General features: G+C 36.2%; 1 protein-coding gene across 2 annotated transcripts; it reads right to left on the bottom strand.

Annotated features, from left to right (window-relative positions):
* Positions 1-410: 410 nt before the first annotated feature.
* On the bottom strand, positions 411-45729 carry LOC100889647 (circadian locomoter output cycles protein kaput). Of its 2 annotated transcripts, XM_030980418.1 has the most exons (16): positions 44792-45729; positions 39365-39412; positions 37707-37855; positions 33396-33577; positions 28804-29032; positions 26399-26564; positions 22498-22604; positions 14933-15080; positions 14071-14276; positions 10999-11091; positions 10243-10329; positions 9674-9843; positions 8553-8684; positions 7368-8093; positions 4412-4480; positions 411-3238 (listed from the first exon to the last, which is right to left on the bottom strand). In XM_030980418.1, the coding sequence occupies exons 1-16, from the start codon at positions 44797-44799 to the stop codon at positions 2894-2896; spliced, it is 2865 nt and encodes a 954-aa protein (XP_030836278.1). In that variant the 5' UTR covers positions 44800-45729; the 3' UTR covers positions 411-2893. The 2 variants fall into 2 exon arrangements, with proteins under 2 accessions (XP_030836278.1, XP_030836280.1); XM_030980420.1 differs by lacking the exon at positions 4412-4480 and having other exon boundaries at positions 44792-45728.
* Positions 45730-60948: the final 15219 nt, after the last annotated feature.

The raw sequence follows: 60948 nt of genomic DNA, 5'->3' as shown, positions 1-60948 counted from the left end.
AACAGCGTAAATTATGTGCAGAAATTTACTAATAGGGTGACTGAAAGTTATGTCAAACCTTTCATGACATGGAACCAGGTGTCAAATGTGAATTTTTGAACAGCTTTGACAGAAGAAAGATTTTAGACCTAAAACCTTTGAATACAGTAAAACCTTTTACTTGAAGTTATTTTAGAAGTCTTTGTTTGCACATTTCAGTGCTTAGTGGCTCATGAAATAATTTTCAGTCATCTTATTAGTAAATTTCTGCAAATAATTTACACTGGTAAGTTTCAATTAGAAATACAGGGTAAGGAACAGTTAAATTATTTTGTTTTCTTTTGGGCACTGACCTTTCTTCAGTTAAGATGTAACAAATGCCCAAAGCGTGTAACTGTAGCTGCACATATCTATATCTATATTGGTCCATATTTCATCTTCCCCGTATAATTCATCAAGTACGTCAAAGTAAAAATAATCTTTTAAATACAATGCAAATGTTGAATTCTCTTAAGCTTGTGAGAAAAATATATTCTGATTACAAAATCCCCATAATTCATCAATTTTTTCAAGACTTTATTCACACAAAAAGAAAAAAAAAAACACCTCTACGATTCAAACACATTTCATTAACTGATAAAAAATTTAAAAAAATGAAATTTTCAAACCTTTCACTTTCAATTTTATAGTCAATTGTTCTGCTTTCAACTGCTGCCTTTTCAATATTGCACAAAATATAATTAAAAGATATTTTAAATATCATTCTCTCACTTTAAAAAATATGTTCATAATTTGTATATACATCAGCTCTCATTTCTTTCTCATTCTAATTAAAACCCTACCTAGGTACCAGCACATGATTGTAATACTAACATGATGAAAGGGTTTGCTTATAGCCCATGTACAGAACAGAAAGAGCTACTCGGAAATACAAGTGACTCTGATGCTAGGTATTGACAGCTCTCAAAAGCTAAAACTCTAAAGCTACGTAAAAAATGTAAACTTGAAACTACGTAAAGATGTAAATTTGAAACTCTGTAAAGATGTAAATTGTAAATTTGAAACTATGTAAAGATGTCAGAAGCAGAGGAAAATAAGTACAGTCAATCCCGTGTCTCATAGGCCACCTCTATATAAAGGCTACTTGTCTACAGTGGTCACATATATATTGCCTCCATCTAGAAGAAGGTATATTGCCTCCATCTAGAAGAAGGTATGTATTGAAGAATCTGTCTAGGAAGGCCACTTTTTGTGTTTCCGTTGGGTGGCCTTCTAAAGGTGTTTAAACCAGATCGCCACTAGGGAATCTTAAGTATTTTTCATATATCCTATTTGAATAAATGATAATCTAGATTTCAACTTTTGCTTATTGTGACTGTACATGGGCTTTAGATATGACTATTATGTTGAGATACAGAGGCACTTACTTTGTTTGTGCGTTTGGTATCACCTAATATCATTTCACGTCAAGGCACTGTAAAACCATCACCACCAGCACCATCTCATTTCAATAAAAACCATTCACACTATGCCTCCCTCTCCAACAAAAAGAAATAAGTCACGATTGCACAAAATTGTATAATTTGATGGTCAATAAGACATAGAAGCATTTCTATCACTTTCTCAAAGCACCGATGCTACCTTACAATAGAAAGAATTGGACATCCGTCTGTTTGGAGCCAGAAGGGCAGTATTCTATGTAATATGATATGAATTAATGACTTTCTGGTACCAAACAATGTTTCTATACTGGATAAGTCTAAGTGAGGGTAGATGGGGGAACTAATAGGATCGCTATGAATAAAAAGGCATGTGTAAAAACTGAGGGACAATGATAAAAGAATATCTGGGAAATCCTACATGGGCAGTAACAGGGTTACATGATCCTTTTTCCACACTTTTGCATGGCGTAAGTAATGGTCCTCCCCAACGATTGTCTTGTAGGGTCGGGTGATACACTTGCTATCCTAGGAGACTGATGCAGTTCAAGCATTCAATAGAGATGTTTAAATATATATTTCTAATTTGCACGAAACCAAAACTTTTTCTGTATTTCTCCTCTACAAACATATGGAAAGAAGCTTGGAAAACAAACCAAGTTCTTCCGAATCATATGTACCACATCATTTCAAAATTGCAACACAGACACATCTTTTAGGTACCTTTTTTATCTAATCCTTATACTTTAGAAGAGGTATCAAAAATTGTCATGAAGCAAAAAAAAGGTCATGAAAAGGTACAACTCTTTTTATATTTGTGCATTAACATTGAAACCGAATATTGTTGTACATCTGTGTAGTATAAGGATGTGCGATGCGTCTTCACAGTACGAGAGAAAGAAAATGGAAGAAGAAAAAGAAAAAAAAACCTGTAGATGAAGTAAAATGTGCTAACTATACACTGATTGGCACTTTTCCGATCACACAAGATGAAACAACACATTTTCGTTGGGTACATTATAGTTTTGCTGGATGATGACCTGCTGCCACGTAGAAAGCGATGAGTAGTACGGTTAGATAGAACAGGCATACCAACACATACGACAGTAGCTTGGACATAATACACTGTACTCCACATGTCAACGACATATAAACCATGAAGTCTTTGGTGCCTGCTGGCCTTGGACACGTGAAGAGCGGTGTTGTATAAAAGGCCTCGATTCTCTGGGCACGTCCATACAGGCAATGGTTTGGACCAGAACGTTATGGATGAGCGATCAGTGGATATATAAAGAGCATCTCCTCCCGGTTTCAATGCAAAAAGGATGTTTCCTCTGGTATCCCTTCCATTGCAAAATCAATGCGTGCACTGTAGTGTCTGATGCATCATGTACAATCAAGGCTCCATGCCACATAATAAAAGCACCTTTTAAAATCCATGGGGTAATCCATGGGAGGGGGGCAGCCATGCACCCCTATAAATTGTCTTGCCCTTCCGATTGATGCATGTATTGGTCACTGCCCATGTCCAGCGTTGGAAGTCCAAGGCAAGAGAGGTCCTGCATGGGCACGGCTTGCGCCCCTGGGGGCATTGTCATTGAGGAGTGCATGGTAGGCTGGGCTAAGGAGTGGCAGTTGAGGGGCACCTGGGGGAGGTGGGGCGTCGGCTGCTGACCGGGCGGGCCCACCTGTTGGTGGGGTGGTGGTGGGGCGGTATTGTTAGTCCTGTGAGGGGTTAGGTGTTCACGATGCAATGATTGTCCACTTGTGGAGGGATACTGATGAGTCTGATGCATAGCAAACGGAGCCCTTGTTGCTGACTGCAGACAGAAAGACGAGTAAAAAAAGACTTAGCAGATCAAAGTATTACAATACCATCTTAATATCCAAACTATACTAAAAAGAAATCATCATAATATGAATTCATTTTATTCTAATTGTACTATTTGAAATTTCAAAGTAATTGAATCAAGATGAAATCTAACCAAATTATAAACAATATTCTGAACAAAAATGTGCAAAAGGTGACTTAAAAATTGAAATTGGAAAATTCTTGAAAGCAAATTGATAATTACTTGGAGTGTTCATCTTTTTCATCAAAGAGTCTTCATATGACACATAGCCCAAATATATGTAGGTTTAATATTATATTAAATTTATATGAGTTGTGGTGTATCAATGAAACACAAAAAGATCTTTTCTTTTTTTATAAACTATTCAATATTTCTTAAAAATATCGTGGTTAAGAAATGAAATGTTAAAGTTTTTTAATTTTCATCCCAGTGCAATTAATAATCATTGTTCACAACTTCATGGTAACAAGGGGGAAAATGTGTATGGATTCATATGAAAAGAAAAGAAAGTGGGTTAATTAAAAACAGTGCAAGTTAAGTCAATTGCACATGATACGTTTCCATGAAAATCCAATTTAGTAAGAAATTGTGATAACACTAGAGAAATATCTTTAACAAATAAAATCGTCCTGATCAATATCAAGAACAGCCATTTGCAGAAACTTCAAATTTTCAGGTCACAATACCTGTTGTAAAGCCTTCAATATGAGAACAGACATTAGAGAGCTGTGCAACTGGTCTGAAAATCTAAAATCTGGAACCAGGATTACTAGAATTCCGGCATTAGCTATCACAATCAAAACGATAAATATCTTGTATCTAGTGCTACTACAATGTCTTCCAAAGGCTCGTTCAGACATGACGCGGCAAAAGCTTCAGCGTTTCTTTTAATGATGACGTAAAATGCAATACCCTTTACATTTCTGTAGCTTATGACACAGAGCAGGCAGGGCCTTTGTTGCGAGCAGTAACCATTCATTTAAATGTTTAAACAAAAGTTAAAAAACGTGGTTGCTCTTTTGCGGCCGAATAACCCGTCATATCTGAACAAGCCTTAAATCGGAAATCCATGGGATAATACAGTGCATAGTGAGTGGTGTTTGTACAGACTGGCAGGCCCACATCCTAGTCTAGTCTAACCTGTAAGGCATTACTCGGCAAATCAAGGAGGTTGGGTGTGCTACAAGGCCACATAGCCCCAGCAGACAGCTGTTGTTAGGAACAGCATGCACAGATAGATAGATAGATAGATAGATGGATGGATAGGTCAATAAAATTAAGAGATAGAGATAGAGATAAGGAAATATAAATAGAGAAATAGATAGAGAGGTAAAGAAATATAGAGATAAAGAAAGAAAGATAGGCAGATAGAGAGATAAAAAAACATACAAATGGAAAAACGGAGTGATAGGTAGACAGATATATAGATAGAAAGAGAGAAATATACATAGACAAGTGGAGATTTTAAAAAAGACAGAGAAAGAGAGAGGATAGATAGATAGACAGAGAAATAGAAAGACATATATATATATATATATATATATATATAGAGAGAGAGAGAGAGAGAGAGAGAGAGAGAAACAGAAAGATAGGCAGATAGAGAGATAAAAAAACATACAAATGGAAAAACGGAGTGATAGGTAGACAGATATATAGATAGAAAGAGAGAAATATACATAGACAAGTGGAGATTTAAAAAAAGACAGAGAAAGAGAGAGGATAGATAGATAGACAGAGAAATAGAAAGACATATATATATATATATATATATATATATATATATAGAGAGAGAGAGAGAGAGAGAGAGAGAGAGAGAGAGAGAGAGAAACAGAAAGATAGGCAGATAGAGAGATAAAAAACATACGAATAGAAAAACGGAGTGATAGGTAGACAGATATATAGATAGAAAGAGAGAAATATACATAGACAAGTGGAGATTTAAAAAAAGACAGAGAAAGAGAGAGGATAGATAGATAGAGAAATGGAAAATAGAAATATACACATAGAAAAGTAGAGAGATAGGTAGACAGATATATAGATAGAAAGAATGAAATATACATAGACAAGTGGAGATTTAAAAAAAGACAGAGAAAGAGAGAGGATAGATAGATAGACAGAGAAATAGAAAGACATATATATATATATATAGAGAGAGAGAGAGAGAAGCAGAAAGATAGGCAGATAGAGAGATAAAAACATACGAATAGAAAAACGGAGTGATAGGTAGACAGATAGATAGATAGAAAGAGAGAAACATACACAGACAAGTGGAGATTTAAAAAAAGACAGAGAAAGAGAGAGGATAGATAGATAGACAGAGAAATAGAAAGACATATATATATATATATATATATATATATATATATACATATATATATATATAGAGAGAGAGAGAGAGAGAGAGAGAGAGAGAGAGAAACAGAAAGATAGAAACATACACATAGAAAAGTAGAGAGATAGGTAGACAGATATATAGATAGAAAGAGAGAAACATACACAGACGGGTGGAGATTTTTAAAAAAGACAGAGAAAGAGAGAGGATAGATAGATAAACAGAAAAATAGAAAGAGATATATACTGAGGGAGAGAGAGAAAGAGAAAGAGAAAGAGAGAGAGAGAGAGACAGGAGCACACAACAGTGTTAGGGTTGGTTAGATGCAAGGCAGAATCAGTAAAGGTTAATAGACTTTCTTGATTCCGTTGTCATGGCAATGATTCCACACAATGTCTTAAATTTCGTTATTCTGCAATTCTTCATCATGTGATAGACTTTTAGTCATTTAACAAGTCTGGACAAGACAATCCTTTGAGAAGCTTTATATCACCTCTGTAATAAAACACGTTTTGACTTTGCAGTGTGAATGACAAACAAAGCTTTGATAAGTCTAATGCCCTGATATATTTACAGTGAATTGCAGACTATTGTTGGATTCTTTACTTCTGTGACTTCATTTTTTAAGAATTAAAAGCTCTGTCCCTTCAAAAAGGTTTTCAGTCTAAACAAAAACTAATCACCTTTAATATAAGAAGGTAAATTTGAATTGCTGAATGTATAAAAGAGTCATATTTTTCAGCAGAAAGACAAAAGCATCCAATAAATGTTACTAAAAGAAAAGCAATTCTTGCTTTACCCTGATATCCTCAAAAAAAGGATGTAGGGGAAAAAGATAAGGATGAAATCATACTGCATGGCCTAAACATATGGGATACTGCTCTATATTTGCAATACTGCATTTTATAGAAACATTGCATGTTCATACCGAAACATTTTTTTTTAGTAGGGACCCTAGCCATTACCAAGGAATCAAGAAATTTACTAAAACTAAAGTTATAAAAATTATATATATATATATATATATATAATTCAATCAGAAATAAGAGGCTGATTCACATTTAGTAATAAAATAGCACATTTTCATGAAATGGTATGCACATCCTATATTTCAATCTTAAACATGAGAGAACTACATGTACTTTTTTTGGTAACTATTTGAACACATAGAAATGAAAAATTAAGCCAACTGCATATATTCTTACTGCAGAATATTGGACCCTCTTTAATAACAAACAAAATACCAACGAGTGAATTAGACAGTCTAACTCATTCATAATTTTCGATATATTTTCTTAGTCAATACATCCATCGTTTTCATACTGTATGGACATGTGTCAATATAACTTTGTCTCGAAGAGACTACAAGAAATGGATGTGTTTTTCTTTATATAATTATTAATTGCAAACTGACAAGATTCCTCTAGTTTAACTGTGTGAATCAGCTTCCAATTTAGAAGTAAATAATACACTACTTTTAGAAGAATGAATTTGAGTTTAGAAGAAATTGAACAAAATGAAAATCAATCGTACATGTAAGAGCAGTCAATAATGTAGAATCAAACAACGATGTTAAAAGAAGAATTAATACTTTTAGGATATACATGGTGGATATGAGGGGGGGGGGGTCTAAGATATTCAAGAAACCAATTCAAATGAAAGAGTTAAAGAAAGGCTGAATTCCAATCAAAAAGCAAGCATCAACTACAACAGTTTATGGACAGCAGAGCTCTAATCTATAGTTTAAAAATGCAGGTTACTTGCCTGATGCTGAACAAGCTGTTCCATTGAGATAGTCTCATGTGATGCAGGCTGTGGCTTGTGTTGCTGTATCTGTTGCTGCAGTAGCTGCTGTTGCTGCTGAGGATGTTGGGATGAGTGCTGCGGTTGTTGTTGCTGCTGTTGCGCCTGAGGATGTTGGGAGGAGTGCTGCGCTTGTTGCTGTTGCGGCTGAGAATGTTGAGTTGAGTGCTGTGTTTGTTGCTGTGGCGGTTGAGGATGTTGGGTTGAGTGCTGCGTTCGTTGCTGTTGCTGCTGAGGATGTTGGGACGAGTGCTGCGGCTGCTGGCTCCTTGACAGTTCCAGCTGCAGGACAGATGGATTGGAGGGAATGGGAGTGGCCTGTGCTGACCCCATGGGTGTGGCTTGAACAGACCTAATGGGCGTGGCCTGACCAGAACCCATGGGCATGGCCTGACCAGAACAAATGGGCGTGGCCTGACCAGAACCCATGGGCGTGGCCTGTCCAGTACAAATGGGCGTGACCTGACCAGACATCATGGGCGTGGCCTGAGCAGAACAAATGGGTGTGGCCTGACCAGAACCCATGGGCGTGGCTGGACCAGAACTCATGGGCGTGGCCTGACCGGACCCTTCTGTGGGGGTAGTCTTGGACCCCATGAGCTGCTCCTGCTGCTGGATGAACATTTGACCCAGCATGGGATGATGCTGCATCATTAGCTGTTGGGCCATCATGAGCTGCTGTTGAACCTACAATACAGATGAAAGTTTGGATTAATCCCTCAAATCATCATAACAATAACAATAGTCACTTTTTTTGTACAGCAATTTTTGCAAAGATTAGGTATACATGAACTTGTAAAAGAGATAAATACATTTGATGTGAAAAAAAGGACAAAAGCAATATAGAACTTGAGTCCCAAAATACTTAGAAGTTTGATGCCTTATGAATCCATTCAAATAAGACACACAACCGTTCCTTAAGGTAGTGAAGAGAGAGGGAGGGAGAGAGGGAGGAAAAGAGAGAGAGAGAGAGAGAGAGAGAGAGAGAGAGAGAGAGTGAGATAATAGAAGATAGAGAGAGGAGGGAGAGAGTTTTCACAATTAAACTTGCGGTGGATAACGCAGAGAAAGAGAAGAAGGCATTCACAAAAAGTAAACCTATGAACAATGAATCGGAGAGCAGATGATTGCATGAGGAATACATACCTGCTGCAGTTCTTGTTGCTGCAGAAGGATAGCATCCTGGAGCTTATGATGCCTCATCATTAATTGCTCCTGGAGTTTCAACTGGATAACAGTAATCTGCTGTGGTGTCAGGTTGCTATCTGATGGTGCGGGCTGTAACAAAAAATGCAATAAAGGGTGAAAAAAAAGTCTGTCTCTACAGTACTCATATCTTAGAATGCTAGAATTAAATCATAACAACACGTTAAGTGCCATTTTTCTATGAACAAGCATCTCATCAGAAGCTGCTCCCGAAGTTTCAACTTGAATAGCAGAGATCTGCTGTGGTGTCCAGTTGCTTTCTGATGATGCAAATTATACGCAATGAAATGCAATAGGGGGTGAAAATCAAGAATGCCTGTTTAATTTTCTTTACTTTATCTTAAATTGCTGGATTTTTTTTCTATGATTTCACTATTTCATGGCCTGGTATCTGTAATTTGTTGCATTGTTTCAACCAGATAACAGTGATCTGTTGTGAGTTCAGTATGCTATCTGATGATGCAGGTTATAACAATAAAATGCAATAGAAAGTGAAAAAAGAAAGCCCGATTGTGTTTCAGTAATCCATCTCAAAATGCTAGAAATATTGGATTTCATTATGAAAATGCTTTTTTTCTTATAACATACATTGTATTTGAATAACAATGATCTGTTGTGGTGTGAGACTGCTGTCCGACTATGTGGGCTGTGAAAAGAAAAATAACCCTCTTATAAAAAAAAAGTCTTGTGACTAGCTAATAAAAATGGCTCTATGTTTCACTCAATGAATTAAATATGACAAAATAAATCAAGAAATAGTGGGTGTAAGTGCCAGCTTGTGTCTTGGAGCTCACATGAAAGTGACCTAAATTTGTGGAAGTTCACCATGTACATGTATCATATGATCTTGCATATACCACAGCATATCAACTGGGTTGTAATTATACTGTACATGCAATATGAGGTGAGAAAGAAAACCAAAATGCATATTTGGTATTTTAAGATATGGATTTGTAAATGTAAACATGCCTGTAGAAAAACATTGTGTTGTCTTCTATTGTGCAAGTATAACGTCGTTTCAAGTGAATTCAAGTGAGCAAATGTTGGAGCACCATTCTTACCTGTTCTTGTGGAGGGCCATTATTAGGGAACGTGCCTGGTACCGGAGAGGGCTGGGCTACAAAGGGCTGGGGAAGAGGGGGCAGGGGCAGAGAGGGTGGGGGTAGAGAGGGCGGGGGTAGAGGCGGCAGAGGGGGTAGTGGCGGCTGAGGGGGGTTCGATGCTAGTGATTCTGTGGAAAAAACACCAAGAAACATCATCTCTAGCTTTGTCATGATCTTAAACAGGAACACAAAGACTATCAACAACAAAAAAGATGAAGAAATACTGATTATGAGATTGTTTGTCATGTCTCAGAAATTCATGGAATTGCTCTCTGCATTTCATTGAACATGCAATATCATGTAGGGATTCTTTGATAAATACTTGACTGACTAATTTCTTTAGGGGCCAACAAATCCTGATTTTTGTTTTTCTCCTTGATTAGAATGATTTTCTCACTCTTCCTGACTGGATAAAAGAAAACCCATTTTCCAGATTCGTCGTGATCACAAGGATAGCTGGGAAGCCTGACATTGCTACAAAATTGAATTACTGCTATGCACCAATGAATCTAAACTAACAAACATACCAGATTTAGGTGAAAGTCTTCCACTCCTGCTTTTTGTGTGCGATATACTGGGCGCTTTCAAGCTGCTTGTGCAAGATACACTTTCATCTAAAAACAAATGGAGGAAAAATTTGTTGTTAAATAATTATAGTTAAAAATACATGTTTTGTTATTTTTTACACTTTCATGACACTAGATCTTTCACCTTTGACCTGTTACATCCAAAATCTAATCTAATCCTTGCATGCTCATACAAACTTCTTCCAAGATTGGCTTGAATTAGTTCAATTCCTTTAAAGTTATAATGGTAAGTACATATTACTAGTACACATATTTTTTGTATTTTCGTTAACACTTTAAAGACACTGTGACCTTTGACCGTTGACCTTTTCCACTCAAAATGTAATAAGTTCATCCTTGCGTGCTCATACACACTTCCACCAAACTGAGTTTGAATTGCTATAATAAAGTTATCACAGTAACAAGGCATTTCCGGCAATTTTAAATGCTCTCATGACCCTGTGACCTTTGATCTCTTCCACCCAAAACCTAATCAGTTCATCGTTGCATGCTCATACAGACTTCATCCAAGTTTGGTCAAAATCCGTTCAATGGTTCTTGAATTATGCTGTAACAGAAAGTGATAAGGAAAGGAAAGGAAGGAAAGAAAACCCATTTTTCACATTCTCCATGGTTACAAGGATAGCTGGGAACCCTGACATCTCTACAAAATTGAAATATTGGTATGCACCAAAGAATCTAAACTAACAAACATACCAGATCGTGATTTAGGTGAAAGTCGTCCACTCCTGCTTTCCGTGTGTGATAAACTGGGTGCTTTTAAGCTGCTCGTGCAAGATACACTTTCATCTAGAAATGAATGGAGGAAAACAAATGGTGAGATGTTATTAAAAAAATATAACAACAAAAATTAAATAAAAAGCATTTGTGTGGGCTTGGTCATGTGTGGTTAGAACGACTTAGAAAATAGATAATTTCAAATCAAGACCAAGTTCATGCATTAGTGCCATGATATCAAACCTGTAAAGAAGCACATTTTGATTTAATGAATGGTGGACAACAAATGGTGAGATGCTAAAATTAATGCATTATGGTTGAAGGCATGGCCACACAGAGGAATTTTTCTTGTTTGGGAATGGGGGAAAATGCAATTCATTATTGTTAATTTATTGCATTTTCTTTGGATTTTTTTATTTGTGGGGGCTCCCCCCTACCCTGACCCCAGCTGCGTACAGCCATGATTCAAAGGCAAAGAAATAGCCTCGTAACTTTGAGGCCCCTGGATCAAAATCGTGTTGATGTGCTATATTAATGCTCTTTTGTGAGGCATTAATCCTCATTATTGTCAGTTATGACTTAAAGGCGTAGGTCCCCTAGATGATAAGCTAGTAGCATATACATGCTTTAGCAGTCCGCAAAACAAACACTCGCAAATTATTATTCAATAAAATCAGAGAATGTATACTATTATCAAGAGCTACCGGTATTAGGAATAAATCATTGTCAAAATCATTCCATAAATTGGGGTAAAAAAGAAATTTATTCCATCTTTATAACTAACATGCAACAGTGTATACATGTATATATCCAAAGTTGCAAACATAAGTTACGACTGTAACAGATTAACTCACTGCAAATCTAAGCAGTGGTAATACCTCTTTTTATAGAATATGGACAGCGAAAGGTTCACCATGCAATCAATCTATTTCTCCTCTTCTTATCAACTCAAATAAACAGAAAGGTCTTGACGGACGGGGGTGGAATATTAGCTGACCGACACAGAAGGGCATTGTGCCTGACATTTTAAGAGATACTATCTATTATTTATCAGTAGTTGCATGGCAATGATAAAAGGAGAGGGTGGAATATTTGTGATGGGAGGATATCGTTCAAGGCAAAATATGGATTATGTACAGAAGATATGATCTATTAAATGCTGGTCCTAAAAGGGCAGAGGTTAGGGATAGGCTGTTGAATCTGCAGATCCTACTATTTATTGGTATTGAATACCTTGGCAGGTTTTTCTCTTTTTTAACAATTTACGTAGCTTCCATGACTTTCAAGCAGATTTTGTTTTTTCTAACATATTTGGGATGGTATCATTGTGTGAATCAAAGCTTTCTCACCAGTATATAGGAGGCATTGCACTCAAAAGTTTTGGAGAAGTGAACAAGGAAAAAGCTATGGTATATTTTCCACGACATGGGTCGCAACAAAGAAGACCGCTCGATGGAGAGAAGAAAAGTGGTCTCGTTGTTTCAGAAAATTCTTCAAATAATATTTTAATTAAATAGACTACTCAGAGGATAGAAACTTGCAGTCTTCATACACTGTATGGTCTTCCTATACAGGTGGTTGCTATAGCAGTTTTGACTGTACAAACATGAGAGAATAATCTAGACTTTTAAACATACTTCTTTTCTCCCCTCCCCCCCCCCCCCCCCCTAAAGGGGATTAAACTCTGAGATAACTCATTGTGTGGTAGGTATCTATATTACTAATACGCAAAATTGCCGCGGGGGTCCAAATTTGGGCAAAACAGTTCCTCAAAAACGTCTTTCCCCGACCGCGCCCGCCTCCGCCGTGGTGCGGGAACGGCGACACAATTCGACAAGGCATGTCTCCCATAAACTGCGTGCCACGTCGACCCGGCGTTCGACGTCCATGTCGTTAAACGCTGTTTCGGGGTTCCGGGGAGGACGGATGGACGAGAGCACGGCGGGCGTCGTTGAATGCAAGGAGGCGACGAACTCGCGAGAGCGAGTCGGCAAGGCCTGCACCCGCCCTCTGTCTAATCAAAGAGATACACGATGGACGAGAATCTACTCGCCTCAACGAGTGTAGCAAATCTCATTGTAACGGGTGCAGAGTACCCCAAGTTAGGCATCTTTCTATAGGATATGCTTTGTAGCGTGTCAGAGAAATACACATTAACCTATGGCTCACCGGGGTGATGGGATGTAGTAAATCTACGCTCTGACGGGCTGGGCTTACCCGTGTTATGGATCTTGCTTATGCTTTGTACGCCAGACGGCCTATGCCTGTACGTGTATAATATATGTGATGATTATATGCTCATGTCACACGCACAGTCGGTTTGCGACTTTCATTCTATGATTGCCGTGATTTGTGATTATCCCGTCCATGTTTACTGAATTTTGATAATCATTCTTCAAAGTAAAGTTTTCACAAGAAATTCATTGTAACTGACAGTTCAGTTGCAAGCTAGCTGCCTTGAGGCTTGAGTCCACACACGGACAGTGCATTGCGCCACTGCTGCCGAGCACTGTCGGAACTGTGACTGTGTGTGAGCTGAGCTGAGCTGAGCTGAGCTACATAGAGTAGACTCGACATTCGACAACACTTTAAAATTGCTCTTATTGCCCCGATTTCAATATAGTTTCGTGATTATAGAGGTATGAAACCTGAGCTTTGATTGTGATTATTCTGGCCATGTATAGTTGTATGCTGAATGTCGATAATCATTTTTCAAAGTAAAGTTTTCACAAGAAAATCAGACGGTCGTTTAAAAACATACTCCTGGCTCATTAGCTGGATAGAATACTTTTACTATGATACAGTTCTTGCATCAAATCAATGCTCTAAAACGGGTATTACGGTGCGCCATTCATGGTCAAACAGTGTATATATTATAAAAATAGTCTATACCCTATATAAAAATAATCAAATTTTATTTTCGATAGCACATAGGCCTCTTTCTATTTACCCCCCCCCCCCCCCCTCCCCCCTCCCCTCATCCTAGAATCCCGTGGATTTTCCACGGGTCCTGCTAGTACAAAATAATTCAAACAAAATTGTTTTTTGTACCTGTACTGGATGACTGCCATCTGTCATGTTTGCCTGTGCTGAACAGGGGCACGTTGAGGGAAGAGTTGGAGGATACCGAAGTGGACAGCGATGCCGATTCGGAGGCGCTGGAGTCCCAAAGATTTGTGCTGTCTGACTCTGCACCGCTCATCTTGCTGTCCGTCAATACCAACTCCTTGTTGATATCATTACGAACATCAGCATAGCTAGGGATGATACAAGAATGATAACTGATCAGGGGGTGTTTCACAAAGATCTTAAGTTGAATTTAAAAATTGGCAAAAATTGACAATGGCAACTACTAAAAAGTCAGACGGTATATAAATTTAAACATATTTGTGGCTTACACCAAGTATTTAAATTTGATTGATCGATCTGTATTGAAAAAACAAGTCAGAAAAAATCTTGGAACCAACAGGATTTGAACTTGCCATCTACTGCTTGCCAAGATTCCAAGATTTTTTGATAATTGAAATTTCTCCCAGGAAGCATTACATTTATAAAAGATATATAAATTGTGTATGCAATCCCGTACATTCTTGTTTTATGGACAAGTGTCCATGATGGAATCTTGCCACTGATGATGTATACATACAGGACTAAACAGAAAACTCCTTCAAGGTTCAAATTTGTTCACTCTCAATTTCAATGACAATGGTCAAGAAAAAGAAGTGATAAAAAATTTGAGAATTCCCAAACATGACTTTTATTACAGTTTTCTGTTTAGTTCTGTAAGTGCTCACGATAAATGTATCTTTCATGACTTAAAATCAATATATCTGGTAATAATAATTATGGAAAAGTGAATTATGAAATAAAATACAGGAAAAAAATTCTTGGATCTTGAGTCTTGACTACTTACTTGACTACTTGATGGGTACACACTATAAACTCTGGTTTGGAATTCCACTGGTTGTAGGTGATGAAGTAGCGTGTTTGAAGCCATATCCACTCCTGCCCTTTCGTTAGGAACCGGTAATAGCAAGACTTTCCTTCTCCCGTCTGCATCACTGGTGGTCGAGAACATGAAATGGAATGGATAAGAAATGCATGGAAAGGATGAGAAACACATGGAATGGATAAGAAATACATCAGGAGTAATCTCAGATTAAATGTGATCTTGAGGTTCAAGTAATGATGAATATCAAAGGTGTTTCCTGGTAATTATTAAAATAAAATTGATGAAAATTACAGGTGATTCTTGGTAATAATGGTAATGAAATTGATGAAAATTAAAGGTGATTCTTGGTAATAATGGTAATAAAATTGATGAAAATTAAAGGTGATTTTTTACTTATGATAATGACAGAAATAACTTCTTTTGGAAATACTTCAGGAGTAACCTCAGATTGAATGTGACAGAGACTGATTCGGATTAAAGGTGGTCCTCAAGTTCTGACAATGACAGAAATTACTTTTTTTAATGGTGATCTAAAGATCTGCCAGACAAATTTAATTAAAAGTTCAAAATATAATATAATCTCTGAATGAATAACAAAAATGAAGAAGAAAACAGATCAGTAAAAGTTCCCCCTAAATCTTATCATTAAGCACATTTCAAGCTTTGTCTATCAAACATCAATCAGTAACACAGTATGCATTTGCAATCATGTCATCATTTGCTTGTATCAAGGACACTTAATTCCACAATCTGATTATGTTTCCCAAGGGCATATTTTTCTTATACCTGGGCATTATATTCATCACTGGAAATACTTTCTTATTTCCATTGCGATGCAGTTTAAAGCAAGCATTAAATCATAATGGTCGATCACACCGTAAATCCATATTCATAAACTCCTTGTCCCTTTGGCAATTTTTTTCTGAAATTTTAGACTGACCTATTTTTCTGTTTTCAGTCAAAGCAATTTGATATCATCGTACACTACTACACTGCCCTTTAAGTCAATATATTATATTATTGTAAGTAATCCCTGGTGAGAGGAAAATGATGATTATTGGAGAACATTTATTTCAGGTCTATTATATAAAATTACTTTCCCCCTCAATCTTTTTCTTAAGAGTTGCAACTTTGCAGAAAGCTATCAAAATTGATAAATAAACATCTAGCATATGGCCTGATTTCCTTCTGACATTTGGACTGACCTATTTTTCTGTTTTCAGACAAAGCTATTTGATATCATGGTAAACTACCCTTTTATTATATTATTGTAAGTAATCCCTGGTGAGAGGAAAATGATGATGATTGTACAACATTTATTTTAGGTCTATTATACAAAATAACTTTCCCCCTCAAAATTTAAACATAAACATCTAGTATGGCCTGGTTTCCTTCTCACTTTTAAACGTATCCCTGAGAAGGGCACAACCTCCCACTTTATTCTCGCCCACAATATGAGAATATGCCATGGGCTGGAAAATGATATCACATCCTTTAAACTTGAAGAGGTAAACAATATCTGGGGCTCCATCAAGCAGAGTGTGGGATATCTGTGGAGCTTAATGGAGAAACGATAATCGGCTTTTCTTCATGTCTATTTATATTCTGCGTTCACACTAGCAGAAATATAGTTACCAGTATATGAGAATTGTAATAAGAAATTACTTTTTTTAAGTCTGAACGTCGTATATAGTTACGCTGTACAGTGACACGCCTGTATGAGCATTATTTTGAATGAAAACTTGATAAATATCAGGTTCCCCTTCTGGTCTTAACATCGTATGTCGTATTGTCAGAAATCGTATAACTGGGTCAGGCCTATCGTGACTATTCATGAGTTTACACTCAGGATTGGCCAGCTATCATGTTAACTGACCTCTCCTAAATGAATGTCTTTTTACAACGTTATTCTCTAGTCTGTATGCTCCTTTCTCTATCTGAAGATTCTTAATACAATGATTCTCTATACAACTTTTGTACAAACTTCATTTAGTTTGAAGAGGCGATGGATTATCTGTTTATATGTCTTTTATAAATAGCAACTTGATCATCATAAAGACCCTTTTATTTTTAAGTGGTTTTATTTTGATAACCTCCTACCTAATCACTGGTATGAGCTTTAAGCTTCCAAATGACAGACATGACGTCAAACAAAATGAAATTATAGTAATAGCCTGTTATTAAACTTTTTTAGACCGTGATTTTGACCTTCAAAGTTACCTAAGGGACCGTGCATACCCCCCTGTTACGAAACTTCAAGTTTACTCAATGTTAAAAACTATGAGTAATGTTATGAGGTAAGTGCAATTACTATGAGCACTTAATATAACCCACATTTCTTGTCCTATCAGTTTTTTGTATTTATTGTTGTAAACATTTTGTCACATCCTGACGTTTAAAAAAAAAGTTACATTGGAGCAGGGTATGTGAGTTAAATGGATTCCCCATCTAAGGGCGCGTTCATGCTTGATTTTGACGGCCAGAATCAGGCATCTGTTACGCGTTTAGTTTAAAGAACGCTTGCGTTCATGCTCACTTTTGTAGAATCACCGAAAAACGGCGATCACGATCGCCGATCGTAAACTCACAAAAAGATGCGTTTACAATTTGTAAACGCGTTTAAATGGGGTTAACGCACTGACCTCTAGTGGGTCTACGTAGCATGCGCACACAGGTTTGCGAATCCAGCTGAAGGCCACCCAAGGTGAATTGCCTGGAGAAGTGAGCATGAACAGTGCACCGTGGAACTGCGATTACGATGAGCGTTTACGATGAGCGTTACAAATCGCTCATTCTGCCTTCAAAATCAAGCATGAACGCGCCCTAAGAGGGCCCTTTGAAGCACTCCGCTGCACCGAAAGTCTTTTTTCCCCCTATCATAATCCCCTTAATCCCCCACCCGACCGCACAGCTCGTAAATCTCACTCCTGAAACTGAGTGACATAGGGCTTGTGACATGCATTGTTGGAAATACACATCGGCTGCTATCAACAAAAATAGCGGCGTACAGTAGGGAAGAGTATTTGGTAGGCGACGATTTAGACTTTCTGACTGACTTTGAGGAAGATTTGATTCTTGAGCCTGGTGTATGGGAAGTTGGAGACCAATACAAGTTATGCACGTGTGAAATTCCATGAACGGAAAATCTTATTCGTTGCAGCGAACCAGAATGTACGGTTAAGTGGTACTGCCTTTGAATGAAATCAGTTGAGTTTTGTACAGTGGTGTTTGAAATGTTGAGAATCAATAGCACAACTTTTAATACACGGCCAGGGTAGTAATGCAGCTGCAGCTATGTGCGTTTCCACCAACAACATCCAGCATCTACAGCCCAGCGAGCATGGCCGCTTTCGCGTTGCCGGCCCGTACTCGGGGTGAAAAGTGGTGATGAATTGACAACTTCTAACCCTCATTAAACCAAATGCGCAAATATATAACACGATTTCATTTAGTTATTTTAAAAGATAAACTTATGGACTACCTTCCTACCTATGTAAAAATTTCGGAAACTTTCGGAAAATGTCAATAATTAGAAGAGAACGTGATGATAATGAGAAACTTGCATTCACTCTAACTCACGATTTCCTTGGTCGATTTCGCTGGTTCAGATGGCTACGTCTTCAGTAGAGTTATCGAAGCACTGCAAAAGCATTTGATAACCAATAGAAGGTTGCATTGTGCCATACGTTCTCGATTCTGTATTTTATATGTTATAGCTATATACATCTTCAATGAATTATATGACATAATTTTCTCGGTGATTTGCATGGCTTCAAAGCCTTTTTTTTACGACCAAGTGTTTGGAGAGCTTAGGGAAGCAGACCGCGTTGCGTAACACTTTGTAACATTTGGATCGCCAGAGGGCATCTGTGGTCTGATAAGGACGGCTGTTGATGGATTTGATGGCTGAAGAGGGTTACATTACTTGTTGGTAAGCCAAGTTAATCTTGAATATCTTTCCCTCAGGAAATTCTTTCAAGATGGAATCTCCATCTAAAACACCCCCCCCTGATTGGAGCATTGGATCAAGTTCATTCATTTGACCTGTAATAATGGATCTAATTTCATAAATAAATGAAATTTCAGGTACTAACGTTACCAAAAGGACCTGTGACATCAACGGATATCTTTGATCAGATATTTTACACCTACAGGTGTAATAGGCAATCTTTGATAAAATTATATTTCTTATGTTATGCTCTAGGATTTATCCTTTGTTTTGTTATAAAATATCTACCATTTGACCATTTAGATTTTAAGTGACATTTAGAAATGTTGGTTAGCAACGTTACAAGTTAGTAATGTTACATCTTTACACTGCTATATATACTTTTATGTTCTTTTGTACTCTCATACCCGAAGAGGGGCTCAAAGTGTCAAAAAATTCTACAAATATATATTCTACTGAGCTTTTTCATTGTGTCAATGTCTAGAAATACAGTTTATTATGTAATTCATTGACTTGGTGCATTTTCATCAAAAATAAATAAAATTCAATGTATCCTACAACTCAGATTTTAAACTTTTTTTTTTGGGTGTAGTCCCAATAAGAACATTTCTATAAAGACCAATATCTGGTCAGTTCTTCTCTACAGGTTTGAGTGTTGGACAATGAAAAAAGAGCTTGCAGGAAGAAGAGAGGCTACATAGACCTGGTTCTTGAGAAGGATTATGAATATATCAATGATAGAAAAGAAGATGACAAATGAAGAAGTGGTCAGAAAAGCAAGAGTAATACCATCACTCATCAACACAATAAGAAAGAGGCAATGCAGTTTGTTGGTCACATTATAGAGAAAGGATAATCTAGAAAAAAAAACAATATCAACAGTGATGATTGCTGGAAAGAGAAACAGGGGAAGGCAATGCCTCGGATATTTGCAAAGCCTGAAAAATGGGCAACTAAAAATGAAATCAGCAATACTAGCTTTTTAAGAACAGCAGATAATAGACAGAAATGAAGGGCCATTATCACCGATGTCTGTAACAGAACTAGCACTGGATGATGATGATCATGAGTCCCACATATGTCAATTCATGTACAGTTTTAGATTCTTCATGAAGGGGGGAGGGGGGCACACAAAGTAAATATGACTTCATTATTCTATCTAGACGTATAATCCCACTTTTAACTATTTTGGCAGAAAAGATGGAAGAAATACTGATTTTAAAATTGTTTGTCATGTCTCATAATTCATGGAATTGCCCTAATAGCTTGTTAGATTGAGATCAGGGCCCGTCTTACAAAGAGTTGATATCAATCGCAACTACATAAGAGATAGGAGACTGCCAACTTGCGATTGATTGGAAGACTTACGATTGATTTGGATCAATCGTAAATCTATGTAAAGACGGGGCCCAGATGAAAGAGTAAGGAAAAAACAGTTTTAATGCTCATCATGATTATTCCTTGTTTCTTTGTAATTTATGAGACAAAGAAAACATCAATAAGTTGTGCGTGCCCTAGTTAAAATGATGGCATGGAGAATGAAGCAAACTATATGGCTTCACAAACAGACAACACTGCTGTATGAAGGAAGGCAGACAAGGATGAAGGATGAAGGATACAAATGTAAATCTCAAGAAAAACACTTTACTTAAAGCCTCTTTATATATGCCATGGTAAACAGCTTATGACAATAGATCATCATCATCCTTTCCAAGTTGTTTACTGGTAAGTGGCAGTCTCTTTCATAACGTATTTGTATAACCAGTACTCAAATTGATCTTCATTTTTTTCTCAGTGAATTTTAATTTCCAGTAAATTATCTCCTGGTATCTGAAGAAGAGTCTGAACATGGCTTGCTCCCTACAGTGCCATTCTATAAAGTAATTCATTTTAGGAAAAAGCTAAAGGTTCAAGATTCTTTGAAAGGAGTGAGATAAAGAGAAACAGAGGGGGATAAAGAAGATTAATAAGAGAGATTAAGCTAGTAAAGTACAATGGGCGAGAAAAAAAACTGGAGCTCCTTAGTATCACAATCAAAGATAAAATAGACAGGAGAGAGAGAGAAAGAGAGAGAGAGAAAGAGAGAGAGAGAGAGAAAGAAGGGGGAGAGAAAATTAATAGCATGTACCGTTAAGTCTTTAAATCATTGCTTTCTCTAATATTCTGTCAAATGCAAAAGATATGATAATGCAATTACATTTCAACATGACCACAATCTCAACACTTTTTCGGGGGTAAATCCCTTTTTATTAAACACTGAGCTCCTATCCTAACTAATGTCCTTCCAGACTGAGCTCCTATCATCGATTTCTTCTCTGTAATAATTCAACACCCTTCTAGAAGAGCAATCACGTACTCGGTCCAGTAAGATTAGCTAAAGCCCTACTTATATCCCACGCTTGTTCCGTGGGCACTAGTAGAAGCCCATTTGAATAGTTGCATGCCCGAGGAATGGCTTGTTCTGTCCAACATCCACTTCAGATATGGTAAATGAACAATTTTTTCGATGACTCTATAGCTATACAATAATCAGTTGAATTTGTCTGAAGGACTAGACTGAATTGAGTAGCAAAAGTAACATAACCAAATATATAATATATAACAATGCTATATGATCATTGTAAGGTGAGCATGTCTTTAAACATTTCTTTATTTTTTTAATTCCTCTATGTACATCCCTTATACAATAGAACAGTAATAAATGCTTAATTTATTTGGCACATAATAAATCTACATCTAAGTGCTTTACAGATTCAGGATAGCCTGCAATAAATCCTAGGGAGCATTTCAGCCAGAAGATTCTTCAAAGAGCAGTGTAATTTTTTGTATTCCATTAAACGATTCTCTAACCACTTTCCCCCTGGTGTAAAAGACCCCACTGTGTGATTACCACTGTGTATGATTTGCTATAGATGCCAGGGGGCAAATTGAGTTACAGGGAATGATTTAGATTATGCTACGTGCAGTACTTGAGGGATGCGTTCTCGTAATGAGCTGAACCTGGGCTTTGATTCAAGGATAATCTTGAATTATGGAAATAACATTTGACTCACCCTTATGAGGACTGATCGACTTTTTCCTATGATATGTTTGCGGCTTATAAGGTGTTCATTTATGTGTTCTTGTTTTTACTTTGTGTTGTTGCTTTATTCAATTATTTTATGTAATTTAATACCGTAATAAATAGTATTATTGATGAGTAATATGAGTAATTGTAATGATGAGGCCTTGTTTTGAAGGCCGATGGTCTATGCAGTTCCCTTCCACATTGTCATTTCATCTTTATCTTCTTTAAAAAAAAGTATATAACATTGTACATATCGAGGGTTCAGTGACACAAAGACTTAACTCCACCCAACACCCCATTGAAGTCAATGGCTAGTGAAACATAGACTTAACTCCTTAAGGCCACAGTGCTCAGTGACACACAAACCACTTTTTCTCAAAGTGACCAAAATGGAGTTACGTCTTTGTGTCACTGACCCCACGATATATATGTACAATTTCTATGCTACATGTATATGATGATTCTTTATACGATGCTATTTTCATAGTGTGAAAACGGTATAAAACTTACATGCTTCATGGCATCTGCCGAGTTTATCCAGATCATCCTGCTGATAGTATTCATACACCGAGGTACCGAGCACTTCAAAAGGTAGATAACCAATGATTGGAGGAGCCCTGAAAGAAAGGAGAAAACAATTTATTTTATAATTATCAAAAGGCACTTTGTTGGAGGTATGATACAGTGTACAATGAAAAACAAGAAACTTTTTATAAATTATATACCGTAAATCTCCATGTATAAGGCGCACCTGTGTATAAGGCGCACCCCTATTTTGGGGAGGAAAAAAAAAAAAAAAAAAAAAAAAAAAAAAAGTTTTTGTTGTTGTTTTGTTTCCGAAAACCCACGCGGGGAAGGACCTTCAATTAACATCGAGGTGCAGTTAAAGGCGCTGATTTGTGCTTGTAAACTTGTCATAAATAATAGTAAAAATGTGTTTTAGAAGAATGTGTAAGATCATTAATGTAAATTAAAAACAGTAAAGTACCTAGGTCCTAGGATAGGACCTTGTGGTACACCATTTGCTTAAATAAAAAAAATTGAGGAATTATTATTATAAACTACATATTGAGATCTATTAGAAAGATTACTTTCAAACCAAGATGACAGACAAATTTTAGTGTTGTTGTAGTTTCCGATTGGTGAGTCAACACACTGATTTCTGAGCTGGGAGACATTGCCAGGCATAGCGCCATAAATCGAAACTTAAAAAAAAAAAAAATAAATAAAAAAAATAAATCTTTTTTTTTCTGTACCTGTGAATAAGGCGCACCCCCGACTTTCAATTTTTTTCGGCGGCAAAAAAGTGCGCCTTATACACGGAGATTTACGGTACTTTTTAAAATTGTATGAATGGTTGACATTCAAGAATGTTTCATGCCACAATATATTAAAATCAGATTGAATCATAACAGTAAAATATTTGTAATTTTTAAATGTTTCTTGCTGCTTTAACAACAGGCAGGAACAAACCATGGAGGCTTTATGTCACCAAACGGTTCTTGTTTGCAGTAATTAAAAGAGCAATACAAAACACTTTTAATACGAGTGCTTACAAGTGAACAAACAAAGTACTATAGGCTGATTCGTAATATCTTTCAAGGGCTAAGGGCTAAGACTATTAAATGAATGTTTATCAACAGAAATAATACTTTTCAAATGAAATGGATTCATTATAACTACAACACTTAACCTTTGAAAATTCCTCTTCAACATTTTCATGAAGAAAATTACAATGATTTAATGAATCCATGTTTCACAAAAATCGTTCCCAGACATATAAATGTAGACCTCAGGATTTCTATTTCTATCTTATGTTTAATTGGCCTGTACACACTTGTTTATGAACTACCCACTCTTTATTTTCTCTTCACTTTTTATAATTATCTGCTAATCTGTGGCCATTGGAGCCCAGCATTTGAAAGGCCAATGCCCTCTGCTGGCTCCTCCATATTCTTTGTATTGTTTATATGTTTTTCTTATATGTATAATGTATTGTTGAATTTTTTTTTAACGAGAATTGGATATAAAATGAATGAATGAATATCTTGAGGGAAACATACTTCACGGCCCATCATAAAAAGGTAATAGCATATAGTTGAATATAGTTCTGATGAGCTGCTTCATTTAATGCAGGGAATATGCATGTAATTCTTTACTTTCATCATAATTACTGGAATCACATTAACAGTGGCAAAATTATTAAAAAAATAAAAAAGCAATGAATGAATATTCCTGGTACATCAAAGAACGTGCGATAGGTTCTTGTTGAATGTTGAGATATTCAATGGATATTTATGTGCCATGAAAAAGTATTGAGGTGAATTTCATTTAAAATCTGTCCATCTTATGGCCCGTTCACACATACATGTATGCAACTGTGACAGTACACCACAGCAGAATTTTTTTTACTTTAAAATGAATGGCAAATGGAGATGTAAAACGTAGCTCTGTGCAACAATGGTCCTTCACATACTCCCTTTTGTGTGTTGTAAGATACAAAAATTTGAAGCATAGTACGCTTTAAAAAACGATGTGGTAAACCTATGCATATGTGAACAGACCTTTATGCAACATTTTCCTCCTTCCTTTCAATAACTTCAGATTTTTCTCACCAACATGATGACAATCAAAAGTAGGTCACACCATGCATTCTATGTCAATTGCCAATCTAAGGCCAAACACATTTAGGTCATCTTTTATCCTATGGCTCCCTACCACGCAGAAAAAAAAATCATCTCTAAACACAATTATTATACAAGGAAGTGTCAGTACAAAGAAATTAAATCACCCTAGTAACTGCTGAGTAAATCTCCCCCAAGGCACCATTTGAGCATCTATCATCACAAATACCCATTTTATTTCAATCAGAAATATAATGCCTGTCATTATTTTATGGTAAAGGGTTTTTAATGACTCCCTCCAGTATTTAACAGCATATTATATTAAAACTTTCTTTAAACAGTTATAATTGCTTGTGTGTTTTGTTAAAGAAAATAATCAGAAATGCAGAAAATTTCAGATAGCATGACACTTTTGCAGATCTCAACTACTTGCATGCTTTATAAAAGTATCTGGCTTTTAATTAAGTAGGAGATCTAGTGTCTCCATCTTCTCCTACAAGAATACTGCCCATACTGCCAATATCGAAAATAGGCATAGAGCTTTGAAAAAAAAAAATTCTAGCACAAAACTATGACATATAATCATTATAAAGTTACAAACATGGTCTGCAGAGGCCTAGAAGGACTTTATCTTTTGTATCTTTTAACGCTGAGTTTAATAGCTGTAATGTGAACACATAATTTATTTGTAGTTTACTTCACACAATTCTGGTTCTATAATACTTGCTTCTTTTCTCTACCGTTTGTCTAGGACATTTCATTTCTTACTATATTTTGTTTGGGAAATTGATGTTTTGCCATTGTTCTTTGTCATTTGTTTATGTTTATTGTATTGTTTTACTTAACCATTTCTGGTCCCCATGGAAAACCAGCAGTTTACATTATTTTATCTTGTAATTCATTACTCTATTCATTATTGTGTTACTGAATGCATGTTGTCTTTTTATCCAGAAATAAAACAAACAAACTGAGGTAAAGGCTATCTGTCTCTCAAGAAGTGGAATGAGGCTATGCATGTGATACTTCAAAACATTTAATACCAGAAGTTGGCTACCTAGAAGGGAAGTGGATTGTGAGGTGTGTTTTATGACCATCATACATAATTGAAAATAGCACAATCTGTAAAGGCTTATACACGTATTTATAGATAAGCCTAATGCATAATTGCACTACAATACAATGTACATCCCCCATAAAAGCTATCACATGGGTGGAAACTTTAGCGACTATTTTCAAACCCTGAACATGATACGGTTGCAAATGTAAATAAAAAGACTGCTAGCGCTTAAGGGAGAGAAGTGGTCAGGCTTAATGTCATTACTGCAGGTTACTTTAGTACAGGTTTTAATGAGAAATATAAAGGGAAACAAAAAATGAATTCTTTACAGAGAGATGGTCACCAGGAGTATCTCCCTTTATCAAATCGTACCATTGACTAATTCTGAAAAAAATTGGTTGAATTTGTCAGACATTAAGTGGGCTAACTATTGATCAAGGTTCAAGGTTTAATGTGTGCTTCTACATTAGTTTTGTTTTCATTCAAATGTTTCAAACAAATTATTTTCAAAGCTTGAATGTCTATATCGGCAATTTCATGATTCCTATTTGATTAGTGTGTGAAATTGAAGAGCACTGCACTCCTTACAACTGGACCACTACAACGACCATAAGACGTACAGTCGCCTAAAGCTATCATCAAAAGGACCTTGAGAAGATGAGCATTTCAATTCAAGTGGATTCGGCGCCTTTCAAATCTCAAGCAATATCATAATTACAATTATAATTACCTGTGGTCTAAGAAGAGGAATTTCCAGTCGAGACTATGCCTTGATGTGAATTCGTTCCCCTTCTCGGTGAAAGTAGCCATCTCTCTACTAAGCTGCGTGGAGAGGAGTCTGACCGTTGCTACAAAGCAATACCTAGGGGTGGTGACCATGTCAGTGAAAGCCGCCGCTGGAGAGGGGAAAGTAAGAAAAAGCTTTCAACAAGATTTGCCAAAATAGCACTATGGAGAGAAAAAAAAGTAATGTACCTCTTTTAAAATTTACAAAATACCATGCCTGTGAATGCTGTCACAGATCAGAAAAAATTGTTATAAATATTCAGAAGGGTCAGCCAAAAAAGCAGTGCTGATAATATTTATCTATACTTTTATAGTGCTTCATAGTTCATACTTGTTCTTTCTAAGTGCTTTATACATTGAATGATCATGAACATTTAAAAGAACATGTGGAGTCAACATAACCAGAAATTGGACATCAGTGACAGTATTTACAAAGACAAGAATAGATTTACAATGATAACTATTGACAGTAAAGCCTACATAGTTTCATATTACAACAGCTGTATTTATGCATTTTATTCTAAGATCAGAGCCAGAAGGGCATAGCAGACGCTTGGCTTTCATCAGACAATACCAGAAGGTTACGTCATGGGGTGCGTTCATAGTACCTTTTTTTGCCGAGAATCAGCGTTTACAAATGTGTTAGAGGCAAATTTTCAAGGTGATGAACGCAAGCCTGTTTTCAAACGTCTTTCTATATATATGGGTATACTGAATCGCCGAAAAAAGTGCGTTTTGAATGTGACATAGAGACAAGGCCTATATTTTGAATATAATTTGAATATAATTTGAATATAATTTGAAAACGCACTGATTTGTGCATGTGAACTTGTCACAAATAACAGTAACAATGTCGTTTTTTAGAAGAATGGGTAAGATCATTAATGTAAAGTACCTAGGATAGAACCTTGTGGTACACCATTTGTTATAGAAAAAAAAATGAGGAATTATTATTATAAACTACATATTGAGATCTATTAGAAAGATTATTTTCAAACCAAGATGACAGACAAATTTGAGTGTTGTAGTTTCTGAGTGGTGAGTCAACACACTGATTACTGAGCTGGGAGACATTACCAGGCATAGCGCCATAAATCGAAACTAAAAATTAAATTAAAAAAATCTTTTTCTTTCTGTACCTGTGTATAAGACGCACCCCCGACTTTCAATTTTTTTCCACGGCAAAAAAGTGCGCCTTATGCACAGAGATTTACCGTATAGATAGAAACAGTGATATTCAAAGCCAAAACATGATAAATGCACCCATGGAGAGATGATCTCTTGAAAAGGTGACCAAAGCTTTCATTCAGACACAAATTTAGTCAATAACACACTTGTTATTTCTGACAGATATTTCATGGAAATTGAACCACATGAACCTCTCTCCAATGCCACTTATACAAAAAGGTTTCAACGCTGATAACAATGTGAAGACCTCTTTCTCGTCAAGCATTTAAATAAACACTTCTGCAAAACAAAAACGGAATCGCCTACTCTTTCTCATTATCGTTCAAAAAATTTGCTCCATCCTTGAAGGATTACTGAGCAAGGCCACAGTAAATTGACCCAGCTTCTTTAGGGGTTTTCCCATTTAGAGACTAGCCTTCGGACTAGTCCTAGCGCCCTACCAAAGGCATGTACCTGTCGAAATAAATGACTTTTTAATAACTTAACATCTTTTGTTACATGTGCTCAATAGGGATCTGGTTCAGTGCAGTCCAATAGGAGAGCAAGAATTGGTCCCAGATGGATGGTATAGTAATGTTATTAGTAGTGCAAAAAATTAACCAGCTTAATGGATGCATCTTGGAACAAGTTTGTGGATAATCTAAATTGTGGCAACAACAACAACAAACTAAAAAAATGCTGATAAACACCCCTTCATATTTTAAGAACCTTTTGTAATCTTTTTATACAAACCCTGGCCAAACCCCAAATTCGCTATGTTCGCAAGCATTCGCCGCTCAGTGAGATACCCCCTTAAAGTGGTCTGTCCATATTTCTATTGAGCAGAAAGAATTACTGGCATGCGACTGTAAGACTCTAAGATTGTTCAAGAAAATTCTATCGATACTTCTATTTCTCATCTTAACCCATCACCTTGAGCACAATAAATAACTGGCTTGTGATCTTATACAGTCACACCTGCTTTATTGACCACCTGTATATAAAGACCACATTTTTTTTTTCCTTGAAAATGGTTTCTCATTGAAACATGTACTAAAGGAACCTGTCTACAAAGACCACCTGTCTACAAAGGCCCATGTTTGTGTTTCCCTTGGGCGGTTGCTATAGACAAGTTTGACTGTGCCTAAAAGACTACCCTAGAAAGATCTTTCCGTTCATTACCTTGGCCTGTCTTAAGCAGGGAAAAGCTGCCATTGAAGCGGATGGGTTCATACTCTGCAGGTTTGTCCGGTTCTAACGTCCCTCGTCTCATGTGACAGGAGAAGGAGAATCTCTGGCCTAGGATGTCTGGTGTGCCGTTGGACGGATCTGCCCTGGAGAGGATCTTGAACATCTCCGGTCTGTCATCTTCATGGATAAGTTCATATATCGTACACGACTCAAGGTCTTTCTGTTTATGTTGAAAAAGGTGTAAATGGAAAATCAGTGATTAGTCTTTTACCTGTTTTAACGTACATATGTATTACGGTATCTGTGAGCTTGAAGGCCACTGGGGCGATGGGGAAACAGCACTTTAGACACTTGTTTTCCTGAGCGCTCTGTCTTTGGTTGTTCTTGCGTGCTGCTCAAAGGCATTCCTGCCTCCTTATAGACCCATCGGTCCATGCCTTGGTTGGTCAGCTCCTCAATTTTGTGACCTCTGTTCCCCCTTGCAAGATGGTGCTTGTTCTTCTATTTAAACTAAAAGGCCAAATTAGCATGAGAAACTAGACATAGTCCAAGTCCGAAAAGACTGGAGATGTTTGATCCATGCAGCAGTGATGTGATTTCTGAAAACGATGTGGCATGAAACCTAATTGGTCTCCTAGCAGGGAGGTCCCAAGTTCGATACCACATCGAAATGCTGGTACTCTGCCTTTGGAAAGGCAGTAATCCTCAATAATCAAGTCCCTCAGATAGGACTTAAAAGCAATTTGTACACCTGTTGTTTATTCACAAGCATGTACTCACTTTCTTAGCAGTCACGTAAAATAAATATCAACAATATAACATCAACATCAGAGTGAACATCAAACTAACAAACTTATATATCCAATTGGGTTAGAGTTTTGCTTACTGTAACTTGTCCAATTTGTTGTAGCAGGGGTGCTAAGGAATGGTGAACAAAAGTTTAACTGTTCATTAACCCAAATTATCACATAACCCTCTGACAGATCGTGCCATGACTTGGCAGCCCTCGATATGTAGATTTGTTACAGCACTTTTGAAAGCATATCGGATGTACAGATCAAGCAGAGCCCCCTACGGGCAAAGATGAAACATGCACAGGGCCGTGTCACAACAAACCTTGATCCGATAAACACCTACAGAGTTGATGTTTTATGAGTGGCCTTTGATTTGAAGATGCTTTCCCTGATAAAGTCTGCGTAGATCGTAAAATGGTAATGATCTTCCAGTTCAAATTAATTCCTCTCATATCAGAATAACGATCTACTCTATAAATAGAATGAAGGGAACATATTGTATCAATGCTGTTGCCTCTGTTGCGCATAATTTACGTCACTAGAATACAAATTTAATCGAGCAACAAGAATACTATATGTACACATTAAACTCATTGCATTGAAGGCAGACTGTGAACACAGGTGAAATTATAAGAATCATTGCAAGGCTGCATAGGGTGTGTCAAAAAATTACATTACTCAAACTCAATGTCAATGTCAATGTCAATCCTCCCTGTTTTTTTTTTAAAGAATAAACATTTCACATCCAATACAGAAATGGAAGGTCTTTTTTTAACCTCTCCTAATTCTAAAGAAATAATATTATTACTCCAAGAAAAGTGGGGGCAAGGTATTGGTACACTTGATTTAATAAACAATCACAATCCACAAACTCTGGAGCGTGTGAAAAATCCATGATTCTAGCTTGCAGTGTTAATGCACCTAGATAATAAACAGCTCTGTATTCATGATCAAATCACCTCAGGCAATTAATGTAAACGTCTACTTTAAATCAATAATTTCCTCTGGGGTTTGCAAGTTGTAACACACATTCAATCAACTTGGAAAGACCCGATTTCTCACTAGTGTTACCATGGTTACTTGCTTGCTCAGGGTGAAATCAGCTGGGGATAATTGTTCTGCTGGTTCAGTGATTTTCTGGTTCACTCTCAAAGGAAAGCGTGATGAGTTGGTCAAGGTGGTGGATTTTATCAAAATGTCTTTTTCTTGATGGTATCTAGTTGATGTCATTTTTTGTCTTCCATGTTCAGTAGGTTTGAGAGTGTAAGGGGACAACAGTGGTGTCTTCTTCAAGTCAGATAATTATTTCATTATCAAAATTTCCTTTTTAAGCCCACCGCACACTACAAGATTTTCTTGCGATTTGATTTTTGAAGAACTGGCAATTGTATTAGATATAAAATCTAGACAAACATCATCTTCCTGATTTAACTTCTAAATACTGATAAGAAAGCTAACTACCAGAATGTTTGTGTATTGAACTCTCCTAGTCAGAATAAAAGCTGAATATTGCAAATTCTTCAAAAGTTGGATTGTATAGTGTGGCGTTGGCTTAAAATATACTGGTTTCATATACATGAATTCCCTTTCATGTGAGTTATTGTGATATTCCTAATGTATTGTATGTCCACAGACAATTTGCTTTGATAAATTTATACATGTATACTGAGGGCTATTTGGAGGCTTATTTATAATTGAAACAACTAGTCATGACACAAGATGGTCATCAGTGATTTGTACACAATATCTAAAAAATTATAGTAAATGTGTGTCCACCCTCATCAATCATTACCACCTCCAGTTAAATCCACAAGGAATAGTTTGGAAGATCTCCTTCCAAGTAAGGCTGTGCACAACAGTGTAATGAGGTACCCGAGTACACTCCCAGGCTTACAAGCGAATACTCGAATATTCGGACGCCATGTTTTTTTATTATTTTTTTGAATTTTTTTGAATTTTTTTGATTTTTTTTTGTTTTTTTGCCACCACCATACCACTGGGGCAGTATCTCACGTCGCCGAAAACGCATGCAATTTTACTTTGAGTTGCAGTTGAAGGCGCCGATTTAATAATAATAATAACAGTGAACAATGCTGTTTTAAAAACCAAAGATGGCAGAATAATCCATTTTCCTCCAAGTCCAAACAGAAATCCAGACATTTGGTCCCAGTTTCTGAGTGGTGAGTTTGACAGTGCTTGAGTTGGGAAGCATTTTTTACCGACGGCACCATGCCAGCGGCCGCCGCTCATCCAGGCACGGGAAGTGTCGGCCCGGACAGATTTTTTTTTTTTTTTTTTTTTTTTTTGCAGCCGAATATTCGGGTATTAAAAATCGTACCCGAGTAGTTGTCAACCGTGCGGGTACTCGAGCATTCGACTACACGTCGCAGCCCTAGTGCAAAGTGCCATAGAACTCTCTAGCTATGAAAGCGGCAAGGAATTCTTCTTGTATGAGTGTCTTATAATAACAAAAATAATATGGCATATTAGATATGTTACCATTGTTTCAGACAAAAACTTGATAAATAACCACATTCCACAGCCTTTTTGAACATCGTCTATCAAATAAGTTTTCATGCACGTTTGTTATTATCATTATTATTTATTCAGAATTCAAGAGATACTATAAGCCTGACCTTTAAAACATAAAGCCACACCCTGTCAATCTTCCCTTACTCACAAAAGATGTAAATTGCCCGATATCATTAAAAAAAACTAGATCACAACAGAGACATCATACTTTCAGGCAGACACATTCAAATTAACAAAGGTCCTTTTCTGTGAAAGTGAGAGGAAAGCATGAAATATATTTGAAAAGAATTTCTGCTCTATTTCTTTTCCTTTTATGTGTGTGTGTGTGGGGGGGAGGGGCATTTCAAGATGCAGTAATGCATGAAATACTTTCTGTTAATAATGTCCCTTAATAATGTCCTTCTGCCTGCTTCAATGCTTTTGATATGGATGACATGCACTGGTTACAAAAGTTACAATAAATGTTATAAGCTACTGGAAATGTGGCATTAGATTGGCTGCGAACAAATTTGACATAGAAATTGAGCTTTGTGACTGGTAACAAGTTTTATGAAACAAGGGCCCAGGAGATTGAGATAAATTGTACCAGTTAAAGACCATACAAACTAGGGATTCTGGGTCCCCCCCCCCCCTGTCCTTGTATAAAGCTCTGCTAATAAGCTGGTGACAAAAATACATTAAAAATCTATCTTACAGGGAAAGTCCACCTTGATATTAACTTACATTAAGCTTATGTACATAGAAGCAGAAAAGTAGAGAAACAGATCAGTGAAAGTTTGAACAAAATCTGATTAAAATTATGACAGAGGTGAATTCTTAATGGCTGCAATGAAATAAAATAAAAAATTGGCAACTCTGTGACATTTCTTAAAAGGTCCTCTCCATTTTGCTCTGTACAAACAAAGATTCTACTTCCACAAGAAAAAAATTGAATTCTACATGCACTCTGGATTTAATTAATGCACATTTTTACACAACCACTGCAGGAAACAAACCCATTCCTTCTTCAATAAGTTTGAAAATAGAAATTGATGACATTTTCTATACAGAGCAAATGGGCCGAGGTCCTCATGAGGTATATCCACAGAGTTGCCAATTTGTGTTTTATCAATAACAACTTTGAAAATTCAAAATTTCTTTCTTATTTTTCCATCAAACCTTCATTGATCTGTTTCTCTCATATTTCCACGTCCATTAAAAGAAACTGAATATCAGGGTGGACTTTCCCTTTTAATAAGCAGGGGAAGAACAACGTACCGGTAAATGTCTCAGCAAAGAGATGACACTGTCTGAGGTATACAAGATATGGCCTTGCTGAGAGAAGACTATCATAAAACCATCCAGAGCTTCTAACATCAGCTGACTGAACTCATCATCAGACAGGAACGACGGTTTCCAGTTTTCGTTGATTGCATTCTTCTCGGATTTCATCACCATGTCTGTGGACATAAAAATGGGTAGGAACAAAAACAAAATATTTGGCGTCAGATAGTTCAGAGGTCACTACTAAAGTCTACTTCAAGTCATCTCTGCATATATCTGATATTCAGGCATGTTACTTCTAATTTTCAAAGATTTTTGGGGAAAGGGGGGGGGGGTTGATGGTAAAACAAGGAGATCGTGATTGGAGAAGCCAAAAAAGTTGACAACATGAAGGGAAAAATATTAGCAATTACCATGTTAATGGGACAAGCCAAAATGTTTGTTTTCATTTGAATTTTTTTTATAGGGAAAATTAAAAACATTTATAAGAAATTAGAAAATTATGAAAAATGATACAAGTGTCAGAAAAAAAGTTACAGGAAGAAGTTGCAGTTGAAAATACCAGAGGGAATTCAGTATCTAATATAAAAATAATAATGAAGAATGTAATTACACTGAGGCGAAGCGATGGGTGCACTAGCATGAACTAGCCATCCAGCCGAGCGACCAAGAGTTTTGCCAGGTACGTACTAGTCATTATGATTTTTTTCTTCTTCTAATTTCAGAAGTTGACTCAGGGTGGGTCGACCTCTGGTATACCACCTCTATACACACACGACAAATGATTTACCATACTGAGATTGTCAGCTAATGCATCCCTATTCGGACTCAGACATCCATTTATGCGAGCATCAAGAGAACCTTGATTGCATGCGCACCTTTTTCACCTGATCCTTCCAAACATCATACAAATTTTTTTTCTTTCCAGGAACCTATAAAGCACTGCTTTTTAATAGGTTCCTCACATTCTACTTAATCTATTAAATGAATTGAGAATCATTTTATACGTATGTCTATATTTTTTGTAAAATGTGAAACAATAAAAACTTGAAACTTGAAACATGCCAACATACATTGTTCACCAACTCTGCTCGAGTCAACTAGAACTCATCATGCCATTGCAATGTAACAGAAGGTACAAGTATATTCATTAGTTACCTGGGATAGAGAGCACGAAAGAATTTTGTGTACCGTTACTGTGAGGTTTTAGAACCATATAAAATACCGGTATGGCTAAAAATAATACAGATTGAAAAGCATTGCACATATTCTTTTCTCTGTGCAAGAGATACATGTAAATTGTATAAAAATGAAGGAGATGAGAAATACCACTAGCTAAGGGAAATCCATAATATGGTACATGTGCAAGTTATTATGGGTATATGGGACTGCACAGACATGAGGCATCAAATATTACATACAAAGTTCCACAGTGCTTCTAGTCATATTTAGAATATATGAACATATCAACATTTGAAGTGTAAGTGTCGTTTGATTCTGTGAGAATTCATTTTTTTTTTTTACCAGAACTCACCTTTATCTTTAATGCTACAAGATATTCCTCCATATAGGAGTATAAAAGAATAAGAAAGCTGACGAATTGTTTCCACCCATTACAAGAACTCAACCTTCTCTTCAAAAGCTTGCCGTGCTTGGATGCAGCAATGCAAAGAAAAGTGCATACACCTGTACATGTACTTGCTTGTTTGACAAATCGAATTAAATCAATTGAATGATAAAAGCCTTCCCTGCCAAGCTCATTACAATTTCAATCATTAATCACATCAGCCATCAATTTATCTCTGATTCTGAATAAAGTTCTATGAGGAAAAATGTGCATCTTGCTTCCTTTATCCATATGACGCAGTAAACCAGCGCATTTTTTTTTACAATGACGTACATGTAATACCTTACACATTTCTATACCTTATAACACAGAGTTCAGTGAATATGTGTAGAACATTTGTTATGCACAGTTGCAATTCATTAACATGGTTTACCCCTTCATATCTCCACAAGTCTTTACCGCTGCTAGTATATACTAATATTAATAATTAACCTTGAGTTGACCTAAAATGGTGTAAATGTTATGCTTGATAATAGCAAAAACACACAAACACTCAACAACTTCTTCTTTTTAATAAAAGAGTACAAAAGGACTGGAAAATACCTTTCATTTAAAAGATCATAACACAAAAATAAAACTCAATTTGTATTCTTCCTCTGAATAATAGAAACTGATTACAAACATAGATTCAATCAGACTCAGGCAACTACGCATAGTAATTCACCCACATTGATTACCATAATCTGCAAGCGCAAACCCTTCTTCGTCGTAAATATTTTTAAAAAATTTAAAATGTTACTTATAAAGCGCTTACCACCGAAGTCTCTAAGAGCTATAACACACAAAATAGACGGATAAACAATTACATATTAAACAAAACTAAAAAGTGAAAAAAAAATAAACCCACAAATTACAATACATATGGAATATACATCAAAGTGAACAGAGTTAATTAATCATCAACACAATTTTGAATAAATGTGTCTTAAGACTAGTTTTGAATAGGTTAACAGTTTGACAGTTTTTGACATTTAAAGGTAGTCTGTTCCAACGTTCAAATATCGATGGTATATCAGACAGTCTGAACTGTAAGACTAGTTATGTAGACTGCACGGTCTTTGGTACTCCATAGGCTTTGTACCGTTGCTACTTTAAAACAGCCAAAGCTACTGAAAAGGTTAGGCTACACTTGAGGTTTTATTTAAATGTGCATAAGTGTCAAGTATAGTCCAAGTATAGTCTTAGTATGCAGACCACACAATGTTCATACCACATGTATAATTTGTCACCAAAAAAAGAGAGGGAAAATAATTAAGTGAGATATTTGTAAGGGATTCCAAAACAGAGCAATTACTCCATCAATGTAGTATTCATTAAAGGCACTATGCAACATATTGATAAAATCTTCTGCTGAGAGCCAATCGGGCATCGAGTCATGAGTCAACACATAGCTAACACCCTTCTATGATATGTCACATTCAATAAGGAACATAAATTGGGCCAAATCAATTTTTACATACTTTAAAAATGACAAAACTTGGTAAGGGTATGAATAATTTACTTGTTAAGGCGAGGCGTCAAAAATAAATATACCAGCCAGCGGCAGCTAACTGCACTTGTGCGTCCTGGCTGCATTTTTTAAATTAGCTCAGCCGGCTACCGCTGGCGGTAGGACCCTCAATTAACTCATGATGTCATCATAATGGTCTCCGAACAAAAGCATGCGCCGGCTGCTGCCTTTCGAATGGAAACCGAGCCTCAGATCCCAGCCTGGCGCAAGCCGGCTGGGCTAATAAGTGAAAAATAATTGCCCCAGCCAGGCTTCGGCCGTAATTGCAGCCTCGATGCGCCAATACGTGAGGCGGCAGCCTGCTGGTATCGATATTTTTGACGCCTCGCCTAACTGTATATTTCTCTCCTTTTTCTCCTTCAAATTAAATCAACTCGACAGGAAAGTCCGTTTCCCTCCCACATCTTGCAGTTCCTCTTGAAAATGTCAAATCTATCCCCAGAAGGCGTGATTAGTTTCAATAAAGCCAATTACATAACAGCCCAATACTCCTAATTGAGTGTCAACTCTTGTTAACTTATTACTAAAGGTAATCAAGCATTCAAGCCTATATCTACAGTAGTTTTGGCAAAGCCCCAAGATGACCTTTCTGCAAGATTTCTGTGATTTTGTTTGCTTTCAAACAGCAAGACACTAAACAATTTTCAGTAGCAGTACTGTAAACCTGGAAACTACAGTGCACACACATGTATGTCTGCGAATTTAACACAAATGGTTCTCGTGTAAAAAACATGAAATTTTCATGTGGCGACAGTTTTTGGTTTTACATACCGTAAACTCTAAGTCCTGATTAAAAAGGTGATAGTGATTTAAATACTGGCAATGGATGTAAAAACTAAAGTGTGTACACATTTGTGTGAAACTCTGTGACAGTTGAGTATGATACACTTTCATCATTGACAGATATGACCACTTGCCTCAATTCAGAAAGAAAGTTCAAATTTGATATCACATGACTTTTTGTTTTTTATGTTGAGTTTGTAAGTATTGAAGTATACTTTCTAAATGTACTATGGAATTTTATTTTAACTGTTCTGTATAAACATTATGCTTTTTGATATAAATATGTTCATGTTTATTCAGGGCCCAATGGAAGAGCACTACTTACTAGTCAATGGGCTACCCTGACAAAAGATTAGAAATAAATAAATTAATAAATTGGACGTACCATTATGAGCCTTTAAGAAGTGTATGGTGGCTCTGAGGACTGCGGACTTGTCCAGCTTTCTCGTCTTGGTCGAAACCATTGAGCATAGCTCCTGTATAAGTACATTGAACTGATCTCTCCTCTTCTTCTCACTCGCATTGCGAGATTTCCTGCAGAAAGCAAAACACAAAGACCCATATATTTTACCAAATTGTGCCTTCATATTTTATTATTCAGAAGAAAAAATATAAACAAAACACAAAGACCCACATATTTTACCAAATTGTGCAATCATATCTTATTATTCAAATGATATTTTGCAACATAGCATTTGTATAGAATTCTCTAAATAGTGAGGAATTACCATACCCATATCAGTATTATTTCAAGTCAGGGTAAATTATTAATATCATTATCTTTTGAGTTCCTAAATATGTTTACAGTTAAAATACTATAGGGAGTTCATTGCACAGTTGGGCAGATTCCTAACATAAAAACTTCAGACTGTGAGCCAACCCTTGTTTTTTCTTCTAGTTTTTATTGTTGTATAATGAAACTTTGCAAAGCAAAAACACTCAAATGCCCAAACTACTATAAATTTTAGGTTGTAAAAGAACAGAAATGAGAGTCTTTGTAATACTGCAAAGATAAAGTAAGCAAATATTAATCGACTACGAGGGTAATTGGTGCAAACTATCATCGCCGAGGTGATCTCGGGGCTACTAGTACTTGTAGCCCCGCGAGATCACCGAGGCGATGATAGTTTGTATCCATTGCCCGAGTAAAGGAGGTTAATATTTGTTTTATATCCCACATCGGCAATAAGGTCTATTTAAAGTGAATTTTACATAATTAAAACAACTGATTTTGCAGACAGTTTAGCTTCAGCTAGATTTTACAAAGCACAACATGCGTACATGTAATAGACTACAGTCGATGCACGCTCATTTGACATTGACATTGACATTTCGCGTATCCTACTTTGCTATGCTTATTCAATGCGCAAGTCGCGCAAGTCGCGCAAGTGGGGCAGCAGCAAAAAATTAGGTAGATAGTACTTATCTATAACTTTTTCGTGCTCTGTACAATCGCAATGCAAACAACTATACATGAGGGATATAATAATGAACATCTTATGGATAAATAAGCTGAAAGGAAAATTTAAAGTATACCAAACACCAAAAATATTGTGTTCTGTATGATGGTAGTTCCATGTTGTGATACTACAATCAAAATATAAGCTTCATATATTACTTCTGTAAAGAGAAATAGCAAGTTTAATACACTCTCAATTAACTTAAAAGCGACTCGTGAGTAGGCTACTCGATGCACATGTACGCCTTCGCGTAGAAACAGCCTGGAATGAACCCACGACCTACTTGTGCTCTGTTTAATGTTATTTTTTTATTTTATTCATACTCAAAATTTATCCATTAGCCAACACAAAACAAGGTGAAGATTTTGAATTCTATCTGTACACAAATTATTTTGAGGTGATTGGTACACTTAAATGAAAAAGGGTAAAATGCAAGTTTTCAAAAAATCAAGCAGAAAATGAGAGAGGGCAGAGGGAATAGAGAATAGAGAGAAATGTTGAACATACATGTGTATACAAGGGAGGAATGGGATAAGGGGTTACAGAGAAAGATAGAAAGACAGAAAGAAGAGAATAATCTTACCTCTTTGTGGTATCTTTACTATCTTCACCATCATCATACATATCACATCTGAAAAGAAAAGAAAGAGGAAGAAACTTGTAAATATGATAATGCAAGGTTGTCTACGGATTTCATTGATATAATACTGCACTAATTACAAAATTAGTACATTTGACTACCGTATTCATGTAAACTTATTGCAAACCTATGGTTTGAGATCTAGGTCTGGCTGACCTGAAAATAGCAGAAATATATATTTTTTAATGGATATTTTGCACATTTGTTCAAAATGCATTTAATATTTAGGTGCACAATAACCTTTCTTACCAGTACTAAAGCAGGGCTCCCACTTAGCCGAGTTGGAACCTCGAGTTGTGGCAAGCTGGCGCGATCTTATGGCAAGCCGTCTTAATATTAATTGATATCAATAAATAAATTCTAGTTATCAAGAAATAATTTTATGTTGTAAAGCAATGGTAATTCTTGATATCAAGAATTGAATTCTTGATATCAAGAAATATGTTTTAATGATAAAACTGCTTGCCATAAGATCGCGCCAGCTCGCCACAACTCGAGGCTCCAACTCGGCTAAGTGGGAGCCCTGCTTTATATACCAGAATAAAAACATTATGGGAATAAAAATCGCACAAAGGGTGAAAGGAATAAAAGAAGAAATTTCATCACAATCTGGAAATAACACCAAATGATAACTTTTGCAGCAAGAAATAACTCTGTTCACATTAAATATCATTAACATGTACATTTTTTTTGTGTGATTTTAAATGTGTAAATAAAGTTAGCTGTAAGGGGTAAAAATGATCTTGCAAGTATAATAGCTCATTTGAAAAAATGTCTGCAAGTCAAAGAAAGTTTTACAATTAACATTTTCTTGTTTAAAATGTATAAAGGAAAGTACCTTAAATGATACCTGTTCAGCAAACAAGAAACTTGCTAAACAATAAACCCTTTTTCATATTTTTAAATATTTTAAATATTGTATTGTAGAGAGAAGAATATTGATGTTGGTGGACCCTTGAGCTAAATGTACACACAAAATCATTTCTGTTTTCTGCAAATTTTGACAAGTCAAGTGCATGTCAAGTCCATATGCAATCCTTCATGGAATCCCTATATTAACTAGTGCTGTTTTATTCCACTTTTCTTCAAACCCTTCAAGCCAATTTGAGCACTCACAGTGAAATTTCATTTCATTTCATTTCAAGAGCAAGGCAAACGCGTAGTGTCGTCTCGCTTGCGTCTCGCAATGTGAGTGAGAATGCAGTACTCATATACAGTGTATATGGAAATTATGAAATTTCAGGCTTTCAGTAGTTCAAGATGTGAATTTGGGTTGTGGCAGTTTGAATAATTCCTGGAAAATGAGATAACACTGATTAAAAATGCAGTAAATGCTATCTCAAGCTGCACTCTTTTCTAAGTGAGAAACCGAACATTATTTTCGTTTGTTAAATCAACTGCGCAAAGTTAAGAATTGTGCCTGTACCTCTGACCCAATATCCCTCAAGCGCAATGTTTCTTATCCGACACAACTCTAGACCTGATGATACCAAATCCTCTTGAGATTGTTTTACTCTCATCAGGAGAACAAGCAGGAGGCATGATGAAACTGCACTGGATCATCTTTGAAATATTTACCCAAGTTGGCCTTTAACCTTTGACCTCATCATCAAAGGGCGCGTTTATCGGGGCTTGCCACTAGATATGCACATATCGTACCCCACTATCATACCCCACTATCGAACCCCACAGTTACGATCGTGATTTGCGGGATGTCGCGTTTATCGACTCTTCACGATTCACGATAAAGGCCTTGTCTCTTCGCAGCTGCTAAGCGCTATTTCTCCGAACCGGAAACTAGCCTGGGAATTCCTATTTGTATGTGAGGTTCAAAACAGCTTTGCGTTTATCGATTTCTCAGAAACGTGATTCTGGCTGTATGTCACATTAAAAAAAAAACACCGTTTTGCATCTTTAGATATGCCCATATCTAAAGCCCTTTAAAAAAGGCTTTGCGTTTATCACCTTCTAAATTTGCCTGAAAGACGTTTGAGAAACCTGATTCTAGCCAAAAATTTGGTCGATAAACGCAACCAAAGATATATAGAATTATTGCATAATACAGTGCTTTTTAATTTGAAAGTTCATTGGCATTTTGACCTTTGTCAGATTTGACCCTCTTTTGACCTTATCTTGCATGTTCGAGGGATGTACCTGTGATATGAATTTGTTGATCCTACCTCAAAAAGAAAGTTATTGCAGTACAGCATGATTGTCTACAATGACGAGAATTTAATATTATCTCAAGCTTAAGATTGCTCACGCTAAAATGGGAATGTATACACTTAGCCATTCTGGTTTCAAAGTTCAAACATATAGGCCCGAATTCACAAAGGAGGTGTGTCTACAAACCTCCTTTGTGAATTTAGGCCACAACATGGAGTAGAAAACCATTCCTGCCTATAAATGGCACATGGCTGTTAATAACCTGAAGAGTGGGATCTAATATGAATGTAGACAATGAACTTTTGTATGGTTATATAACTTCTAAATATATAAAATGATCGATGTAGCACTCCATTGTCAGTCAGACAAATATACATTAAAAACCTCAAGCAGCAATAGACAAGTACTCTTCAATAAGTTAGAATTAAATGGAAAAGAGCCACCAGTATATTATACAATTTCTCCATGGTTTGTAATGCGCCTAATCTCTGACCACAGCTATTTGACTTCACACTCACAGTACAGGTGTACATTATTTTCAGAGTACTGGTATATTATTCTAGACTCTAGAGGATCTGCATTTACACTTCAAGCAAAAAACATCATTTTTTTCAGAGGAATTGTGGTGAAGTGTTAGATTAGAATCTCTGACTGCAGACTAGCTTCAGTCAGTCTACATCTGCAAGACAACATGGAGAGGATTTTGCCTTACATTTCTCAAAGGAAGGGAAATTGTAGAGCACACTTGCAAGTGAATCAGCGGAAAAAATTACAACAATTTCATCATATTTGACTTCAAACTGTACACCAAAAATATTGCATAACCACTCGATGGGCACTGCCTGCTCATACAAACTTATATCCCCATAGGCAAAAAGCGATGACAAAGACTTTTTACTTGAACATTTTATTGAATTAACACTATTATTTGAGTCTATAGCCATGTTTGGAAACACATTTGTAATTTCATAGTTTGTACGGATATCATGAACTAGAATGAATGGTAGGAATAGACCATCGAATTTGACATTAGACTATTTTGAGAAGCTTGATATACCGTAATTAACGGTGTATTAACCGCACCTTTTTGCCGCCGAAAAAATTCAAAGTCGGGGGTGCGGTTTATACACGGTACACCAAAAAACACCTGGCGCTATGCCTGGCAATGTCTCCCAGCTCAGTAATCGGTGTGATGACTCGCCACTTGGAAACTAGAACACTCAAATTTGTCTGTCATCTTGGTTTGAAAGTAATCTTTCTGATAGATTTCAATATGTAGTTTATGATAATAATTCCTCCAATTTTTCTTCTATTACACAGGGTACCACAAGGTTCTATCCTAGGACCTGTACTGTTTTTTTAGGGCGAAAAAGAGGGGTGTGGTTAATACAGAAGGGCTGTTTATACAACGTTAATTACGGTATGCCTCGCAAAAGTAATGTCTGAAAACATCAGCTGTGCTATTTTTTAGAGACTTTAACATTTAATAAAAGAGATACAAAAGCAGAAAAAATTACGATTCCTATTGAGTTATACGGTCTAAAGCAATTGGTTAACCTACCTAATTGTATCACTCAAAATCATGAGCGATACTGAGAGCGAGCATTTACACTGCAACAACCAAGTTGAAGCTGATGTAACAAAATTTAAAAAAACCTGGAGGTAGGGCTGTTTTACTTAGGTTTCTTGTCATGTTTATGGGTACTTATTTAACAACTTCTGACAAAACTCTGAAATATGAGGAAAAACCCTGGGTTTCTGATTGCAGTCTAAATGCCCCTATTGAGTGAACTCAGGGTAGGTTCATCAAAGGTCGCTCAAGGGTCCACAGGATTAGTGAGTCTAATGCACTCTGCAAACACCAAGGCCAAACAAAGTCTGTCCTATTTGCAGCTGCCAAAGATGGTTCCTTTTTGGAGACCTTCACACTGAATTCATGAACATGTTGCCTACAGTACAGATTCAGATTCTGTTCATAAAAAAATTGCTTTTCAGTATCAAGACGGGAGATTGGGCTATCTTCTATGAGATTCCATTTTGAAATAGAGGTCATGTAACAGTTACATTTACATGGTATATATATTGAAAGATCAAATATACTATTATTTTGAGTAGGGAGGAGGGGACAGGGAGGGGAGGGAGGGGGTTCAAGTGAGAAGGAAGATAGGAGGGAGGGAGGTAGAGAGGGAGGGAGGGAGGTAGAGAGGGAGGGAGGGAGGAAGGGAGAAAAGGAAGAGAAGGAGAGGGGAGATAGCGAGGGGTAGAGAGAGAGGGCAGAGAGAGATGGAGGGAGAGTCTATTGGGGAAAATGGGAATGGAAAAACCGGTCAAAAACCTTTTTTGAGGGACTTCATGATCACTTTGAAGCGCATTTTTTTAGGGCTTCAATATTTAATACACCATATCACAGATACTGATAACACGTAGGGCCATGCATCTCAGATTTAACATTGTTAAACAATGCCTTTTAAATGAGCTTTTATACATGCCAACATGCTTGCCACTATGATGACGAAACCATAAAGTATATTACAATACATTCCTTTTCTATACATGTACCCACTATACTTCATGTACATCCATCATGTAATATATACACCTCTATGAAGACATTCCGAGAACCATTGAGACTAACTAATCAAGCTCTGCCTTTTGGAATCATGCACAAATCATAAAGCTGTTTTCATCCAACTAGACCCATTTACACAGCTCCCCCTCCCCTGAAAATAAATAAATAATAATAATAAAATAAATTTAAAAATTATTAAACAAATTTAAAAAACATTGGTGTTGCTCGTTCTGCTGGGGATTTTTGGTGAGTAAAAGCTACAAACTGACCTGTTCCTCTCATTTTCTTCTTTATTAATTAAAACAACCTAATATCATGCTGGACTTCCCCATTAAAAGTTTAAATACCTAATTACAGCATCAACAGCACTTCTTCATCTTTATAACTTGCTAAAGTTACAGTGAAAGTTCATACAGTGTAGTAGATTTTTATGTTCTCGATATTTTTCATATTTTTACCAACGTATTTAATTTTTCTTTTTTTTCAGAACTTGCAGAATAAACAAGCTATTTCAAAACGAAGGCTTAAATAGACTGGGATATTGAACATATCGCAATGCCACAAAATAACCAACTGTTATCCCTGTAGGCTAAGGCAAGGCTAATTTCCTCGCTAAATTTTGACTTTATACTCACATTTGCATATTACTGCTTATCTAATGCGATGACCAGTGCGATGAAAAGGAATAAAAACCATGGAGTCTTCTTACAGTACTCAAAGAGCTATTCATTCAGTGGTCACCAATGTTATGCAATACATGTTAATCATCCAATCATAAAGGAGATTGGCCCGGAGACTCGACAGCAAAATCCACAGCAATATTCCAATAGATCCAGTTATCAAGAGGCAAGGTAATCAGAGCCTTTCGCAAGAACGCTTGTGAATGAGAGAGGATATGAAGTGACCATACCAGATCCATTCCATTGCATGGTTCTTTCATACTTCTGCACTGGCACCTTTTGACGCGATTGTAGATTAAATATTCCTCCAATTCAAATGATGTGTAAAAACTGTGCCATTTCTAACGAGTGAAGCTCCATGAATATCCCACTGGGTGAGACACTGACGGGAGATAAGAGAGCCTCTCCGATTTGTTTTCCAGCTTTGACAAAAGCAGGCTCTCTCCAAGGGGCCATACAGAACGGGGACATGAAAGGCATATTAGGGTGTTGAGTACTACCTCAGCGTGAGCGGCAGTGCAGCTTGCAATGTAGAGCACACACTATACAGAAGGGTTCATTAAGAATTGTGTCAAGTTTACTATTATATGCTTCCATTAGAGATACCCTACAGTTTGTGTGCTTTAATGAAGAGTGGGTGCATAGGTGAGTGAGTGTGTGGGTATGAGAGTGTGTGTATAAAGTGTTCCCTGCCAATGGGGGTGTGTTGAAACCTTACCTAACTGCCTTTGATAAATGTGTTTACGTAACCATACATATAGCCCCTGTCTAGTCTGCTGGAGGATTAAGCTGAACAATAGTGTCACGGACTGCTCGTCTTCAACATGATGTAGACATACATTAAATACAATTGGATACAATATTGGCACTACTAGAAAATATAAAATATATCATGTAGCCTAAAAGTTTAACTGTAATCTTTATTATAAGTATATTTCATTTTCTAAAAATAGACCCTTCAATAAAACTGAAATTAAAATAAGCTAGGGGTGGGAAGGGTGGGTGGTGTAGTGTCTTGAAATATATATATATATATATATATATATATAGATGTGCCTGATGATGTACGCACTTTGATATATGCTTTTCAATTATATTATCATCATTATTATTAATTATTCATCAATTTATTGTAGTTATTTGGGGAACCTGAACCCGAGGATTGACCTGAAGCGGGTGATCCCTCGATCTTCATTTAAATTTTAATATTTCATTTTTCTAGAATAGCCCTCTAAAAAATATTTTAGTGTTTTGTTTCTTTATGTGTTATGATGTTAGTATTTCATATTTTATTATCGTAAAACCAACCCAAACTAAATGTATCACAGCACTTTACAAACTTATTTTATATGTGTACGTGAAATTAAATTAAGACAACAAATATATTACTACAAGCACATACAATTGTTGATTTAATGGTCAAAAGAAAGGTCTTCAGTGACTTTTGGAAACCAGAAAGAGATAGTAAAGCCCAAATAAACTGAGGGAGGTTGTTCCAAGAGTGTGATGCAGCAGAGGACTTGTCTATAAGTATAAACTCTTAAAGAGCAAGTCCACTTAAAAAATAACTCACTTTCAAGAGAAGCAGAAAAATCAGACAAACCAATTAATGGGATAAAAATATATAAAGCAATTGATAAATAGTGAGGCAATGACGTCACAAACTGATAATAAAATTGACAATTTGTGTAGTGATTTCCATTGTTCCATACTTTTTCAAAACTTCATTACTTCCTTTATACTAGCTATTCGATTTTACTCAAATTTGTTTTGCTCTATCTCTCTTGTTTTTCTGCATCTATTTAATTAAAGCAGATTATTTTTGGAGTGGAGTGGTTTTGGCCTTTAAAAGAGTTGAAGCACTGATACTTGTGCATCACAAATTGATTTATAAATTATCTACATGTAACTTGACAAGTCTGTAATTACATGATTAAAGGTACTACTAACATTTTATACAGATACTAAAAATGTTGCAACGTTTATTCCTTTGAGTTTTAAGAATGATTTTGAAATGTTTGTGACTGGATATACTGTTTTGAATAGCCTTCATGATTTCATAACAGGCATGCTGCATACACACTGTACCTGCAAACGCTTTCAACAGCAAATATTAGGAAACCAAGGGAAAACATAGTATTACAGTATATTTTGTACTTTGTTTTATCGCACAGAATTTCTCTGAAAAAGATAGGAATCTAGGACTCATAACAATTAAAGCTATGAACTTTCTAAAATAGGAATGGTTGCAGCTTTGATACTGTTCTCAGCAGGGTTGTGGTTATTTTTTTAAAAGAAATTACATACCATTGCTTCTACCCATATATTCCTGTTTCCCATTGACCTGATTTTTCAACTTAAAATTTCAAAATTACACCTTTAATTAAGTCACTTTCGTTATCAAGAAACTTGTGACTGCAAAATTATATATTGTGATTGATTGAATTGCTGCATAATATTTTTGTGAATTTTAACCACTTTCACAATCAACAAAAAGAGTCATGCATGCGACAGCTCCTGTATTGCTGCACACAGGTGTGACCTAAAGAATGTGTGAAAAGGGCTCCATGTTTTTTTGCTGGTGAAGGCCCACGACATGAATATCTTTATACACCCAAAGGAGAGATGAACTTTTAAAACTTGCTACATGTAGCTAGAATAACCAGAGTCCTCACATTACTCTAACTACTGCAGCATAGCCATATGTACAGCCCATTTTCATTAAATGGTTGGCATCATTTGGAAAGTTTTTTTTTCCTTTTCAGAAACCTGTATAGTGTGTCCATGTTTAAGTACGGTAGTGCCCCAAGGTAGAAGGCACCATCGAGAAAATTATAATTTAATGATACTTTTTAACAAGACAAATGGGAGAGTCAACCTTGACTACATCATGATCCACTGTCAAAAATGCCTATTTGACATTTGCATAGCTATAGTGATCTTATATTCCAAACATTCATGACTCTCTAAATATTGTTCCAAAATTATTTCAAACTACTGCCATTTAATGATATTATTGTCTGCTTTTATACAAATAAACTTGTTACAAGGGTTGGATAGCCCTTTAATAAAATGTTTTGGGGGACGAACACCTCCACAGTTTTGCCTCATTATGTCAACAGAGTCATTTCTTAACATTTACATTTGAAGTGGTTTTGAGGTGTTTTGTTGCCTGATGCAGACATGAGCTAATTATCTCAACATTAATAGCCAATTCAGACTATATGACATTTACAGGAAACTCACGTTTAAGAAATGTGGTATAAATTTATTTTTTTTTAATCATTTTTATAGCCAAAGGGGCAATCAGACTAGAGAAAAGGTAATCATATTGCTGTACGGTTCTTATACAGTGTAGCTATATGATGAATCCTTGTAGTCTGGACAAGACTTAAGTGAGAAAGAAAGTCACTCAAACCTAATCTATATCTACCAATTTTATGTACATATTCCTGCATTAAAAATAAATATTGACAGATAAAAAAATGTATGATATCACAAGAAATCATGTTCTTAGCATGAAATATAATAATAATAATAATATTTAGCTTTTATATATCGCTTAATACAAATGTCTCTAAGAGCTTTACAAATATACACAGTACCGGTAGTCACAACGAATATATAAACCTACTGTGTGTTTATGGTCATTTTTGGTCCTTTTTTATATTACCTGTATACACTTATACAGGTAAACCTCCAGAGTAAAATATAAGTCTCATATACAGAAGTTTTATTCTTTCTTTTCTTCTAGTGGAAAAATGGCAACTACATGTATTCAGAGGGCTCTAGCTTTTTGAGTATTTCATGTCTTATTCAGAACTTTCAAAAACTATAATATTGTCAGTGTCATTAGTGTTTCATTGGTAGTAATGAATTAAATTATGCTTTCATAGCACAAGAGATATAAGGGTGTCTCTACAAAATAAATATACACAGGGTTTACCTTACATTATTACCAAAGTCAATCAATCAATCTATAATGAGTATATAAAAAACAGGAAGTAGAACATAGTGTTGGCATATGACATGAATAATTGACCTGTGCACTTCTTTGTCAATTTCTTCCATTTTGTGTTTTTTTTCTGAAAAAGTAATAATAGAATATGCTGTTTCTTCTCGTTTCTGAGTAGATTTTGACATTCAATCTGGCGACAGTAGTCCTTTACGTCTGCATCTCTGAAAATCCATTGTTAATTTTATCTCTCCGCTTTATTAGATCCTATAATATGAAGTGATGTGTGGGTGTATGAAGATAACAAGTAAGTAGCGAGAGTCCTCAAAAATGTGACGTCTCCAGCTAAAGATGGGATTTATTGTGGATTTTCAATAATAAGGTCAAAATTTAAAAGAAACTGGATGTATTACATCAGCCATTCTATGACCGCATGCTAGTCCACATTTCTTGGATTGTACGCAACCTAGAAAACAATGTCTTAGGAGCTTCGTGGCAGAGAAGTCTCATCACGTTCAATTTAGCATGGTTTTTATCGAGGTTCATCGAATGATGCTAAATCATTTTCTTTAAGATTTTAAAGGATAAGTCCCCTAGTCCACCCTAATAATAATAATAGAGGCAGGAATAGTTAAAGTTTGAGCAATAGCCAATTTAAAAGTAGGAAAGTTATTAAAAAAATTAAGTTGTCATCAGTGAAATACGTGCTGGCAACACTGTGACATATCTTGCAAGATCCTCTCCTATTTGCTCTGTACAGAAATTTCATAAATTTTTATTTTCTTAGTTATTGATGACGGAAAAGATTCATTCCATACAGGGGTTGTATAAAAGCATATTTATTTGATTTGATTTGATTTGATTTATAACCAACAGCAATACATACATTTCATACAATGATTTTACATATATAGAAGAAGATAAACTACATGTATTGGTTGGTAAAAGGGGCCAGATGATATCATATGTGCTAGTCGAGCCTAACCCTTGTAAAAAAAAAACAGCTTTACAAAGTATTTAGGGTGCATGTATGATTGAACATTTTCATTAGGGAAAATAGACATTTCTGAATTAGTTAATATACATGTACAGTGCGTCCCATAAAAAATGAAACCAAGAACTATCAATGTTTTATCATAACTTAATCACAATTATAATTAATAAATGACACATATTTGGAAAGCTTAGATCCTCCTCTTTCATCTGATGCAACTCATATGACTCATATATCATGCATGAGTGATTAAAAGCAATTTGAAGAGAGAAAACCAAAAAGACATTTGACGGGCGGTATCTGAATTTCAAGGAGAAAATCACATTTCTAGAAAGTTCAGTTTCTGCCCTTTCATATAACACCTCAATCAGGAAAAATGAGCCAGGAATAACAAAGTTATGTTTGTTCAAAGTAATGCTTGCATTTCCATAATTTGATCAAACGAGTTTGTTTTTACTAGCTGCCTGCCGTTGCAACGAACAGAGTTGACAAAAGACTTAACTCCATTTCGTTGACGATCAGCCATGCACAAAGAAGAGGTCAGACCTGATGCATGACTGATCTTCAACGAAACGGAGTTAAGTCTTTTGTCAACTCTGTTCGTTGCAACGGCAGGCAGCCAGTAAAAACGAACTTGTTTGATCAAATTATGGAAATGCAAGCATTACTTTAAACAAACATAACTTTGTTATTCCTGGCTCATTTTTCCTGATTGAAGTGTCATATGAAAGGGCAGAAACTGAACGCACTGTATATAGCAAATGGGAGGGAACCTTGTAAGATACATCACAGAGTTGTCAATTTGTGTTTGATTGATCGCATATTCAAAAATTCATAATTTTTCATCGTATTCTGCTGAAACTTTCATTGATCCGTTTCTCTCATTTTGTCAGCTTCTATCAAAACCAACTTAATATTAGGGTGGATTTCCCCTTTAGTATATCACTGCTGAAGTGGGTAGAGTACAAGTTTGGTTAAAGGGATAGCTGAGTTCTGTTTTCAGACCGCAAATGCCTTCAAAGTGTGTGGTTATCTATAATAATAATACGCTAAGGCTCCGCGGGGGGCGCGACGTCTCGGCGAGCCTTTGTATTCTATTGTTTTTTAATGAGATCGCCGACCCAAGTTGGTGCGGCTATCTCCTCCTGAACCCTCCCCTCGGGGTACCCGTGCCCTGTGCCATCGTCCGCGGGAGAGTCTACTCTAGCGAATTGGCTATACTCCGCCCGAGGTCCTCCTCCGTGTCGACGTCCAGGGCGAAAACAGACGCGACATGCATAATGCAGGATATGCGTGACGACAGAGATACCTCATGCATATTCAACATTACACACGACAGACGTCGAGCAATCCCGTCGACGTCCAAACTTAGAGACCTATTTCCATCATGATTGCCGCGATTTTGATATAGTTTTTGTGAATGGAGGTATGAAATCAAAGCTTATTTTGTGATTATTACGGACATGTATACTAAATTTTGATCATCATTTTCTAAAGGAAAGTTATTACAAGAAAACCATTGGACTGACAGTTGAGTCGCAAGCTGCCTTCAGTCAACACACAGTACAACGCTGCTGTGCAGTGTGTGTGAGTTGACATGAGCTTGCAGGATGCTTCAACACCAGCACCGCGCACTGCAGGCGTCCGACGCCTGCGGCGCCGGTGTTCGAGCTTTCGGAGTTACGCTGTGCTGTGTCGAAGCTGAGCTGAGCTGTGCTGTGTCGAAGCTGAGCTGAGCTCGAGTCGAAGAGATTTGACACTTTGAAATTGTTATCTGTTTGTTTGCATCATTATTGCCGCGATTTCAATATAGTTTCGTGAATAGATTAACGAAACCTGAGCTTAGAATTAGTAAAAGTATTACTAAAGTCTACGTTTTTAAACGACTGTCTGATTTTCTTGTGAAAATTTTACTTTGAAAAATGATTATCGAAATTCATGGTCGGAAATAATCACAATCTAGGGTCTATTATGTTACAGTTCTTGCATCAAATCAATGCATGAAAACTTAGTTATTGAACTAGAAAAATGTTGTTTTTTTTTTTTAAATAGGCAATTATGAAGTAGGAAGCCTGAAACCTTATAGGTCTAGCATACTAAACAAATCTCAACAAAGTGTAGGCCTATCCTTTTGTGAATTAATGAAAAAGTAGTCCCAGAAAAAAGAGCCCCCGAAAGTTGAAAAAGTAGCCCCCGAAAATTTCCCTAAAATTTGAAATGGATTTCCGCGGGTCCCGAGTTGAGTGTATATATAATATAGGCGTGGGGTCCACGGGTTTCAAGGGGCCATAAACCCCCAAAAGCTCGGGGGTTACGTTTTTCAAAGTTGGGGGGTGGGGGAGAGATCAGATCGCAGCGAGTTGAGTGTATAGATCTATATAATATAGGCGTGGGGTCCACGGGTTTTAAGGGGCCATAAACCCCCGAAAGCTCGGGGGTTTTAGGCGTATAGGGTCAGATGAGCATATTTTTAATACTTTATTTGTGACACTTGCGGGTCACTAATTGGCGTGGGGTCAATACGTAGAGTTGCGTAGTGTTGCGTACCAACTACGCTGGCCTACGTTACTATATGCTGAGGGACGGAAAGGGGTACGCAAGATGAACGAAAACAATTCAACCTGTTTAATTTTTTTCGCCAGCCTACGCATAACCTACGCAGGGACTATTTCCCCATTAATACGCAGCCTAATTTCTGCGTAGTCGGTACGCCACACTACGGAACTCTACGCAGTTCCAGTGGCTTAAAGAATAACTACCGGTACAGTTGGATCGTTTTTTTAATTTTTATATCAGGCCAAATTAAAAAAAAAACATGTTTAGCTTCCTGTTTTTTCGAAAAATGGGAAGGAGGAGGCCCTTTTTTTTTCTTTTCATTTTCTTTCAAAATGGCCGCTCCGTACATTTTTCCTGACATTCAGGCTATTTTTCAAGATGGCGGCCGACAATTTTTTTTTTTTTTTTTTAAATCAGAAATACATTTTAGCAGTGCTTTTCATGTTTTTTTTCTTTCAAAAAAAAAAAATAAATAAATTAAAAAAAAAAAAAAAAAATAGGAGGCGGCCCCCAAAAAGGAAGCAGGCGGGGACGCTGTTTTTTTTTCTTTAAAAAAAAAAAAAAAAAAAAAAAATATATTAAACAATTCCAAAAAAATTTAAATTTAAAAAAAAAAAAAAATAGGAGGCGGCCCCCAAAAAGGAAGCAGGCGGGGACGCTGTTTTTTTTTCTTTAAAAAAAAAAAAAAAATTCAAAAAATTTCAAAAAAAAAAATAGGAGGCGGCCCCCAAAAAGGAAGCGGGCGGGGACGCTTAACATGTATATTTCTTAATGGCCTGAATGGCAAATAAAGTTCTTGGTGGTTTTAATTTAGACAGTCTCTATATATCTATTTACACCCCCCGCCCCCCTCTAGGATCCCGCGGATTTCCGCGGGTCCTGCTAGTTGCTCTTATAATAGCACTCCTTGAAGATCGAATCTCTCCAAAGTAGTGTACAACTATGGTACGGTAGACAGTTGGAAATATTAGGATGTAGGGGTGTATTAATTAGGCATTGCAGATGAGATGCGCTCGATCTACATGTACATGTAGCTATAAGTATGAAAGGTACATGTAGCATGATTTGATGTACTATGGAGTGGGTAGCAGCATTGTGGTACACCGATGAATAATGTGATGATAACAAATTTGGTCTCATAATCAATCAGTATAATCACTTCATCATTATACATGTAGCTATTAATAGGGATGAAGTCTGGACTCGACCCTTGTGTAGGCAGTGATCTGAAGTTGGAGGTGGGGACGAAAAGGAAAGTTCACCTGAAATTGAATCATCCACCTACACTGTACGGCAAAACAACCACTGAGGGCAGTACAGAGTCTTCTCTAGTACCATACATGTACTGTACGTGTAGTCTATAAATACACATATGCAGAAGTCTTAGAAGAATACTCCATCGCTACCTGAGGATTGTGAAAGGTCATTGAAATAGATTCACATCTTTTGTCAAACTAATAGTGTTCCCCTCCAGAAGTGAGTATGTATATCAAATTTCTTACACCAGCGCAATAAACAAGTAGGCTACATGTGTCCTCTAAAATATATGGAGGTCATGAAGACAAAGACGAGATAATGATGTTTTTGTATGTGTATTCTCCATCACTCCATGTCATTAAAAGTTGTCATCATCTCCTTAATTACGTATTGTTGTACATACATGTAGTAAAGTAAACTAGTAAAGTGACGTGGCACATGAGTGGGACAATTGTAGAAGAACTCATTATTTTTTGCAAAGATACCGGTAAGGCTCTAGACTCAACTACATGTAGAGACGATCACTCAGATTATGCATATTGACATGTACTTTGACAACATCAGCAATCAAAGAAAACTTTGAGTTCTGGTAAAGTGAAAATCAGTTCAACTAGTGTGAGCTCTCTCTCTCACTCTCATGTCAAAGAATACCAATAGTAATAGTAATGACCAATATATTGGATTAATCTTAAAATGACATCATACTAAAAATATGACGAGATATTCTCTAAGATAATATCTGTATGCGGTCACCGATAGACGTGAATCCAGGAGTTTGTGAAAGAGGGGACACATTATTCCCAATAATATGTTGACAAGCAAAAACAAGGGGGTCATCAGAAATTTTTTTTTGACAAGTACAACAAAAATGTCTTCAGGGATTTTCATTTTTCTTTGCCTTTTTTATCCTACACAAATCTACCCTTCGTCTGCACCAGTTTGCCCTTCTCCAAGCCAGACTTTAGGGCCTGCTTGATGAATAGCAGCTGGCTAGCAAAACAAAAAACAAAAACAAAAACAAAATTTATCATCTTAAACTGTGGAACATATGTTGGAGCACTTGAGTTTCAAAGAGGGGAGGGGCACAGGCCAGTTGTGCCACCCCTAAATCTGCAAGTGGTATGCAGGGCTTTTTACTGTATGTGATTTTTCAGCAATAATTAATTAGTCATTTCGTTCCTGTTTTCACGAAGTGATGGTAGAGAGGAAAATCTGCACACAAATTGTATGCGATTTTCATTCACTACCGTCACTTCGTGAAAATAGGGACGATTTGTTATCATTTTAATGGTTCCAAGACCTTACAATTCATAATTCTATGGTACTGCATAAATGCCATGAATCTTTTCTGATTAAATTCTAGTATTCTACCAGACAGTTTCTTTCAAATTAGAATTTGGGCTGTCATCATCATGCCCTTTGTCAATATTTATCTCTTTTGCAGGACATTAATCATCTGCTTTTAATACCACTCTTGGCACAGGTGAGATTATCTGGTATGATTCGTTCCTTGGAAGAAGAAAAAATGTTGACTTACATTAAGGGAAACAATCATATCTATCATTAGTATAGTATTAATGACTGCTTTGAGAGAAATAGTTGTTTTTATACGCTCAAGGGAAGGTTAGAATTGTGCTATTACCCGAGGCGTGCCGAGGGGAATAGCCCAATTGTAACCTTCCCGAGAGCGTATAAAAACAACCATTTCTCGAATATTAAAGCAGTCATTAATACTTTTATATGCCGAAAAAAAATAGACTAAAAAATAAAAAATAAAAAATACTTTTTTTTTTGGTCGAAGATGAGATTCGAACTCTTGCGTACAAAAGGTGATGTATCTAAAGTCAGCGCCTCAGACCTCTCGGCCATCGCGCGCTATTAACATGCTTGGCAGTTTTGTACAATATATACATTAAAATGGATTGAAACCGGCTTCGCGTGTGATGAATGCTTCGCAAAAGCTCCATATACGGACTCTTCTTTTACTTTTGCAATGCATATTGGCACGAACTTAGATCAAGATCTATCGGCAGATGTTGTTTTTTTGTTTTTGGAAGTTTATTTTCGTCTTCATGTCAGCAATGCAAGATAAAATTGTCGGTAAGATCGATCGAGATTCAATTGTATTGAAATTACCGACCAATTATTCGCACACATACGGTATCCTCCATCGCTCAAACCATTTTTTAACATGTAAACCTATGGGGTAACCATGGAGACTGACCTATTTTTTTAATAACCATGGTTATTAAAAATATTAAATGTTTTAAGCATGGTTACCGGGAATTTTACAGGAACAGTTGAAGTTTATGAATGCAATTTCGACCAATCAGATGGCTGGATTACTTAAGTGAGGTATATAAAAGGTATTATATACCTCTCTTTAGAAATCTAGCCATCTGATTGGTCAAAATTGCTTAAAAAACAGCCAGGCCTCTCAAAGCAGTCAATATCTCTATATAATCACCCCCATCAACAAGTGAAAAATATAGATAAGACATTTTAACGGTTTAGGCCAGGATTAAAAGCACTCATCAATACAGGTGTGTAAATCACAAACCTAATTGAATATTGAGTTTTTGTTGCGTCTTGTACATATATGTAGATGATAATTTTCATGAAAACGTGTCACTATTAGAAGTGAAATATATCAATATTTAAATGTGTCAGTGGTAATTTCATCAAGATTATATGAAATACAATAATTTCAATGCAAATTTTCATTATGAAATGCATTGGATATTGCCTATGGCATACTCTTGCTATTAATCTTTGTAATGTCTGGAAACTGCAAGGATTTACAAAGCCACTTCAGACACAATAGGTGATCAGGCAAAACAAAACCACTAAAAAGTCACAGATAGGATTTTTTAGTTTAGGTATTATTCTAAATGAGGAGAGTCTCAGCTTTGAAATGATGACTCATCACAATTCTGGTTCTTAACAAACAATTGTTCATTTTCTCAGAATTGTCAAATTAAAGTCTGTGTTTTCTAACATCATGTACACAGGAAAAGAAAACCATGTCATCATTCAAAGTACATGTATGAATGTTGTATGCACTACAATGGTACCCCTGTATACTTGTAACCAGTTATTAAAGCAAGATAGTGATTAATAAATTGGGCTACATGTATGTACAGTGCATGAGAAATTTACTGTTTAAAAGGAAAAATTGTTTAATGTCAGCTTACAATAGTCTATGACAGCTGGTCAATCCTCACTGCACAATCACAAAAAGCTAGGTGTTCATATTATACAATGTTCATAATAGAAATTTTCAGTCAAATTGACGCTCAATAAAATAATTTTTTTGACAATTAGAAGTTGTACATGCATGTGACAAAAGGGTTACAAAAATCTTTGTAATAACTCAGAAAAGAAGAAAATATAAAACAAATGATGATGTGATAACTTTGCTTAAAACTTTTAATCATATACTAGTATGTATCTTTAATCTAATTCTAAATCTGAGAAAATATTCTTTTTAGCCGTAGAGTGTTACATGGGAACAGGGAATGATTTTATAGCTGTGGAAAGCTCTAAAAAAAGCACTCAAAATGCGAAAGAAATCAGCAACAAAGAAAAGAGTAAGATAAATCATACAGAGATGTAAGTTGTCACATGTAGCAAATTATATTTCATATTAAAAGGCAATAGACACAAAGCTCCCTTGAAAAAAAAGGGAAAAATTATACTGGTATTCTGCTAATGGATTCTGTTTACTAGTACTGTAATATCTGTATAGTGTATCCTCTGCACTAAGAATTATTCATTTTATATTCTATGGCCTCCATCCTCCCAAATCCCTTTTTTATGGGCTTCGCATAATGTGTAGACAGCTTAATACATGTTAGATAGAACACTGTGTACCCAACCCAATGGAACACAAAGATCTGTGCTGCCTTTATTGATTTAATCTGGCTGAAAATAGGTACAAACAAAGCAGTATAATGCATATCCGTTAACTCAACTTTAATGTCCAGTTATTTGCGTCTATATTAAGGAAGATAAGAAAGACTAACGCATTATTGCCATTTACTAAATAAATGTACAATTTATAAGATTTGTTTCTTTTGGGGGTATCATACTGTAAATATGACAATATTAGTCTCCTCAATTTTGCCATGTTCTTTTGCTTTTACAATAAAATATAAAAAATCTCTCACATTTAGGGTCAAATGTGGTCAAAACAAAAGGATCAGTTATTCCCCTATACACTCCAGGGATCAGTTGCATAAAATTTATCGTTGATGGTAACTTGGCCATCAATGGCAACTACCATGGTAACAGGGGTCAACAGCCAAATCAAAATCAAAAGGTTTCCACAACGGTAGTAACCATTGATGGCAAAGTTACCATCAATGGTAGGTTTTGTGTAACGGGGGCGCTGATCTATTCACAGTGGGGGCTAACTGTGTGGGCTGAATGTGAGATAACGAGGAGAGGGTGTGGAAGGGGGTTGAATAGGCTCACTGCCTTCTCCTTTCCATTCTCTTTCTTTTTTTTAAACTTTTATTTCTTTTTTGTTCAACATTTGATTCAGAGGTGGACATATGCCATCTTACTTCCCTGTACATGTAGCTATGTAATTGTCTATTATTAAAGTACATGAACCTTTTTGACCTATAATGTAGGCTTCATAATATCAATAGTATCAATCTATTATTAAGGAGTTTGAGGGGGAGTGGGAAATTGAATAACAAATTATGATTATGAATTTTTAATGTTGTCATCCATCAAGCTCACATTGGCATCATTTTCCCTAGATTTCCCTAGAAAGCAACATTCAATATTTCTATAAACTATACAGTGTGAGTCAAAAAAAAGTTTACACCTAGAAAATTGCTAATTATTTTATAAATCATCTATGAACAGTAACTTATTATACATCTTATGAAAGAGTGTTTTATCTTGAATCATTTGGTATCACCTTTGTGTGGTATGTGTTCACGCTTGGATGAACAGGAGGCATTGTTTGCGAGCGTGCAAATGTCGACTTGCGCCAAGTTGCTTATGTATTGTTTGAATAAAACAATTGGGATTTGGGTATTAATTTGGACATTGCAGATCCAAATAACATTCCTAACAAAATTACTCATGCCACACATATCAAATATCGAATATCAAATATCAATGAACATTTGTGCGCGTGTGTAAGTGACTAGCTTCTGCAAAAAGCATTGCATCTTATTTGATACATTCAATTCATTCTCTCACTTTAATCTCAACATATTACATACCGTAGGCAGCACTTTGGCGCAGGTCTGTTTTTGCACTCTCGCAAACAATGCCTCCTGTTCATCCAAGCATGAACACATACCACACAAAAATGATACCAAATGAATTGTGATAAAACACTTTTTCATAAGATGTAAAATAATTTACTGTTCATAGATGATTTTTAAAATAATTAGCAATTTTCTAGGTGTAAACTTTTTTTTGACTCACATGGTAGTGAGAATTGTTTTTTAAATATCGCTCTTCCTGGTTGATGTCTTGATGATGTGTTGATTTGATAGCAAGGTGATCTTTCTTTGTAGCTACTTTTATAGCTTTAATTGATTATTTACACAAGTTTCTTTTTTTCTTCTTCTTCTTCAAATTTACTATGCAGAGCTCTTTTAGAGGTCTCTGGAACCACATTCCTGAAGTATTTTTTCGTCACATGGAATCCATTTTACGCAGTAAGCACATATATATTTGGCAATTGATGCTAGAAAGATTGAACAAATGACTACCTTTCATTCAATGAAGAGGAAAGTCCTACCGCTACAAAGATACAGTACAACCAGAAACTTTCAGCATAATGGCATTCACCTGTATGAAACTTCGGCAAAATGTTATGGTCAGCCATTTTCACAGCAAGAAAATTGCGATTTCGCCGGACCAATTATTTTGCAGCATGAAACTCACAGTAATCTGCAAAGCTCACAGAATTCACAGGAGTTTCTGTTTTTACTTGACATATAATGATGTACATTTTCTTGTATGTTACCCACATTTAGAGTAGACTACCAAAATGGAAACACAGAACTATACGATGTCATAACCCTTTTCCTAGTATAAACATCATAGAAAGAAATATTGTGTAACAAAACACCGTCTTGTGAAACGCAATCAAGAATCAGGTTTCCATTCTAGTTGTAAAGCTGTATCATACAAAAATTGATTAACTGGGCAGGGCTTATCATGAGAAAACATCAACGATTGGACAGCCGTGATGCCAATTCACCTTTACAAGACTAGTTTCTTTAGATGCTTTACACTAAGTTGTCATTCAGGCTGAATGCCTCTCAAACTATACAGTGCATATAAAAAGAAGTGTACCCAACTTTGGTACATGTAGCTGCTGATTAAAAATTTATAACCAATATGACTTTAAAATCTATTTCATGATGAAGAGTAACTTGTTCTCAGTCAAATGATATGATATCCTATTCATTTAAAAAAAATCACAGGTGACTGAGCACCAGGGCATCGTTCATGAAACAATCATAGATGTACAGTACAAGTTCACTGACTCCCATTGAAATGCCTGTATTAAGTTTAACATGCATTTCAATGGGATGTCGGTGAACTTGTACTTATGACGGTTTCATGGACCGATGCCCAGGGTCTTTAAAAAGTGTTGTAAAAAAAAAAATGTGTAACAAGTTTGGGCTGATGGAATGATTGTGGGTCAGGCCATACGCATGTGCTTCTTTGTTCTTAAATCTTTAAAAAGTGTTGTAAAAGAAAGAACGTGTACCAAGTTTGGGCTGATGGAATGATGGGTCAGGCCATACGCATGTGCTTCTTTGTTCTTAAATCCTTTTAATTAAAGGATAAATTTTGCCTTGTGCTTCAGTGCTTTGTTGTTTAAAATGATGCAATGCATCTAGGGATTCACAGAACCTCGTTTCAATCCACAGGATAACCTCTAATTATTTTGAAAAGCCTCCGTTCTTCTAGTTCTTGTCTCAAGAGATCTCTCTGCTCACTCGAGTTTTCTCTCCTCACTTGTCCACTGCACCTTTCACATACATATGGAGCATAATGTGTTTATCTCGAATAGTGAATAGTGAATAGCGAATAGTGAAATCAAAGGTTAATTATATACCTAAATGCAAGAAAGAACACATGTACATGTATGATGGTACATGTAAGTATTTTTTTTAATGACAGTAGACTTTCATTAAAAAAAGATAACATCTCAAATAAACTTAATCCATTTTGTATCACTCAAAAAGAAGGGTTACCTTAAACAAGGGATTAAAATGTAGTCAAGATTGTAATCATCATAACAAATAGAAGAAAAGAAAGAAAAAAATTGGCTTGTAATTTAAGCATTTCCTTGAGTTTGAGTTG

This window comes from Strongylocentrotus purpuratus, unplaced genomic scaffold (assembly GCF_000002235.5).
Source record: "Strongylocentrotus purpuratus isolate Spur 01 unplaced genomic scaffold, Spur_5.0 spur5_scaffold_11, whole genome shotgun sequence".
NCBI lineage: Eukaryota > Metazoa > Echinodermata > Echinoidea > Camarodonta > Strongylocentrotidae > Strongylocentrotus > Strongylocentrotus purpuratus.
This window is presented reverse-complemented; position numbering and strand designations above follow the sequence as displayed.

Coding starts and splice junctions, on each gene's coding strand:
- LOC100889647 (XM_030980418.1), bottom strand. Junction 33,578..37,706: donor CTTCTTAAAGGCTCATAATG/GTACGTCCAATT, acceptor TTATGTCCACAG/ACATGGTGATGAAATCCGAG. Junction 14,277..14,932: donor TGTACCCATCAAGTAGTCAA/GTAAGTAGTCAA, acceptor TATCATCCCTAG/CTATGCTGATGTTCGTAATG.